The 72,089-nt window shown below is 40.8% G+C and overlaps 3 protein-coding genes across 4 annotated transcripts; 1 reads left to right on the top strand and 2 right to left on the bottom strand.

Annotated features, from left to right (window-relative positions):
* Nucleotides 1-19,639: 19,639 nt before the first annotated feature.
* On the bottom strand, nucleotides 19,640-22,598 carry LOC306858858 (toll-like receptor 7). The gene has a single exon (XM_079399626.1). It carries the CDS (start codon nucleotides 22,584-22,586, stop codon nucleotides 19,782-19,784), a length of 2,805 nt encoding a protein of 934 aa, XP_079255752.1. The 5' UTR covers nucleotides 22,587-22,598; the 3' UTR covers nucleotides 19,640-19,781.
* A 7,377-nt stretch (nucleotides 22,599-29,975) lies between these two features.
* LOC306858913 (uncharacterized protein) lies at nucleotides 29,976-39,037 on the top strand. 2 transcript variants are annotated; one of them, XM_079399714.1, is made up of 3 exons: nucleotides 29,976-30,032; nucleotides 30,793-30,926; nucleotides 35,888-39,037. In XM_079399714.1, exons 2-3 carry the CDS (start codon nucleotides 30,842-30,844, stop codon nucleotides 36,967-36,969), a joined length of 1,167 nt encoding a protein of 388 aa, XP_079255840.1. In that variant the 5' UTR covers nucleotides 29,976-30,032; nucleotides 30,793-30,841; the 3' UTR covers nucleotides 36,970-39,037. The 2 variants fall into 2 exon arrangements, with proteins under 2 accessions (XP_079255840.1, XP_079255841.1); XM_079399715.1 differs by having other exon boundaries at nucleotides 29,976-30,222.
* Nucleotides 39,038-42,451: 3,414 nt separating this feature from the next.
* Nucleotides 42,452-43,638, bottom strand: LOC306858955 (uncharacterized protein). Its single transcript, XM_079399772.1, has 5 exons — nucleotides 43,565-43,638; nucleotides 43,279-43,359; nucleotides 43,152-43,175; nucleotides 42,696-42,775; nucleotides 42,452-42,591 (listed from the first exon to the last, which is right to left on the bottom strand). The coding sequence occupies exons 1-5, from the start codon at nucleotides 43,629-43,631 to the stop codon at nucleotides 42,505-42,507; spliced, it is 339 nt and encodes a 112-aa protein (XP_079255898.1). The 5' UTR covers nucleotides 43,632-43,638; the 3' UTR covers nucleotides 42,452-42,504.
* Between the last annotated feature and the right edge of the window lie 28,451 nt (nucleotides 43,639-72,089).

Raw genomic sequence — 72,089 nt, 5'->3', positions numbered from 1 at the left:
ACAGGGCAATGGCAAGGAGTGATATGCTCTTTAATTTACTCAAAAACATATTGATAATATATAACAATAAAAATATTTGCTATTATTTACTTACAAATGTTATGAATATTAAAGAGGTATTTTCATATTGTCAACAAATGACTAAATGTATATAAACTACAATGTATGACTGCCTTAGACTTTTGATTACTGCAGCACCACACAGCACTTTCTCAATAAAGAAAAGGCGACGATACAAAAGAGTGTCCTGGGGCCATATGTATAAAGCCACTCAGAGTAAAATTTTAGTCCTAAATGTGTCAAAATTCTAAGAATTACATAATTTTACTCTTATTCCTAGACTGAAGAATAAGAGTGATTCATAAAGGTTCCTAGGTGTTAAGACTAGGTCTCAGCTCCTAGGTCTCCTAGATGACAGCAAAGAGAAGGAGACAAACACTTTCCAGCGAAAAGATGACATATTGGACTTATATGATAACAGGAAGCTGAGATCAAAAAGACTTCTTTTTCTTTTTCTTTTGTAACTGACAAAGTAAGAAATTTAATAACCGCTTCCACTCAACAAGTCAATGCTCTAACTGCAGAAATTAAAGTAGTAATTAAATTTTTTTATCTGGTTAATTGGAAAAATGCAGCAATGCACCAGTGATGACACTAAGCAGGGTCTTATATATTGTGGCACTAACCCCACCAAACATAACAGTGGCCAAAAGTGATTGTGGATTTGTATTTTTATGACCCCACATTTCACTTAAACCATTCAAATACAAAAGACAAAAAAAAATAAAAAAATTGAAAGCAGCTAAAACTGGTCACTTAATGTTGCTAGATGACCTAGTGAGTTCACTGATCTATATTTATATTTATATAGATCAGTGAACTCGCCTTTATAACATCACACTGTAAAAAATAAATAGTTCAGCAAATGTAAAAAAATAAGGCAACTTGATGCAGTAAGACTTTTGAGTTCTCTCAACAATAGTTTTTTAGTTCTGCTCAGTAAAGATACTTTGTTGAGCCAATGTAAATTTGTTTATTCATGCAATGCTGATTGAATGCTTTTGCTAATAGAAAAATTTGTGTCACAGCAACTGCAACTACAATTACTGTCGTTGAGGTTATTTATTTTTATCCATTTCCTGGAAGAAAAAATTAATGTGTAAAAAGTCACCGCACTATCGAATTTACGTTTGTTTCCGAATGACAAACGTTAAAGGATAACTTAGTCTAATAAGTAGACAACATTGTCTTTGTTTGTAAGACAACTTGCAAGACTAATATTTTCAGGAAATGGGCATAATGGACTGTAATGAATGGACATAACGAAATGGACTGCTCCGGGTGTGTGTTCACGGTGTGTGTGTGTGCACTTTGGATGGGTAAATGCAGAGCACGAATTCCGAGTATGAATCACCATACTTGGCCTTATGTCACGCCACTTTCACGTTCGTCACTTTCAATTAAAAAGTGTGTCACTTTCACATAAGTGGTTGAACATACTCTAGGCCTCAAAACTAGACACACATACCTCAAGAACGGTGGCAATCAGTGTTAAAAAGATGTTAAAAACTCTTTGTCACAGTACAACAAATAACTAACAATAATGATAAAAAAACAATAAAAAAAAGTTTAAATGAAGTCAGCAAACAGCAAATCAATAATACTATAACAGAAACTGCATAATTTATTCTGCTGTATAATAATAATTCATTATGCTGCAATGCACGCTGGAAACTCACAAAGCCTTAACATTTCAACAATATGAAATTCTTTGTTCAGACAACTGTGTTTTACTAGTTGGGAAGACATTGGGGTAATTTTTTATTACCCCAAATGTCTTTTTATGTAGTTTCAAGAAAATAGCATTTTTTAGTATTTGAGACTCAGAAGGTTTCGTAAACTGGAAAATGTGCAGTTGCATTTTTTTAGAGTGCATAGGAGAGTCTCGGAATGTAGATAAGGTTTGTCAAAGAAATTGATTTTATTGCTAGGCTTTTGAAAAAAGTCTCTAAAGGGATGAGGAAGTCACTAAATCTAGTCACAAAATCACTAAATTGGCAACATTGGTACACTGACTACAACATAAGTTATTTACATTTAATTGGTCCTCTTGTTTTTGCGCACGTCCATAATTTCTTTGTAGGACAGCATGACCGCACAATTTGGCATGTTTCATTTCATTATTATCACAAATAAAACAACTGACTCTAAGCAACTATGCAATATGCTTACGAAATCTTGCACTTTTTTTTTTATTGAGGGTGAAAATGTCAAATTTCCTAGGCCGGACATCACTTTGGCCACTACAATATGGCAGTTTATTGACTTTTCAACTGACTGCCAAACCATATTGCAAAAACAAGCCACTTTTATGAGGACTGAGGACTTTCTTGGAGTTGTTGGAGCCATTGATGGAACTTATGTTCAGATCATTGCTCCACCTATAAACATCGAGACATATCAATAGAAAACAAAGCATCAGTAATCATTTGTGATAATTTTGCACAATGCAAAGCATTTAAAATATACATTTAAATATTAAAACATTTCAGTGTCAATTAAAAGATTTGATTGTAGTTACATTAAATGATTGGTGTTGTACTGCTGTGACTTCACATGAGCAGGCTCACTATTGGCTGATTCAGAGGTTGAGGTCAGCCATTTTGGGTTGACATCATTATAGTCCTTAATTCACAACACTTAAAGCCAAGTTCACACTACACAACTTTACATGTCGGCAGATCGCTGTGCCGTTCAGACTACATGACTTGATTGTCTGTCTTTTAGTCGTTGTAGCGTTCACACTACATGACTCTATGTAAATGATCCGCAACCAGGGGTTACACACTACACGAGCTGACAACAACTCTGTCACCCAACTACTCGATTCGGTCCCTAAACCACGTTTTGTCATGAAAACACGACACGAGAATTGACCGTTCGCAAAGAGCTTGATTGAAAGGTGATCTGACCAATTAGAACAGGTATATTATGTGCCGCCGCTGCTATCCACCATCTTGCCTGACAGCTGGCCAGTCTTCATAGAAATACATGTTAAAACGGGGTGAAAAAGATCGACTGAATTGAAATTTTTTCAATATAACTAAATATAAATATGTGCGGAGGGTTAAGCTGTGGTGTTGTTGGCTGCCACGGTAACGCCAATAAGCTGATATTTAAAAGTGCTTGTTTTGCTTACCAGAAAATCTGCTCATGCACTGTATGCATGGCTTGCAGCGCTAAAGTTAAATGCTGAGTGTTAAATAATAAAATAATGTTAAAACGTGTGCTCTTATCATTCTGTGGACAAAATCCCGTGAACTTCAGGCTTTGCTTTCATCTTTCTCTACTGAAGTCCACACTGCCAAATCCTCACATTTCCACAACAAGATCACCAGGGCTCCAGACATGTGTAATCTCTTCAGAACATTTAATTCTCTCCTCTGTCCCCCTCCTCCACCTCCCACCACTTTGATAACCGCTGATGACTTTGCCTCTTTTTTCACAGACAAAACTAGAACAATCAGTAACCAGTTCTCAACTCCACAGGACTTCCAATCAACCACATCCACTGCTCTAACTCCCATCTTCTCCTTCTGTCCCCTCACTGAGGCAGAAGTATCCAAACTTGTCCTCTCCAGCCATCCTACAACATGTCCTCTCGACCCGATCCCCTCACACCTCCTCCAAACAATCTCTCCCACACTCTTACCGGCACTCACACACATTATCAACACATCTCTCCTCACAGGCATCTTCCCCACAGCATTCAAGCAGGTCAAAAAACCTACATTAAACACTTCTCTTTTAGATAACTACAGACCTGTCTCTCTCCTTCCATTCGTAGGGAAAACACTCGAACGAGTTGTCTTCAACCAGCTCTCGCGGTTTCTTTCACAGTACAACAAACTGGATGCTAAACAGTCAGGTTTCAGGAGTGGCCATTCAACAGAGACTGCGCTACTCTCAGTCACTGAAGCCCTGCGAACTGCAAAGGCTGATTCCAAATCGTTAGTCCTCATTCTGCTGGATCTTTCTGCTGCTTTTGACACTGTCAATCATCAGATTCTCCTGTCTACCCTCTCATCACTGGGCATCACTGGGATTCCACTTCGCTGGTTTGAATCCTATCTCACCGGTAGATCCTTCAGGGTGGCCTGGGGAGGGGAGGTATCCAAACCACATAAACTGGTCACTGGAGTTCCTCAGGGATCGGTTCTTGGACCCTCCTCTTCTCCACATACACTACATCGCTGGGTCCCATCATACATGCACATGGCTTCTCCTATCACTGCTACGCCGATGACACACAGCTCTATCTCTCTTTTCAACCAGATGACCCAACGGTAGCTGCACGGATCTCAGGCTGCCTGGGGGACATCTCGGCATGGATGAAAGAACATCACCTACAGCTCAACCTGGCAAAGACGGAACTGCCACTCCGACTCTACAGCATGACTTCACGATTCAGTTAGGCTCATCAATGATTACCCCATCAACTTCGGTCAGAAAACTTGGTGTAATCTTTGATGACCAGCTGACCTTCAAAGAGCACATTGCAAAGACTGCTCGATCCTGCAGGTTTGCACTACACAACATCAGAAAGATCAGGCCCTTTCTGACAGAGCATGCTGCGCAACTTCTTGTCCAGGCCCTTGTTGTTTCTAGACTGGACTACTGCAATACTCTTCTGGCTGGTCTGCCATCAAACACAATCAAACCTCTACAAATGATTCAGAATGCAGCGGCATGACTGATCTTCAACGAGCCCAAAAGAGCGCATGTTACACCTCTCTTCATCTCCTTGCACTGGCTACCAGTGGCAGCTCGCATCAAGTTCAAGACACTGATGCTTGCGTACAGAACTACCACAGGCTCAGCACCCTCCTACTTCCACTCACTATTACGAACCTACATTCCCTCCAGAAGTCTGAGATCTGCTAGTGAGCGACGCCTTGTGGTTCCATCACAGAGAGGCTCAAAATCACCCTCCATTACATTCTCGTTCACCATTCCTGGCTGGTGGAATAATCTTCCCACCCCTATCCGGAATGCCGGATCCCTGGCAATCTTCAAGCAACAACTGAAAACTCATCTCTTTCGGCAGTACTTGACTTAAAAAAAAAAAAAAAACTTTCCCTCTATCTTTCTCTCCGCTTACTAGCTTGTACTTATTTGAACAATGACTGAGACTTGGTGTTACGAGCACTTCCTCTGTCTGATTGCCTCTTCAAGATGAATCGCTTTTTGTATTACCCAATTGTAAGTCGCTTTGGATAAAAGCGTCTGCCAAATGACTAAATGTAAATGTAAATGTAAACTTCGCCCCGATAGGGAGCTGTATATGCACATGTGCGCTCATCTGTTTTCAATGCAGGTTAACCGCGAGCTTCATGTCATCTTCCCACTCATTAAACTATGACAGGTCCTTTACTGCAAAAAGACGGTCACTGCGACACTCACAAAGTGATTAAACTATGGCGCTATGTGCTTTTTAAAACCATTTTCATAGGTTTCACGTTATATTGTGGGCTCGGAAAATATGTAAATGTGCATGCCCAGTAGCCGCAGCTGTATCTCTTCTAGTCTTAAACCCAAATCAGACAGAAGAGCAGATTAACTTCGGTGGACTTAAAATGGTGTGTTCCACGGTAGAAATTAAACACCTTCTGGTGTTTATTCATGTTCATTTCGTGCATTAAGTAAATATGAAAATACGATTGGTTCACGTGTTTGAACTGAGGCAATACAGTGATCTGTCACGACACATTGAAGAGCCACAAAAAGGTATTTATTGTTTGAATTTCTTTAAAAATGACTCGATTTAAAAGCTGAGAGTCCTGAGACCTTGTTTCATATCAGCAATAACCTGCTTTGTCTTGTCTGTCGGTGTGTGGTTGCCTCTCTGCTGTTTTTCACTGCGTGAGCTAGAGTGTAGTGTGAGTGTTTGTCGGTCATGGCAACAGTAACTATTGGTGGTTAATAAAAAATATAGCAGCCAAAAGCCTGTGAAAGACGCTTACATGCAAAAATATAAGCCTTTTCTTTAAGCGAAGTTGCTGCTGTTTTTCTTCCGGTGACCTCAACCCATGCCTTGCTCTTTCATTGGCTGTAGCTCGTCACCACACCTGACACCACGTGATGTCGAGTCGGCCGACCGGTCCAGATATTTGGCATGCTAGATATTTGTTTGGCGTCAGCGAGCGTCTTTGATGCATCGTTGTGTAGTTCACACATAAAGATTGCGGCGCGCCGATCACCCGCAGATTTTCCCCCGATTACAGCCCGACCTGTCGGCGAGCTCGTTAACTTGCAAATTGGGCTTAAAATCCTGTAGTGTGAACTAGCCTTAAGTCTCACCTCAGTCAACACTTAAAAATAAGTCTTAGACTTTACCGAAAGTTGCTTTTAGCTTCTTTATAAAAGTCTCCTACTCTTAGAAAAGTCCTACTTTTTATTAAGAATTTTTAGACACTTAAGTCAAAGCTTAAGACTATTCTTAAGAGCGTTTGTAACCACTCCTCCAGGGGAGTGTAACCGATAACTAATTTGAGTAACTATAATTTAAAGATGGCTAATATCAGAAGGTCCAGGTACGACTACGGAGCCTGAAATAGTAAAAAGATCAGCAGAGAACAGACAACACAAACAGGTAAATTTGAGAAATGTATTATACAGAATTAAAGACAGTTATTCACATTCCCTGCCTACCTAAGCCGGCTTCCTGAGTGCACAGCGCACTATAAACCCAAAACAAATAATTTCAAATAAAGAGAGAGGAAAAAACAAAACAAAAAGAGTCCATGGAAGTTCCTGGTGTGTGTGTGTGTGTGTTCTTGGAGTGTGTATGCTCTTTTCACTACCCGGGTAGGTTTACGTGTGTTCTTATCTGGGTTTTAAATGAAGGCACAGGATGATGATGATTCCCAAAGATGCCACGGCTGGCCACACCAGGCTCTTGGTCTGTTCACTTCTGCGGTTGGCTCGCCACTGACCACCAGGGTCAGATTCAGATGTCAATCCCTCTCTAAAACCAATCTATACATACAGTACAGAATGCATTAGTTAACATTGCCTCATTTCTGTTCAAATCGAAAAACTTTTCTCCATTCAATTGTCAAATCAAATATAACCAATTGTAAAGGATATAAATATTCTAATCATTATGTAAATGAATAGGTACACATCACACCACATAACATAAGTCAGTTCCAATGAACAACAATCAATCATGTACTTCCATCTCACAGTATAGAAATAAAATCATGAGATTTCTGAAACCGGATATTTAGGTTTTTTTAACCTTTTTAAATCTATTTATGCACCTTAATAACATTTTAAACATCAGATTTTAATATATTTATTCTTTTAACAGTTAAGATGAACTTCTGGTCCTCATATGCATATCAAACATGTATATTGGCAATTAAATGAACTAAATCGCCCTTATAAGACATATGACAAACAAGAGGATAAATACTCCTCAATTAAATGAATTGTAAGTCAACAAAACAGAGTATAAAGTCACCTTTAGCGGTGTGAATACCGTCAAAGATCGGCTACAGTGGTGACTAGTCTAGCTGAGTTAGCAGCAGAGCTAAAATCAAAACACATTCACATTTGAATTGCACGCGATTAGCACGATTAACAATCTTTTATGAGCATCTCAAACAACATAAAACAATCTGAATCTGTGTCTATATGGTATCAAACAGCAAGAATCAGGGTCACAACTCCGATTGGGTTTAGAAGAACAGTATTTTGCACCATAATAGAGCTAGCACAGTCAGCATAACACTTAGTATTATCATCCTTACCGGAGATTTCTCGAGGAGCTCGCAAAGACATGCGGCTTAATTCTCTCTCATAACTTTCAACCTAATGGACACACAATATTTCAATATTTGGTAATAGTTGGAGATTTTTCTTTGAATTTGTTTCCTTCAGAGGATATTTTTCATACCAGTCCTTGTTACTTTCTAGCAGCGTCTTCACCGGAGGAAAGGTGTATTGTTTTTTATTAAAATATTCGCTGGGGGTGTAGCGCCACCCTCTGGCGGAATAGAGGGTTGCACTCCAGTAACCTTGTGCGGGTTACACGTTTCTTAGAAGTTTTATACATATGAGCCCAGGCCTTCACTTCTCAGTTTCCAACACTAACGTTTACTATAGTATGTTTATACAGCATTCCAACTGACTAACTTTTCATGGAATTTTAAAATCCTTAACCCAGTATACTGTGTTCCCTATCGATACTTCACTCGTACTGCGTCGCTAGATGCTATGGGGAAAAACTCCTTTTGCTCAGAGGACTGAAGACTTTTTCAATCACGCAGTGTGACTGCACGGCCATTGGTTCGTGCAGTAAATGCACGAGCCTATGGCGGCAAAGCTCGCCAGAGCCCACCAGAAAGGGTGGGGCCATCTGGCTATATAAACGGGCGCTTCGCCATAGGAAATCAGATCAATTCTCCTTCAGCGACGACGATCATCCCTTCGCTGACACTCGGGACTGAAGACGCTCGCCGTAGATACGCCTCGCTGCGGATAGAAGCTGCCTTTTCCGCTGCGCCCTCTCACTGTTCTGCCTGCTCTTCGAGCTGGTCCAGCGACCTGTGCAGGTGCCAGCCTCGTCCCCTGCGGCCATCCGGTGAGTCTAAAATCTAATTTTTCTGAAAGAGCAAATTTCAAGCAACGTTGTTGCAAATGTCGCACTACGAGTGTGGCTCGCGCAGGGAATTCTGCACGATGCAGAAGGGCGGTGAGCGCTTCGCTTGTGTGGGCATCTTCAGACTCCAGACCACGCCCACAGGGGGGTTGACTGTTCTCCTGATGGAAGCATTGAGTCTAGCGCCAGAAACGGCCTCTGTCAGGCCTCCGAACACCCCGTTTAGCTCGGCGTGTCGACGGCAATGTGTTTGTGTATATACTGTTATGAACTGGGCCTGTTCAAATAGTGCCCACACAGCCGATAACTACTATAGTGAGGAAAAATAAAACACAAACATTTTCAAAGGAGTAATTTTCTCTTTCTCTTAACAGGTGTGTCGAGTTCCCACACGGCAACTCACCACCCAAATTAATTCCAACACCCTTGCCACACGGGCCGAGGCCTGGCGGGCCATCCCCGGAGTGTCTCATACCCCTTTTCCACCAAAGCAATTCCAGGTGCTAGTTCAGAGCCAGTGCTATTGCTGGTTCTTAGTTGGTTCGACTGGCGAGCGCTTTAAGAACCAGTTGCTTTTCCACAAGTTAGAGAGCCAATACAGAGCCAGGTCTTACGTCAATGAATACGTTTCATGTTTCGGATCACTAGCGCGGCACAACAGGCATCTGTACAAAGCATCAGCGCCACGCAGATCGATCGATCGGCACACAACACACTGAAGCACAGCGAGAGCGATCCAAAAGCATAAAGAGCCGTCTGCTTTCCAGTCGCTCCCGCAGCACCCCGATATGCCTCGCACCGACCGGTCCGCACAGCGCCGATCTATCCCGAACAAGCCTAAACAAACTATCAGCAATGGGGGGGACGTTGCGTTGCTATTGATGTTCATGGCTTTGCAAACCTACATCGGCATCCAAACACGGCGAATCAAACGTGTTAGCGTTTAGCTGCTATTTCAAATATGGCGGCCCAAGTTTCTGTTCGTCTTGTTGGTCACGGTAACCCCGCCCCCAGCCCCTGACGCAAGCGGTTCTTTCTTCTAGCCCAGCAATGTTGTGGTGCTACTTACGAACCGCTTTTACTGGTTCGGAGCTGGTGCTTTGGATGTCGAAAAACAAAGAACTGGTTTGAAACTAGGCTCTGGCTCCGAACCAGCACTGGAACTGCCTTGGTGGAAAAGGGGTATCATTGGGTTCTGGGGATTATATAATGAGGTTATTCACTTTGATTTGCTCAAAGACCCCTGCGGTTCAGCGGTGTGTCTCCACCTCAGTGCTAAGCAGCAACGCTCACATCCTGCGAGCTGAGGTGAAGAATTTGCTGGCAAAAGGGGGCTGTAGAAACAGTTCCTCCAGCTCAGAGCGAGTCAGGCTTCTACAGCCATTATTTCCTCGTCCCCAAAAGGATGGCGGCCTCTGGCCCATCCTCGATCTCAGATGTCTGAACCACGCCCTCATGAGACGGCCGTTCAGAATGACTACACTGAAGCAGATCCTCTCAGAAATTCGCGCAGAGGACTGGTTCTTTTCACTGGATCTGAAAGACGCTTACTTTCACATCCAGTAACCCCCCGTCACAGACGATTCTTGAGATTCGCCTTCGAGGGTGTGGCTTATCAATACACGGTCCTGCCCTTTGGGCTGACTCTAGCTCCCTGCACTTTTACGAAGTCCCCTCTGAGACAGATGAGAATCCGTGTCCTGAATTACCTCGACGACTGGCTCATTCTAGCACAGTCGAAGGCAGAGCTGATAGCCCACAGGTCCCTCCTCCTCAGTCACTTGGAGGGGCTGGAACTCAGGATCAATTTTTCCAAGAGCTCCCTGTCCCCCAGGCAACGAACTTCGTTCCTGGGGACAGTTTTCGACCCACATGAAGGCGAAAGTCGCGCCAGATCGCATTCTGGCCATACGGCAGCTCACGGCTTCCTTCAGAATTGGAGCCTTCTACCCACTCAAATCGTTTCAGAGGATGCTGGGCCTCATGGCCTCCGCATCGCCAGTTCTTCGGTTGGGCCTTCTCAGGATGAGACCCATTCAGTACTGGCTGAAACCTCTAATTCCGCCTCATGCATGGCGTCATGGGCGCATCCGCATCAGGTTGGACCAGGCCTGCGTGTCAGCCCTGGCCCCCTGGAAGGACCTACGGTGGTTCAAACAGGGCGTGACAATGGGTTTGGTTTACAGAAGGAAGGTTGTTACAACGGATGCCTCCAACACAGGTTGGGGGGCTCTGTACGATGGCTCTTCAGTTCTGTACTTCTGTATGTCGAGCTCTTCAGTTCTTCCTGCCAGTCCTGAAAGGACACCACATGCTAGTCCGTTCAGACAACATGACAGTGGTGTCATACATAAACCGCCAGGGTGGGCTCACCTCAAAACACCTTTTCGAGATGGTGGAGCGCCTCTTAGTATGGGCACATCTCAACCTGCGTTCACTGAGAGCAGCTCATGTGCCCGGCGTGCTGAACCAAGGAGCGGATGCTCCACCCACAGACGGTTCAAGAAATCTGGCGAATCTTTGGCAGGGCAGAGGTCGACCTCTTTGCCTCCAAAGACAACTGCCAAATTTACTTTTCGAAGAGCGAGGACGCGTTGGCCCACGAATGGCCCAACCTCGTTCTGTATGCTTAAGTAATCAGGCGAATCAGGGAACACAAGTAATCAGGCGAATCAGGGAACACAAGCACAAAGTGCTTCTAGTGGCCCCACTCTGGAAGATCCATCATTGGATCTCAGAGCTAACTCAGCTGCTAATAGAGGCTCTGTGGCCCATTCCCCTGAGACGAGACCTCCTCTCTCAGGCGAACAGAACGATCTGGCACCCCCAGCCTGAGCTGTGGGACCTGCATCTATGGGCACTCGATGGGAATCAATAGATCTCCCCGAGAATGTCCTAAATACCATTGAACAGGCTAGAGCCCCATCCACGAGACGCCTCTACGCCCTTAAGTGGTCGGTTTTCTCCGCCTGGTGTCAAGCCCACGGCGAGGAGCCGACAACATGTGACATATCAGTGATATTGTCCTATTTACAAGAGCTGTTGGATAAGGGCCGTGCCCCTTCCATGTTCAGAGTGTATGTGGCAGCTATAGCAGCTTCTCACGCTCCTATAGCCGGAACGTCGGTGGGCCGGAACAACCTGGTTGTCCGTTTCCTGAGGGGTTCTAGGAGGCTCCATCCGCCCCGACCCCTCACAGTCCCTGCATGGGACTTGCCCACGATCCTGAGAGACCTCAAATGCGCCCCCTTTGAGCCACTACAATCTGCAAGCTTAAAAACACTGTCGCTCAAGACCGCTCTGCTGTTGGCGCTAGCATCGGTGAAGCGAGTAGGTGACTTGCAGGCTCTCTCTGTAAACCCTGCCTGTTTGAGTTTGGGCCAAGTGGATGCTGCACACTGGTGGTGGTTGAGGAGAGACCCCCCACATGATTGTAAAGCGCTTTGGGTGTACAGCAATACACAAAGAAGGCGCTATATAAATGCATCATTCATTCATTCATTCATTCATTCATTCTAACGACTCTAAGGTCGTCCTAAAGCCAAGACATGGCTATGTCCCTAAAGCATTCTACACTCCATTTAGGGCCTAGGTTATTACACTCTCTGCGCTCCACCTTTCTGAGGAGGACCGAGAGTTCAAACTTCTCTGCCCGGTCAGGGCATTGAGAACTTACATCGAGCGTTCCGCGCCCTTCAGGCAATCGGAACAACTCTTTGTCTGCTTTGGTGGCTGCACCAAAGGGTCTCCGGTCACAAAGCACAGGATATCTCGATGGTTAGTTGACGCTATTGCACTAACATACTCCTCCCTGGGCCTCCAGAGCCCCATTGGAGTGGTAGCCCATTTCACTAGAGGCGTGGCCTCTTCCTGGGCGTGGTCTAGTGGTGTGTCCATGGCAGACATTTGTGCAGCGGCCGGCTAGGCCTCGCTGTCCACGTTTCCCAGGTTCTATAACTTGGATGTCCCGGCCTTACAGACTCGGGTTCTCTCTGCTTAACCCTCTGGGGCCTGAGGTGATTTTTGGGCCCTTGAGATGTTTTGACATGCCCTGATATTTGTGCTTATTTCAGCTACTTATAACATACTATTGACCAACATGTATTTTTTTTGTATTCAACACAAACTGTGCTACAATAATATGTGACCAAGATGGATGTACATGTTTGCATTTTTTAGAAAAAAAATATTATGCGTGGTTAGTAAGTTTTGAGAAAAAAAATGTAGCTGAAATAAGGCCATAAAAGCCACACTACATAGTCCTGAATAAGACTTTTGAGTAATCAGTCTTGTAGGCTAGAATATTTACTTCACAATTATGTGAAAATCATTCTGCTTACTCATTCACAGAAAACAATATATTGATTTAAATTTTTAAAGACATGTTTTGTGATTGAAAGCCAATATGCGAGGGAGTGGTAATGGGCTTGAATATTAAGTGATTTTCACCTGAGAGACAATGGGCCCTCCCCTAAAGGCTGCTAATGGGCCATCAGTGTGACTGTGACTGAGGCAGGTAAGACTGAAGTGAGGAGTGTGAGGAGACTGAATTTTTTTTTATTTTATTTTTATTATTTGTATTTTATTTACAACACAGTATAATCAAAACATACATAATGAAGGTCAAAGACACATTATTGTGCACACTGATCTAACCACAGAGATGTGAACAGACTTTCAGTCATTTCTGCAACAGATTCTGTTCAACAAGTGAAACAAGTACCTGACATTTACTTATGTCAAATCAAATCAAATCAAATCAAATCACTTTTATTGTCACATCACCACAGCACGTGTGCCTTCGTGAGTGAAATTCTTGAGAGCGTGCTCCAGACACTGCAAAAACAATTTACATATAGACATTATCATACATACGTACAGACTTATACAGATGACAATGTGTAATATACACATACATATACTCAGTACACACAGTGTACTATTAGACAGACATACAGTTACCGATACAATGTCCATGGATTCAAGAAGAAAAAAACAAAATCAGTAGTCAAGGATCTTGTTTTACCATAGAATATCAGTGTAGTTGAACATCAAACTGTGTTCCTCTGAGAGCACTGTACCAACATCAGAAGAAAGTCATCAGGATTCATCAGTGGTTCAGGTACCTGATTCAATAAAATACAAACAACCAAAAATCATTAAAACTGAGAAAACCTTTCAGCTTGCGAAGCCCCTTAAGCTGCAAAAATCTGGATCTGACTGAGTTAATTTGTTTATCTAATTTTAATTCAGGATCAAAAATAACTCCCAGATTTTTAACCTTCTCACGGATGTTGTCTTCAAGAGGGCCCAGAGTAGGTCTTAGATTTTGTAAAAGGTGAGAAGGACCAAACAAAATAACTTCGGTCTTATTTTGATTCAACTGTAGGAAATTATTTTCCATCCAATTCTTGATGTCTTCTAAACAAGCCAGCAAGGAGGACACTGAATAAAAATCACTGATTTTAGAGGAAAATAAAGCTGAGTATCATCTGCATAAATATGGTATGAAACTTTATGAAACTCAAATATAAAACGAAAAACTCCTGCTTGTGAGATACGATGCAAACCAGTCTAATGCAATACCACAAATGCCAACCTCAAGATGTAATCTTTTTAACAAGATGCAGTGATCTACTGTATCGAAGGCAGCGCTGAGGTCCAATAATAAAAGAATAGTACAGTTACCACAATCTGCAGATAACAAAATATAATTTACTTAATTTACTGATTCAGTACTATGTTTTGCTCTGAAGCCAGACTGAAAAGGATCCAGAATATCATTAGAATTTAAATAAAGGGAAATCTGGTTAAATACAACCTTTCCCAAAACTGTGCAAAAACGGCAGTTTTGAAATTGGCCTATAATTGTTTAATTCAGTGGGATCAAGGTTTGTTTTTTTGAGTAAAGGCTGGACCACCGCCTTTTTAAGACAGGAAGGGACAATGCCTGTCTGTACAGAACCATTAATAATACAGAGTAAGCTAGGCAAAACAGAGGGCAGAACATCCTTCAGCAGCTTTGTAGGAACAACGTCACAAGAACAAGTAGTTGATTTCATATTTAAAATAATGTCTGATAACTCAGAAAGAGAAATAGCTTGAAAATTTGAAAACACAGAGGAAACCACCTTCATATTGTAATACCTCTGTCATACCCATGTCATTATACAAATTTGTGTCCTCATAAACCACATAAACATGCACACACACACAAACACACAGGATGCCTTCTTATGCTTTTAAAGGTTCAGCCAAGGAGTTTACAGATTTGACTAAGTAAGTTTACAGTTTATTTAATGCTATACTATGGGAAACAGTGATCATCTGATCAACAAGTTATCATGTCTCTTCCCTTTCTCCCTCAAACACACAGGCACATACAAGATGGATGTCATAACTATATAGGCCTATAGTTTTAGGATTCATCAGTGTGGATTATAGTTTTATTATATTAATAAATTACACTTTTTAGAAGTTTTTAATGTGTCAACTCTCACTGTTTCCTACCTATTATTATATGGCTTTAGTTTATTTTATGGAATAGGAGCTGGTATACATATTCAAGAGCGTGCAATGATGGGTAGTATTTTGATTGTATGTAGTGGGCCGGTCTGGGCCAAAATGCCAGGGCCGATTTTTTGCCCCAGTCCAGCCCTGCGTCAGTGTCCCCGGCCGTCATGAATATTGCACTTGAAGCTAGTAAGGCAGTGCCCAGGCAATCAAGACTGATGTCCAGTGTGGCAGAACCAGGGCTGGTGTCAGTGAAAGGGGCAGGCCTCCTGGTGACCTCAAGCCTGCACTGCTCTTCCAGTAATGGTGGTCATTTTGTGTGTCTGGGCTATAAACATTTTTGATGCGGCAGCATCCGCTCCAGTCCACGAATCCGCTCCAGAGGCCGCTCCATTCTATGAACCTACGCCAGAGTCCACTCAAGCCTCAGAGCTCAATCCTGCATTGTTGGCAGCCTGACTTCCCTGTCTGTCCTGTCTCGACCACAAGGTTCGCCTATAAGCTCCTTACATGCCTTGTCACGTCCATGGAGGCTGCCTATAAACTCTCATGCTGTCCTGTCATGGCCAAAGAGGCTCTCTCTGAACCCTCCGCATGCACTTCTCAGCCTCTCATGGACTAATATGAATAAAGGCTGCATTTCTCGTTATAGCATGGCAGTTCACTGCAAGGAACTTACTGGAATTGATCTTGAAGAAACTTTCACAGGGAATCTGGATCTGAAGGGGGAACGACTCTTGAACTACTTAAACATTGTTGGTGTGAGCAAAAAAGTTCTTAAAAGGCTGTGACGAAGTTTTAAAGTGATGAGAGAAGAGCTGATGATTGCTCTAAAGATGTGAAAGAGATGCTGCTGCTTTTGCTGTCTTGCTTTAATGAGAAGGATGACACAATGTTCTGCTATGTTGAGGACACATGCCTGGCAGGGAAAGTAGAGATGGACCAAGCTCATTTGACTCCCACTATTGAGGTGTGTGGTAAGTCAATATTTTTGTTCCCTTTCCTGGTCTGTCTGTCAGTTTCTCTGGTATTTTTATACTGTAATGTGTTTTCATAATGTTGTTCAAATTATTGTTACCATTTTATTTATTTTTTTATGTCAGTTCTGCTTTTCTTCGAAGCAGTTCATGTTGTGTGTGGATGGGAACATTGTTCTTGACAACATCTCCTTCTTTACCACCCTGTGCATGATGTTTGGGAGCTATTATTGCTTCAGTAACCATTACCCATCATAACTGGAATCAACACTGGAGTTTTTCAGAGGTATGTCTTTTTGGATTGGCTTTATATAACATGTGAACTTTATTGAACTAAAACAAATTTAAGAGAAAAAAGGTGTGTTTTCCAATCTTTTATAATATTCCATTCTGACTCCCTTTACTACAGCTTTGGCTGTGGTTCCCAGTCGAATTTTGCTTGCATGTCGGAAACAATGATTTGATTTTATATGTTGTTTCTTGCCAGTTTGACACACCTTTATTGGAACAAACTGATGTTGCAGTGGTTTCCTTTTAATGCTAAATGAGTCCAGAGCACAGCATGATGGGAAAGTGCATTATTTAACTACATTTCTTGTCATATATTTCATAGGCAATCAATAACATATGCCAATATTATTCAAAATAAAGATCAATTATTCACATAAATAATAGTTAAGTTAAAAAATAGCTCTATTAATATTAATAGTATTACTATTTTACCTCTTCAGTAGCCACAGTCTCAGTGGTGAGATCACTGTATGTCTTCTCGCGTAGGGCAGGTTCTAGGTAAATCAGGACTTGGATCAAGTGCAGTACATCTATGAAGATAATCTTGTATATCAGGGGGGTCGGTGTATCTGGAAATCAGGTCCCCTCTTATGGCAGCCTTGACATCTCTAGTAATGCTGCTGTCTTCCTCATTTGCAGACATGGATTGTAGAATCCTGCTTTTTATTTAAGTTTATTGAACTTATAAAACACATAATTCTCTTCTTTTTAAGAAGGTGGTAACAAACTGTGGTTATATATAATACACTGTATAAAAATAAAATGCTTTACATTATTCTGTGGCAATGATGTTCATGCCCCGAATGTAATGTTTACAAAACGTACCCAAGTTGGGAAATTTATTCCTGCTTTGAGCTCTTCTCACTCACAAGAGTGAAATGTCAGGAGCGGTCAAAACACTAGTGTATGTCAGGTGGGCAACAGCAGGGAAGATGGAGGGGTGTTTTGTAGGTCCACTCCAGCCACAAAAGATATAACACCTTGTGGTGTTATTGAAATTAGATATTTTACAGTGTTGTGATGTTTGTACTGCGAATATGTCTGTGTACGAGCTCTAAAGTTCTTTGGTCTCTCTATGAAGATTTAGAAACAGTTGATGATAGAAGTTCAGCTATAAAAATTAGCCCTGAAACACATGGGCAGACTGAAAATTTAAATTCCCTCCATGTCCAACATGTGCTCTGATGTCACTGAACATTTCCATAGAAACCACCTACACAATCTTTCACACAAACTTTTTAAAGGGACATTACAGTGTTATGGTGGAAATGACACCAATACTGTGCGACAGCTATATTTTGTATAAAAAGTAATATTGATAGTGGTCTCAAATTAAATACTATAATGTGTTTTAATTATTTTACTAGTGCTTAATTCAGGTACATTAATAGTTACCAGATAAGTCCTATTTTTAAACTGTATTTTCATTGTTGAAGTTTAAAAGTCTGGGTGTGCGACAAGGAGAAAACAGTGATTTTGACACCTATAAGGAGGTTGAAAAGTATGAAAAAATCATAATAGAAAGGTAGTAAAAAGTTTTTAAGGTGGTTTTATTGTTAGTTTGACAAAGAAAGAGGAATTTGTCCAAAATTATATGTATTTTTAAAAATGTGACCGAAGAACATAAAAGTGCCCATAGTCTAAGAATCACCCGAGAATGAAAGGCGCTATTATTGTAATATTATGCGCTTTGTACTGTGATGTCTGATTGAGACATGAGGTAATCTGACAGCGTTGCATTCAATCCTCCTCCAATGCAGTCTCTAATCGTGTCACAGGTTAGTCTCTGTTGTGCCTGAGTGTGTTCATGTGTTTTGGAGGAGGTGTGGCTTTGCAAAGTGATTATACAGGGAGGGTGGGTATCTTGTTTTCAAAGCTAGCTTGCTATCACTAGCCCTTCTGAAATTGTCTACTCTACTTTTAAGTTGGCCCAGATTGTGTAGTGTCAAAACAAACAAATACTCACCATACAACACAAAAATATACTGGTAAAGGGCTGTTTATGCCCCTTTTACAAGATGTAATATTGCTCTTGGGTGTCCCAGGAAGTCGTGGCCTAACGGTTAGAGAGTCGGACTTGTAATCCGAAGGTTACGGGTTCGAGTCTCCGGCCGGCAGGAATTGTTGGTGAGGGGAGTGAATGTCCAGCGCTCTCTCCACCCTCAATACCACGACTGAGGTGCCCTTGAGCAAGGCACCGAACCCCCAACTGCTCCCCGGGCGCTGCAGCATAAATGGCTGCCCACTGCTCCGGGTGTGTGTTCACGGTGTGTGTGTGTTCACTGCTGTGTGTGTGCACGTTGGATGGGTTAAATGCAAAGCACGAATTCCGAGTATGGGTCACCATACTTGGCTGAATGTCACTTCACTTCACTTCAGAATATGTCTGTGAAGTTTCAGGCCAAAATACCCAACAGATCGTTTATTATAACAGCTGGAAAATTTCATTTTTGGGGTGTGTCAAAAAAAAAAAAAGTTGATTTGGAGTGTATCGCTTTAAATGCAAATGAGCTGCATATTCCCACCCCGTCTTCAGAAGAGGGCACTGCGTATACGTCTCTCTGCATTGCATATCTAACTTACAGCAATAAACAGCCGGTAGAAGCAAGAGAACTGGTGTTTAGCCGTACATATGGGAAGTTAAATGCACTGAAAGTGGGACAAAATAAGCTCACAAGCGAGGCGCTGATCAGTTAAAAATACTTCATGTACGCACACAAATACGGTTAAAACGCTAAGCACTATAATGACATGACATTCACAAAGGAGTCTGGAGTGATACACGTATTTAGGTAGAGTTTGAGATGCATTACTCTGAAAAATGAAAGTAATTTACAGTGTCCTCAGCAGCTCTTAAGAGTCTTAATTATGTTCAGTCTTACATCCAAACACAGAGCATCGGGATTGATTGCGAGACATTGTTGATGTTACAGTTGGTCGAGCGTGGAGAAAATGGAGGACAGCGCCCAACCGCTGATGTCGGAAACCATAGCAATGCAGGGTTGCCAATCAACCCCCGTGGCCCAGCCCTATGCAGTGTAACGTCACACTGTGTGAGAATCAACTTGGTCTTGGTATAAAGAGGGTTAAAAATGAGTGGGTGGATTTTTATCATTGTCGGGTGGTTGTGTTCACACATTACCTACACAAATTTATGTTCAAACACCATGTAAAAGTGGATTTTGCATAATAGGTGTCCTTTAATGAAAAGTAACAAACCCCATACATAAACTTTCATAAAAAGAGGAAGTAATTACTGTAGAAAATAAGGGTATACAATATTAAGTAGTTCGACATCAAAGTTTAAGAATATTTTATTGAGTTAGAAACAGTTAGATGACCCCAAAATCCCAGCCAATGGGATGCTCCATTTCTGAGGTGCCTTTGGTCTCAAGAGCTACTCTCAGTTTCTGCCAGAAGACCCTGGTGTCCTCTCCTGGTTTAGGCCAGCTGAGATATGTCTTCTTCTGGATTAGTCTCTTCATTCTGTAGTACGGAGACAGTTGATGACTTGGAATATTCTCTAGGAATACCAGGATGAGAACATCTTTTTTCTCATCAAAGAGACGGAAACTAGCAACTTGAATCTCTCTGGAACACCACTCACTTTCCAGGTAGTGACGGCTAATCACACAGATGGTTTTGCGACTGCTGTAAATGCCATCAACAATATTATCCATGATAGGTTTGCCTGGTTCAAAGTCCCTGTGATGCAAACACAACTTCCAGCCTTGCTCGCCTTCCAGCTGAGGTAACAGTTCCCTCATTACCCACAATTCATCATGAACATTATAGGAAATAAAAGCATCATACTGCAAACCATTGGGCTTTCTCTGCTGTTTGTTATCACGGAGAAAAGCAAGGAAAAGGTAGTATGCATAAATAACCTGCCATTTGAGGAAGTGAAAGAGGAAAGAGCCAAGGAGGGTCACAGAGACCAGTGTGAATGTGGAAATGAAACAGAAAAATCCAACATCTACATTACATGATCCTACATCAAGATCCAGGAGTTTATGTCCTTTGAGCTTGTCTGGGTAATTGCATGTGAGTTCAAAAGCACTCTCAACTTCTGTGTCATTGCTACTTATGGTCCAGTTGACAAACCAGGCATTGGTACAGTCACATGAGAGATAGTTTCCTCGTAGATCAAGGTATATCAGTGTTGGAAGAGACTGGATCAAAGTCTCATTAATGACAGATAATGCATTCTTGCTTACATGCAGCAGATGTAGTTTACTGAGATTTGCGTTAATGAGAAAGTCCAAAGATTGCAAGCCAGTTTTAGACAGGTGGAGTGTTTTGAGGACCTGGAGTGGCAGAAATATTTTTGTTGTGAGTGAAATAAGTTCATTTCTGCTGAGATCCAGTACCCACAGATAAGGAGTGTAAGTAAATGTATCTGGATGTAAAGAATTTATATTAAGATTCTCTGCTTGAAGTTCTTCCAAATACCACAGTCCCTGGAAAAGGTTTGAGGGTAAATAATGCATTCCTTTATGGCCTTGGCTAAAAATGTTCAGGATCTTTAGTTTTCTCAGATGTTTAAAGGGTGGTTGTTCAAGAATGTCTTGACTGTCATATGAAATATAGTTATTGTTCAACAGAAGTGTTTTCAGGTTTGGGAGTCTGGAGAACACATAAGTATTTATTGAACTCCGAGAGAGCTTGTTTGATTGCAAATTCAAGAAAATTAAATTTGTCAGTCCACTGAACGACCCTGCTTCAATAAATGATATTTGATTGTCTGGTAGAGACAAATTCTTCAGTGATTTTAAGGAGTCAAAATCTCCCTTATGGACAGAGTCCAGCTTGTTATTTGCTAGATCCAAACTCTCAAGTTTTTGAAGATCTTTTTTTAAATATCCATTGAAAGAGATTCTGTTAGATCCAATCATTAGAGTTGCTAAGTTTTTCAGATCTTTAAAAGCAAATCCCTCAACAAAAGATATATCATTACTGTAAATCTGAAGGGTTCGTAATTGGGTTAAGTTGGCAAAATCAACTCTACTTATGTTTTTTATATTATTGAAGGTGAGGTCCAAAAAATGAAGACCTAGTAGGCCGCTGACAACAGCTGGGACACTGTATAGTCTGTTATTGGAGAGATCAAGCTCAGCTAACTGTGTACAAAACTGCATCTCGCCTTTTGATATGGATGTAATGTTATTCCACTGCAAGCCTAGAAATTTTAAAGAAGAAATCAGACAGACGTTCCTTATCAAAGCTCTCACTTTTACATCCCCCAGAAAATGTAGCTTTAGGCTGACCAAAGAGGAGTTGAAGGTTTGTAGGAGATCTGTGATCTTCTCCAGGGGCAATTGTATTCCACTTAGATTCAGATGTTGCACACTTTGTAGATACCTTTTGTCCTGCACATCCCATGTCATGTTTTCAGTAATAAAAGCCAAGTCCAAATGATCAAGGTGAGGGAAAATATTTGCAGTGATACTGAACTCTTTCAAAGGATTTTGAAATAAATCCAGGACTTTTAGTCTCAAAGATATGTTGGACACCTCCGAGGTCTGAAAAGAGGTGAAGCCATTACTCCCAATGTGCACTTCCTGTAACTGTGGTAATAAAAAGAGCGGCTGAACTTTGCTTATTTTCTTCAGAAGATTTCTGGACAGATTAACTTTTCTTAAACTGACCAGGGGTGAAAATGCAGAGATGCTGATATTTGTGATCGAGTTTTCATTCAGATGTAACACAGTGAGATTTCCCAGATTCTGAAACATTCCTCCCAAGATATCTGTTAGTCTGTTGTTGGCCAGATTTAACTCCTGCAAAGCCACCAAACTGCTGAACGCTCCTTCCTCTACGTCCTTGATCTTGTTGTGTTGTGCATTAAGACTTCTAAGATTATCCAGCTGAGAGAAATACTTCTTGATTATCTTCTGTATGACATTGTTAGAAATGTCCAAGTATGTGGTTTTGTCCGGTATATTCCCTGGTACGAAACGCAGGGACCTCTTATCACAAAATACATTTATGTTTTGGGAATATTTCAAAGACCCTCTGACTGTACAGTTCTTTATGGAGTATCCATTTACAAGATTTATGAAAGTACAGCAGTAAAGCAGGCATGAGGTCAAACGACAGTATTTCTTGAAGCAAAAACCATGTTCTCTCTTAGACATTGTGAGATTTACCCTGTTATCACTTAAATAGAGTAAATCATCCAGTTGAAATTCTTGACTTTTCTTAGCTTCGGTTTTCCTAAGAAAGAGAACACCAGTGTAAGTGCAGTGAGAATGGAGTTGTGCAGCAGCAAAGGTAATACTGATACATCAGTTAATAAACCATTGAGTCACTGGGCAAAGAACACAGAATAAAAGGCTGCTAAAATCCCTGTGCATGCAGTAAATACTTTAAAATATACTGAATGCACATTGCACTGTAGAAAACATACTTTTAATATTTTATTAGGTACTTACAAAAAGAATTTGAAATCTGTTTCCTAAGAAAAACTACAAATCTGGATTACAGACTCAGATTTATTACAAATGAACTGAATAAGAGAAAGCATGTGTCACTTAATGTTTAAGTTTTCACTAGTGCAGTATATTTTTCAGTGTGGAGGAAAGCTTATTTACTTAATTTTCCAATGGCAACTGGTTGTCTAGTAAATTATTATCAACACCTTGTTTGTGCATGTTCTTCAGGAAGAATCTCTGTCTTCATTTAACTCTCTAAAATAGAGTGCTGTTATTTTCAAAGATCAAATCACCAAATTTAGAGAGAAAAAATTTAAATTTTTAAAGGAACAGTTGTACAAACAGAAAGGATCTCAATCAAAATGGGTAATGTCAATAAAACAGAATGAATTAAGTCAGGTGAACTTGTATAAATAAGGTTAGAGTGCCTAATCTTACAATGACTTCCCAAGTTTGATTGTTTGAACACTTACCTTTAAACAATTCCGAGTAAATGCAGACAAAATAATTATAAAGCAGTGCCTTCAGTAGTGTTGATTCAACATAGTGATGACACAGTTTGCCTTACTTTTCATTTTAAGTTTCATACATTTTGCAATACTGAAACCCTTTTGCATCCATGTGGTTTCACTTCTTATTGCTATTAATTACACTGAAAGAAATTGGCAAGAGTCCAAAATAAAGAAGGATGTGAAACGAAGGAAGTGTGTTGTAATGAGTCAAAAGAAGTGTTCTTAAAAAATCTTTGGGAAGACAGAAACTCAATGATTATGTTTTGTCAGGAGATTTCTGCTTTAGTATGCTTTATGCATACTACAATAAATATGTCAAGAGGGCCTGAATATATTCTTGGAGGGGTCATAAAGGTTGTGAGACCGACAGATTAGCAAAAATGCAGGATGCACATAGCAAGGTTGATCTTAAACAGATATGCCCCATATGTATTTAAATATGATACAGTAGGCTAAAATATTCATAAACACATTATAATTATTGTTTAACACAATAATATAACAAATGTTTACATGCCCGTAGCCGGGGGGGGGGGGGGGGGGGGGGGGGGTTCGGGTGGTTCGAACGACCCACCCCATACTGCCAAAAGTCCAGAATTATTATTTTTTTTTTTATTATTTAAATAAACAAGTGTTCTTTTAAATAACAACTACATTTAAAGCCATAAATAGTATTAAATACCTTAATTAGTATAAGAAAAAATAATTATAATTTCAAAAAGTCTTAAATTTCGGGAAGGAAAGGCAAGAATTGCGTTATGGATTAAATGTGCTAGTCATTTGAAGCACGCCACATGGACTGTTGGACATGGACATGGACAAGGGCAATGCAGATTTCGGCAGTACGTGCCAAAAAAACAGCCAAATATAGACTAAAAATTTGGGTGACTGCTGATGTTGCCACATCCTATTCCTGGAGGTGTGACATTTACCTGGGTATGACAGGTGATGCTGCAGAGGTGGGTCAGGGAAAGTGTGTCGTCATGGAGATGACAGAAGGACTCCGTCACTGTCACTTGTGACAACTTTTTTACCTCTTACTCACTTGCTCAGGAGCTTCTGCGGAAAAAAATAGCCTTGGTCGGGACAATCAGGAAAAATGAACCAGAGCTGCCACCCAACCTGGTGCAGGTTAAAGGACGACCTGCCCTCTCCGCCGTCTTCGCCTTCAGGAAGATACAGTTTGTGTTTTGACAATGTTTGCATGATTATTCTCTTTGTCATGTGCAGTTTAAAAATACTTATGATGAAATCTGTACTTATTCTTTTCTTGTTATTTTATTTTTGTAGGTTGTCGGCACCTACAGCTGCAGAAGGAGGACCAATCGGTGGCCACGGATGTTATTTTTTAATATGGTGGACATCTCGGCATATAATGCATATGTCATCTTCATAGCTGCGGTTCCCTCCTGGAACCAGGCAAAGCTGTTTAGGAGAAGAATTTTCCTAGAAGAGCTGGGAAATTTTCTGGTCTCAGCAGCAATATTGAGGGACCTGCCGGGAGTGTCGCCCTGGATTCTTCATACGATCCAGTTCGGTTACACACTCCAATTTGCTCGCAAATCCGTGGGCGATCCGTGGGAGATTCCAGTTAGGAAAGACCTGCTGTGTCAGCTCCAGGCCAGAATTTGGCACCCACGTCCAGAGATCTGGAAGTTGTGTGTATGGCCGATCATAGGTTGCCCTTAGCCTTTGTGCCAGGGCCCTTTCCACTAGGAAGCTCTATTCCTACAAATGGAGGTTTTCGAATCCTGGTGTTCGGCTCATGCTGTGGACCCAGTTAACTGCCCAGTTGGTTCAGTGCTGGAGTTCCTACAAGATAAGTTTTTGGCTACCACCCTGAGAGTCTACGTTGTGGCTATCACTGCTTGAAGGGACTCGGACGATGTCCCGCTGGGTAGATATCGTTTGGTCTCCTCCTTTATGCGTGGGATTAAGCACTTGAGGCCGGTTCGTCCTCCTAGTTTACTTTAGGACCTTTCTGTTGTCCTGATGGTGTTGCTGGAGCCTCCTTTTGAACCTCTAGAATCAGCTCCTGAGAGGATTTTGATGCTAAAGGTTACTCTTTTGTTGGCGTTGGACTTGTTTAACCCTTTAAAACCTAAGGGTAAAATAGGTCATTTTTACATATTTTGTTTATTTGACTGTAAAATTCTAACAGAATGTGCTATTTTCAAGTGCAAGGTGTCATTTTTTTCAGAAAACAGACGGCTTTCAAAAAAGTACAGTTTTTGACCATTAATGTCGTGTGTTGAGTTTGTAAACAGAATTTAAATAGACAAAAATAAAAAACAACAGTAAAATATTTTCTGTTTTTTATTTATAAAAAAGAGAAAAATCGTGATCGAAATAATCCAACACTTCTTACTTCAAAATTCAACTATATTACATATATACAAGTAGTTTTGGGACACTGGGTTGCACAGTTTTCATTCAGGAGGCTTTTTTGTTCATACACGCATACATTTATACATGCATGTAAATGCGTGCACATGCATACACCCATACATTTACATGCACGGACTCATTATAGCGATGCACACACTACATGTGAAAAAGTCTCACTCAGACTGCTCCCAAAGTCTCATCAAAAATCATCCCAATCGACTCTTATGCTGTTTACTCCTCCTTCACCATGTTTTTGTTTGTTTCGTTTATTATTTTATGCAATCCAAAACTCCGCGCTCCCTATCGCTCCATTCAAATTCTCCCTCCCCGCTCTCCCGGAAATCAGCCGTCATTTGTCGACGGAGCGCAAGAAATTACCGTAATAAGCAATATATTGCCGAAAAGCGCATGTAGTTTTCTGTCAGGAGCAATTTGAATTATTGTGATGGTGCAAACGGTTGAAGAGTTACGGTAACATGAATACAGCTTGGTTTAGTGTGTCGGCGACGACACAGCCGGTCTTAAAGGGTTAAGCGTGTAGGAGATTTGCAGGCTCTGTCTGTCAACGAGTCCTGCACTGAGTTTTCTCCTGGTCTGGTCGAAGCATTTTTAAGACCTAGACTTGGTTATGTCCCCAAAGTTCTCTCTACATCTTTTCGTTCACATGTGGTAGTGCCGCAGGCTTTCTCTCCCTCCTCTTCGAGTGAAGGTGATGATCTTCATCAGCTCTGCCCTGCCCTAAAGATGTATGTGGACCGTTCCAGGTCAAGTGGACAAGTCCCTACAGCTGTTGGTGTGTTTTGGTACAGGCTGCAGAGGGCTGGCCGCGTTTAAGCACACATTATCCCACTGGTTTACGGATGCTATTTTGTTGGCCTACGAGGTGCGCAGTCGGCCTTCACCTCTAGACATCAGAGCTCATTCCACCAGGGGGGTGGCCCACTCCCAAGCTTTGTTTAGAGGGATACCCATGAAGGATATTTGAATGGCGGTCCTCTCCCCATACTTTTGTGAGGTTTTATAACCTTGATGTGAACACAGTTCCTGGTTCCCAGGTTCTTTCTGTTTGAGCCAGCTGTGTTTTTGGTGTTCTGGTCTGTAACACCAAAATTAGCTTGCTGTGTGTGGTATATCATTCCCATTGCTTAAGCTATGCAGCGTTGAGTGAACCTATGAAAGAGAACATCTCGGGTTACTTACGTACCCATGTTCCCTGAGCAGGGAATGAGACGCTGCGTCTTGCTGTCGACCTGCTTCTTCGACAGGAAAATCTGAGGGGTAAGATGGTGCGAGCGCGGGTCTATGTCAATCACGTATGATGTAGGGGCGGTATCTTGCGCCATCAGCCAATGAATTGGCATGATTCTATAAGGGCTTCAGACAATCGTCACACCTGGGGGTGTTCCCCATTGCATAAGCTAAGCAGCGTCTCGTTCCCTACTCAGAGAATGGGTTACGTAAGTAACCCGAGACGTTTCTGCAATAACAGAAAAATACTTCATATAATATTTTGACAATTGTTTAGTAATGCAGAACAAAACATTTAATTCAACAGCAGTCAGTGAAATTACTTACAGTGCTTTTCTGCAGCATCTCATAGCAGGAATGAGTCTTTTGTAGTCTGCTTGTGATGATGTGAATTTTTTGGGGTTGAACTCATCCAGCACATTTTCTGACATGAGCAATACTGAGGTTAGCACTGTGCACATTGAAGATGAATGTTTTCTTCCTGGATGTTTATCTGAACTGAGGTAACTCTGGATTTCCTTATATAATGAATGATCCTTGAGCTCAAGTAAACAGTAAAATAGGTTGACTGAAGTTTCATCTGGGATATTGTATTCATCTTGTACTAATTTAATGTATTTAGCTGTTTGTGTGATGCTTTCTGCTTCAATGTGCGTGAGCAAGCCTTTGAGCAGGTTTTGACTAGATTCCAGTGAAATGCCCATCAGAAACCGTAGGAACAGGTCCAGATGTCCTCTCTGACTCTTAATAGCTTTATCAACAGCCTTCTGTAGTAGATCCTGCAATTGTACATTTTGTTTTGGCTCATCAAAGAAAAACTGAAGCTCCTGCATATTCTTCTCCAGGTAGTAGATGAACTCATGCACTGCAGCAAGGAACTCTTGAACACTCAGATGCACAAAGCAGAAAACGTTTGTCTCTTGAAGTACATCTTCCTTCTAAGAGATCTTGGCAATCATTCCTGTAAACTCAGTGGCTATATTCACCTTAATATCACATTCCTCAAGATCTTCCTCATAGAATACAATGTTTTCCCTCTTCAGCTGTTCAAACACTAGTTTGGCTAATTTTAAAATCATTTCTCTGTTAGAATATAAGAGCTTTGTGCATTGCCTTTCATCATACTTCTGGCACTTCATTTTCATCTGCATCAGTATGAAGTGAATGTACATTTCAGTAAGTGTTCAGTAAGTAAGGCCAGACTCTCATCTGTGATTCTCTTTATGAAGTACTGCTCCTTGTGTTGTTCAGTGAATCCTCGTACCTCTGTGAATAAACCTACATATTGAGGAGGGATTGGATCGGCTGCTGCTGGCCGTGATGTCACCCAGACGAGAGCTGATGGAAGCAATGTCCCTTTGACCAGACTTGTTAACAGCACATCTACAGATGCTCTTTCCTCAACAGTGTTCAGAGACCTACTATTAAAATTTAGAGGCAGGCGACTCTCATCAAGTCCATCAAATATAAACGCAAGTTTACATTCCTTATATAGCTTAGATTTCTCCAGATCCTTCAGTTCTGGATAAAATTTCACCAGAAATTCATGAAGACTGAGATCTTGATTTGTCATTAATGACAAGAAGACTGGATATATATATATGTTCTGGGGCTCATGAAGTAACTAACTCAAACAAATGGAGATTTTAAAGGGATATTCCACCCGAAAATGAAAATTTTGTTATGACAAAATTTTCATTTTCGGGTGGAATATCCCTTTAAAATCTCCATGTCCCTTTGGACATATATATATCCAGTCTTCTTGTGTAATCTCTACCTGCATTTCAGCCTTCCATCGTTCTTTGTATGCAAAATAATTATATGGATGAAGTGATGAATGAGTACATTTTTTGAGTATATACTTTAGAATGTAAAAAAAGAAATAGTCCTTTCCATGTGGTCAATATATACAAACTATTAATTGATTGAATTTACAGAATCATGATATATATCGTTACCTCTGTAGCCTAAAAACAGCTTATATTGAAGCCAATCTGCCAAAACGAGGGTTGTGGAATGTACAACTCTATGATGTAATAGTGTGGATAAACTCCGCCTCCTAAAAGAAGATCAATGCCTGCTTCTACATCACTGTCTGTTTAGCCCCGCCCACTGATTCACGCACATCGTAGGTAAATGACGAGAGCGGCGAACTCAGGTCTACACAGAAACGAAATGATAAACTTTATTTTATGAAATTTATTTTTAATTAAGTTCCAGACCACGGCAATAGGTCCTTTGTTCACTTCATTTAATCACAGATTGGTTTATAAACAAGGCACAATTTGATGCAGGATTTTCACAATGAGCGGGAAATAGGAAAGGGTTTTTCGGAGTTAAAGTTGCCACTGACATTACCTGATTCTTGACCTGTGATCAGTCATTCTGACTCAAGTATGCGTTTTTTCCCCCCACAGAATTGTTTATGTGGGTTGATTTTTTCCCCGTGGGTTAAAGGTTTGGAATATTGCATGATTTACAATTAACTGAAATGCTTGTATTGAAATATTTTGCAGTCAAACTATGGTAAAACTGTGCTAGATGTTCAGTTTGGTTAAGGAGGACCACTTCAAGGAAGCCTTTGAGCTGTTTATGATCAACGTTCATAACAGTGACTGTAAAATATGTATTTTAGGTATGTAAACAACATTGTTTGAGTTTTAATAATACAGCATTATACCCAATACATTGTGTGTTTCTCCACTCAGGACAGTCCTGTTTTGCCTTTTAGGCCGAATTTCACACATTAATTTCATTATTAGAATATTTATTATATTTTATATTATTATTATTATTATCATTATTATATTTTCAGCACATTACTGTACAACATGTATATCTAAATATATATTTCACCACTGAATACTTACTAATACGCAAATATATATTTGTTTTCTGTATGTAAATTTCCTTGCACTATACAGGGCTTTTATTTTGGTCTGCCGGTGTGAGGTCATTAGGCTGCGCCGCGCTCCTGCGTCAGTGATTCGGCTGATGAAAGGTTTGTTTTAAGCATCTCTGGTGTATAAATCGATATTTTTAAAAAAAAAGCATTCACTGTATAGTCTTTACAAGCGAAGCAAAATTCATTAAATATTATTGAATGTAATGTTATAATGCTTTATCTTGCTTATCTTTGCATACGATATTTTTTGAGAGGAAAGCACATCAACACATGAGTAACAGAAAAGGTGCGTCTCATTTTGCTCCCTATATCGTGAATAATTTTGTCATAAACATGAATTCGTTCGCTGGCTAATAGTAATGAAGAAACGTAGTTTAGACTCAAAACCATGCAAAAATGATTCAAAGTGCTCGAATCGCCGCGAGCTGACGTCACATGCTGGTCAAACAGTGTAAATGCAACGAGAACAACAACACACACACACACACACACACTCTCTCTCTCTCTCACTCACTCTCTCTCTCACAGACAGACTCACACTCTCTCTCACACACACACACTAATTGCAACTTTTACAAAGTAATCATTACACAGTATAATCGTTTAAATGTGATCTACAAGTAATTAAATGCCAAATAAATCAAATACCACACCAAGTACTTTCAATATAAACTGTTCTTTTATTCATTTAGTTTTTTTTGTCTAATCAGGTGATTTAAGTCCATTAACTATCACTCTGACTGACCAGTGCACTGACTACTGAACTAGAGAGCTGATTGAGACGTACCAGAGACTTAGTTTTGATCGTTTTATGCATTTATTTTTTCTTTGTGTTAATTATTCTCATCTTAAACAGGACAAAGTCTCCAGTCCCACAGAAAAAAAAAACTAGTGGACCAACTAAGATGACGTTTATTAAACTAGAGAGTGAAGACATGAGGATTGAAGAAACATTTGGAGTCAAACATGAAGATACTGAGGAACAAACAGGTTGGTTTTCAATCTCAAAGCTGAACTCACTCATTTGTGACTCATTTAGACTTTCATCCTTCCCTATAGTAGGTGTCTGTTCTGTGTGAACTGTCATGATCTCAGGACCTCCTCTCTCCTATTGAAAGCATTTAATGGTGAACAGTAAATCACCCATACAATAAGTTTTGAATATGTATTTATCATTAAAAAAGGTGTATGCAATTTCTGTGTATCATGTTTTGCTCAGTTAAAGGTGCAGTAGGAGATCTCAGAAAATGCTAACTTTAGCCTGATAGCACTGAGAGTGAACGTCCCACCCTCCCTGCAAATCGCCGTCACAGTGACAGTCACACCATATGACAATTTGGATGTTTAGATAAAAATCTGGGCCCGTATTTATCAAGCTTCTCAAAGTGCCATTTTAGTCATAAGTGCTGAGAATTCATGAAATTTACTCTTACTTTCAAACTTAAGTATAAAAGCGAGTTATCAAATTTCTTAAAGCTAAGAATCACTCTTACTCTCCCAGTTATTTAAGACAGCTCAAGAGGTCTCTAGGAGTTGCCAGATGGCGCTGAGGAGGCAGATACATGCACAAGTCTTTCAGGAGAGGAAGAATGTTCTTGAAATGTTTGGCGACGAGCAGTTAATCAAACGGTTACATTTCCTCAGTTATTCAAAATGAGCAAAGAAAATTTACATTTCCAAAGAACATCATAACTGACTTAAGTCTAGTGTGAGTATTATGCGATTTACACTGTATGATGAATAAATCTCTTACCCTTATTTACACTGCAGGCGTCTGCGGCGCATTACAGCTCCACGGCTACCGAAGCTGATTAATCGCGCTGTGGCAAGTTTCTGAAGCGGCTCTCCGCGCTTCATCACTAAAGATGGGCATGTAGTCTATTTTTGACGGATAATTATAATAATCGTCTCGCTGTCGTCAAAGGCATCAGCAACAGGCGATATCTTTGACTATCGTCGATAAACTATACTATCGTCTATTGCAGTGTTACTCATTGCATGGCTCGCCAAGCTTTACTTTGTGACTCGCATGCCAGTAAATAATATGATGATATGATCATGCAGATATTTCACAAAAACATTAAAAACAAGCAGGGCTATAACATAACCCATTAAAATACTCACACCATGTCTAAACCGGACACGAGTTGCGCGATCCGACAAAAGACAATAGAACCCATCAGAGTACGTCAGCGGAGTGGAGTGAGAGCGGAGCGGTGTAATTTTGAATGGAGCAAGGAACGGATTTTTTAAAAGTCGGAGCGTCGTGGTTTTCACTCGTTCCAAGAGCTCTCCACCATCGCTCCAGCACGAGTACAATTCATGCCAACTACCTGTAATATAACTGCATATTTAGCAAGAATTCACGTTAAACATATTTAGCTAGCTTGATAGAGATGGATCACTCAAATAAAAAAGAATGTGAAGGCCATGATGAGGAGAGCGGGAAGTTATAGTTCTTTTCATCAGAAACAAAATTGGCACTGCAAAAAGCAGCAGGTATACCTTTTAATGCTGATTTTAGCTTGTCATGTGGTAGGAAGTTGGAGCGGAGTAATTATTAAATGCTCGGAGCACGGAGAGGAAATTGTTGGCGCTCCACTTCGCTCATTACTCTGGAACCCATTGATGTTGTCTACACTGGTGCCTCGTTCTGTTTATGACGAACTGTACTGACACTACGTTCAAATGATTTGCAATGGTTGCTTTTTCGTGTCAAGTGTTGACAGACTTTTAGCGCAGTGGGGCGCGGCACGACAACTGTCTGGTCTGGTGTAAACACGGCCAGACAGTGCTCTATTACAAATAATTTATATTTTAAAAAAATACCTAAAACAGCGGCATTACAAGATGGAAATATGGACTAGAGATATTTACGCTTGCTCTGTCCTATGTCCATGACACTGACTCACTGCGCATTTGCCAGTTTTTTGCCAGCTCTTAACGCGAATGTGCACTTGGATGGTTAGATAATAGATACATGATGGGCTAGTATAGAAAAAATAAATAAATAAGGTCTTCCCAGCATTAAGGTAATCCTGCTTGTCCTAGTTACAAATTTGACTGGTAAATGTTAAAGAATGATAGCACCTTTTGTATTGTGTTGCATTGCATATCAGGGATGACAGATTGATAAAAAGACATGCTATTTATGACTGGATGTAACTTTTGATACTTTGCCGTAAAAGTGGCTCTCCGATTGACTTTGCCCTATCAGTGCGGCTCCCATGAAAAAAAAATAGTGAGGACCTCTGGTCTATTGGTACCCTAAATTGAGTTGTGATGACGCTTCATATCCTTGCCATAATGTATTCTCTTGAAAATTCTTTGTCAGATGTGTGTTGAATGTAAACTCCTATTAGGAATAACCATTCAATGTGAATTTATATGAGAATATTCTTAATTAAGGAAATCTATTCAGGGATTGGTCCATGCGTATGTCATCATCCAAAATCCCCTTTGTGGCACAGCAAAGTGTCGTGAATGTCATGCTGTCGTCTTTATGCGGGCGCTGCGGATGGCAGTCAGCATGAAGTGAGCGGAGATAAGATACTCCTCAGAAACCGTATAAATAAAGATAATTGTAGATGTTTAATTACTATTTGGAACATTGGGATCGCTAGACAAGGGCTTAATGAACAAATTTTTGTAAAAACATAAAATTCAACTATTTAATTTTTTTGTCTGTTGCTCAAAATTAGCCAGTGCGCATTACGACTCATTTTACCAGCTCGGGTCACATTTGACCCTTATTTAAATGTCCAGCAATACAGAAATAAAATATATTTTTGAAGAATGTCACATGAGTGTTGTAGTTAACGTGGTTTTATTTGACATGGAGCGGGTCACCTCATGTGGACAGACATGTTGAGATCACATATAAACTGTTGTCTACATTTGCTCTTCATTTAAAGGGCTTTGATGGGCAAGTAAAACGGACAGCAGACATTAATTTTATAATGACACGCAACTAAATGATTATGATTGAATGTTTGTGACTCAAATGGTTCTTTACAGAAAACATCTTTTGTGGCTTTCACATCTTTAAAGCGGAGTAGTAAATGCAGCATCAGAAGTTGGTCTAGGACGAGTGCTTCCTCTGGACTACATTAAGCAGCAACGTACATACTGTATCACAGATGAAGTTGATATTTTTCAAATACACAGATATTTTTCATGAAGCAACAAATGCTTTTCATTCAATAGTTTTATGTACTGCTTAATACAGTGCATGTATGTACACAAATTCAACACGTCTATTTAAATACCAATAAAGTGGGTTTCATTATCATGAACATGACACAATATAACATTATGATTACATGAAAGGAGCTTTTACTGCAATAAAAATACAGATTTCATGTAATTCAGTTTTGCTTTCCCTGCAGAACAGCATCTAATGACTTTCCTGCTTGTGCAGAAGACCTAATTCACTTTTCCGACCATTTACACACACATACATTTGCTGTGGAATATTGGGAAAAAACATGATAAATCAATTATCTTTTTGGGGAAATATAATTAAACTTGAAAATAGAATAGAAATTTACTACTAAAATTCTAAGTCGAGGAATTTGTATTGCTTCTATTTTAATGCACTTTTTTTAAAGCTACATTATGTAACTTTAAAGGGGGCATATCATGAAAATCCGATTCTTTTCACGTTTAAGTGCTATAATCGGGTCCCCTGTGCATCTATCAACCTGAAAATGTGGAAAAATTACAACCCAGTAACTTTGTTTTGGGTAAGCCTTTCTCTGCAAGCATGTGAAAAAACAGCTACTCAGATTTCGCTCCCCTGGTGACATAGGAAGTGAAACTTATTATAATATTACTGCCCCATAATCTGCACGAAAACAGCGTATTTTTGCTCCATGTCAAACAACCAATCAAAGTTTGTTTCGTTTAGCGTCACGTTTCGGGGCGTGGAAAGGCCGCCACAATAACAAACCGGTGTGTGAAACACTCGGATGTCTTTTAAGTCGGACTTGTAATCCGAAGGTTGCGGGTTCGAGTCTCGGGCCGGCAGGGATTGTAGGTGGGGGGAGTGAATGTCCAGCGCTCTCTCCACCCTCAATACCACGACTGAGGTGCCCTTGAGCAAGGCACCGAACCCCCAACTGCTCCCTGGGCGCCGCAGCATAAAAATGGCTGCCCACTGCTCCGGGTGTGTGTTCACGGTGTGTGTGTGTGTTCACTGCTGTGTGTGTGCATGTTGGATGGGTTAAATGCAGAGCACGAATTCCGAGTATGGGTCACCATACTTGGCTGAATGTCACTTCACTTTATTTAGGAAAATCTCACCATTCGCTGACACATTCAAGACGCACTCACTCAGGATTGTTTGTCTGATCTAAAATGCAACTGCCCTCATGTTTAGCCACAAACAGTAATCGTGAGTACATTTTCTATCATCTTTGCAGGACTGATATGAAGAGTGTACAAAGTAACACATCTGTAGCAATAGTGTGAAAGTAGCACATAACCGGCACAATACTGGTATAAACCTAGAAATCTATTGGTAAAATGTCACATGACTGAACATGCATTTATCATTTTCAAAAGCCTCCGTTTTCCCAGTCCACACTACAACACGAAAACGGCTTTTTCAAATTTTTCCACTTGGAGAGCGTTTTCAAAAATGTCATTTTTTTTCTTGACAAAAGTGCTGTCTCGGTGTGGACAGAAGGCCAAAACAGAGAGAGAAATATGCATTTTAAAACAAAAACACTATGGTGGACAAGGCCTTTAAGTTGAGCAATTCAGAACATTCCCACATGTATTGGGGCAAGTTGGAGCTAAACTCTGTAAGACACTGGCCCTCCAGAGCAGGTATATGATCTAACACGTCGTTGGTTTTGATGCATTGCATATTTAAGTGCTTTGATATCTGTTGTCTTGTGTCATTAAACGGCTGTTAACTTTTCGCTGTTGTTTTTTTTTCACTTTAGATCTAATAGCACTGAAAGAGGAGAAAGTACTTAATGAAAATGAAGAGGAAGATCAATATGAGAATCTTCATGATGACATAACTGGAGAAAAATCTTGCTCTCAGACTCAAAAGACTTCCACACAAAAAAGAGCTCAAGAGACAGAAACTAGAAGTTTTACTTGCTTTCGATTTGGAAAGAGTTTCAATCAACAAGGGAACTCTAGAGACCACGTGAGAATTCACTCTGGAAAGAAGACTTTCACCTGCGAACAGTGTGGAAAAAGTTTCAATCAAAAAGGAAACTTTAACAAGCACATGAGAGTTCACACTGGAGAGAAGCCTTACACATGCCCTCAGTGTGGACACTGTTTTGCTCAAAAAGTACACCTTACTGCTCACATGAGACTTCACACTGGAGAGAACCTTTACACATGCCCTCAGTGTGGAAAGAGTTATGCTCAACAAGGAAATCTTAAAGTCCACATGAGAATTCACACTGGAGAGAGCCCTTTTCCCTGCCAACACTGTGAAAAAAGTTTCACTCGTAAAGAAAGTCTTGAGAGGCACATAAGAATTCACACGGGAGAAAAGCCTTTCATATGCCCTCAGTGTGGAAAGAGTTTCACTCTAAAAGAAAACTTTACCAGGCACTTGAGAACTCACACCGGAGAGAAGCCTTACACATGCCAACACTGTGGAGAGAGTTTTTCTCAACCAGGAAACCTTAATATTCACATGAGAACTCACACGGGAGAGAATCCTTATATATGTTCTCATTGTGGAAAAGCTTTCCGTCAACATGGAAACCTTATAGTCCACATGAGAATACACAATGGAGAAAGGCCTTTTTCCTGCCAGCTGTGTGGAAAACGCTTCACTCGTAAAATAGGTTTTAAGAGGCACATGAGAATTCACACCGGAGAAAAGCCTTACACATGCCCTCAATGTGGAAAAAGTTTCATTCAACATGGAAACCTGACAGTCCACATGAGAATACACAATGGAGAGAGTCCCTTCACGTGCCAGCAGTGTGAGCAAAGTTTCAATCATAAAATAAGCCTTAATAGGCACATGAGAACTCACACTGGAGAGAAGCCTTAGACATGCCAAAAGTGTGGAGAGATTTGTGCTCAACATGGGAACCTTAAATGGGTCATCGGATGCAAAATTCATTTTACAAGTTGTTTGAACATAAATGTGTGTTGGAAATGTGTACACATCCCATCCTATAATGTTAAAAATCCAACCAGTTTTTTTTATTTATTTTTTTAATCTCTATTTTAAAATCCCCGAGCCCTGTCAGAATGACGTAGTTCTGCACAGACCGCTCCCACGATAGTTGATTGACAAGTCCATCTTACTTTAGACCCTCCCTGAGTGAGCTGTCCGCCATTGTGTCGACTCCAGTGCAGGGGAAAACAAGATGTCTCAGATTAAGCGATTGAGGCGTTCTGTTGTTGGATGTGATAATGAATATAGCAGTCATCGTTTACTCCCGACATCTGAGCCGCTGAAGACACAGAGGATTACGTTTGTTTTTGAAGGGAGTACGCCCCCTGATCTACCTAAATGATCATGTTTGCGCAAATCATTCGTGATCCAGCTTCACCAACAGAATGAGTATAAGGGTTTGTAATGAATCTTTGCAAATCGCCTTTCCTAATAATGTGATAATTAGCAAGTTTCACAATGAATGCGGCTAAAGTCAACAGTCCCTCTGAGAGCGGCTCGGAAGAGAGGGGCGGGGTCAGCAGAGCTCATTAACATTTTAAAGGAAAGTGCTACAAAACGGCTTGCTCTGACAAGAGCTGTTTTTGAGTGGTTTAAAAAGGTGTTTTTTACACTACCGTTGAGAAATTTTAAGCAAACTATGTTACAGACTTTTCATTAAGACCCTAAAGGATCATATCAATTTGAGGAAAATGGGCATCCGATGACCCCTTTAAAGTCCACGTGAGAATTCACACTGAAAAAAACTTTCACCTGCCAACATTGTAAAAATGTTTCAACTGAAAAGGAAACCGTAAGTAACCCATGACAATTCCCTCGAGAGAACCATTTTGAATGTCATCAATGTGGATTTGAACTGAATAGGATCAACACTGTACTGATTCTAACTTAATAACCACATTGGTGTCTTTTGTAGAACTTTTATTTATTTATTTATATTTGCTGAATTGGTCTTTAAATTGATGAACATCACACTAGCCATGTTTCAACCCAGTTTTGTTATTGAAGAGAATATGCATTAAAAATACTTTGCGAAACTCCAGCCTGTTTCATCCCCTAATTCTAATTGATAAAATGGCATGCCTAATGACATCATCATTCCTAAAAATGTATTGTCAATAAGTTTTATATATTGAAAAAAAATCCATTGAGCCATTTCCATAAATAATTTCACATATTGCGCAAATTATATAGGCTATTAATAAATCGAAGATTCTATTTACACTAAGTGCAAATAGCCCACCTTGATGGCAGAGGCAACAACAATAGATGTCCCTCAAACACCAGGGTAGGGCTGCACCAGCCATTCGTAAATTCTTACTTAAATTAGAACGTTAAGTCCACCCTAGAGGCTTAGTAACTACTAGCTAGTTTAGTTTGTAACTAAATTTGTACTTACTTCGGTTGCACCAGTTGTTCGTAAGGCAGGATTTAGCTAGTAGTTCGTAAGCTCTCCGTAAAGTAATGTGTAGTCGCATAGAATGACGTATGTTTCTTACCCAATCAGACGCCTTCAAATTGTTAGACTGAACTGCACATAAACTGAACCTGAAAAAGACGTTAATGTCTAACGTTAAAGTCATCAAAATCAAAGCAAACATTTAATCGAAGGTATGGAAGAGAAAAGAAACAGGAAGCAAAATTTCAGTCATGAAGAAATTCTGATTTTAATTGATGGATACAAAGAAGACAAAACAGTCACTGAAAGCAAATTAAACTCGTCTGTTACAAACCAGAAAAAATGTGAGGTTTGGCAGGACATAAACAAAATAAGGAAACAACTATTTATTTGTTGACATTAACAAAAAACAAATTATTTGTAGACATATTAACAAAAAATATTTATTTGTAGACATATTAACCAAAAAAGTATTTATTTGTAGACATTAACAAAAAATATTTATTTGTAGACATATTAACCAAAAAAGTATTTATTTGTAGACATTAACAAAAAAAAAAAAAAGATTTACAACTGTTTTTTTCTGAAATGAATTATGTACAAACATACTGCTGAAACTATGACTGTCCTTTTTTGACCTCTTCCAGCCACTGTGCCACAGTCTTCCCAGAGTCCTTCTCACAGAAATGGACACCCCGGAGTGGCCAAACTCTTTAGTCTTTGGCTGGCCACATTTTTGACAGAACAAATTTTCGCCGTTTTTTTTGGTGTCAGACCTTGTGCTCTGGCTGCTGCGGCTGCCTCTTCTGCCTTCCTCCGCCACCAAGCTGTGGTCCTGGGCACCCTTTGATTGTGTGCTGCGGGTATGGGTGCAGCAGGTACAGGTCCAACAGCAGGTGGTGGAAGAAGTTCGGGTGCTACAGCAGGTACCAGGTATAGGTGCGGCAGTGGATGTAGGTTCAAGAGAGGGTGCTGCAGCTCGAATGCGTTGTCTTGCTTGTCCAGAACCATCCTCACTGATGGCAAACTCAAAGGCTGAGTGTCCGTGATTTAAGTGGTTCAGGAATTTTTGACAGCACTGGTGAGAGGAGTTAAGAGCCCACCAATGGAGCTGTAAAGGGCTCAATGTTCTGCTGCAGTACTTCCCTCTTCTGCCTCTTCTTACAGGAATTACAAACAAAACAAAGACAACGATTAACATATTTAGAGAGAAGAGAGCAATGTGGAAAAAAAAATTAACAATTACTTTGTCAACTTACCACTGGGAGATTGTCAGCTGGTTAAGCTCGAAGAGCTTTAATTTAGTCCTTGCCATGATTGCAGGGCTATCCAGGACTACATCCCTGATGGTACGGTAGTCCCGGAGGATGGCAGCCCACCGGTTCACCTTCACTCCAGCGACGGTCTGACCAGCAGGGGAAACACGACAGAGAGCCAGGCAGATGGCCTCAATTTGGCGGCTTGCGTTGGGCCACTGAGCTGGTCCGCTTCCCTCACCAAGGAAGCAGCTGTGAAGCGAGAAAGGAAGCAAAATTATTAATCAGATTATTTCTGAATATGAACAACACTGAACAGAATGCTCCAAAAATGAAGGGTTAATTTGAAAACTTACCGCTTTAGACTCTCTGTGTCAGGAGTCACTCTGGTTGCTGAGTGACTAACTTTAAACCTGCCCTTCAGGACTCTGTCATGGTGGCGAGGGGGATAGATGAGTGGGCCCTTGTCGTCCTCTGACAAGTTATCCCACAGAGTGACCATCTCATCCACCTTTTGCTGAGTGACAAATCCCTGATGGCGCAGGTCAACTAGGCAGTTGGCCAACCTAACTACATGGTCATAGCCAGGTTGGCCATCTGGTCCCAGACTCTCCACCCTTACATAAAAAGAAATAAATACACTTATTATGGTCATATCACATATGTTCAAGAAATTATTTATTTATTATGTAAAATAAAAATAATGTATTCGGGCTGGTGAAATCCTCCAGCATTTTATGGCCCAGAAGCTGCTCACTTAGGACATTGAGGTACTGTGGCATCTGTCCGCCATAGCAGATGTCTTCCCTTCTGCCACCTTCCACTGCCACCACGCGCCTCATTCCACTACACCAGCCCTTCCAGCAGGTACACTTGAAAGTGCAAGGCATCTGCACTTGTACCTGAAAACAAAGTCAGAAGTTATTACCAAGGAAACACCAAGTGTGCGCACACAAACCTATTATTGTTGTGTAATGCAAACCTGGCACGAAGCGATTCAGGTGCAATGACTCCAGGGACATCGAGCAACGTGCACAGCAGTAGACTGGCAGAATGACACCTCCCTTGGTCACCTGTCCAGTCTTCCTGTACAGCTGTACTCCTGGAGGGTCCTGGATACATTCGATGTGGTGCTGCTGGATACGCCAGATCTCCTGCATCCTCTGCTGGTCCAAAAGCTGGACGCCCATGGTGTCTGTCGCCCCCCTGAAGTCCCTAAGCAGCTTCTCAATGAGCTGTTTAGTCTCTTGAGCACCTCGAGTGCGGCGGTGGCAATGTCTCGCAAGCTCTTTGGAAGTGGGCTTGGCTTCCTTTAACCTCTCCACATCTGAAGCATCCCATTCGAAGATGCAAGCGGAGAGGTTTTTCATAAATACGCTGTATTTATGTGGTCAGTCTGTGGTCACCCCTACTGCGAACCGCCGCATAAAGTGCCACACATCCAACCTGACAGCCAGCTGGTCCCACTCTGCAAACAGAGCAGCTGCCTTGCCTTTGCCCGTGGCAGAGCAGCAGTTCCGGTCCACGTAAAGGACTTTTGGAGGAGCTTCTCCAGCTCTGTTGTAGCGCTCCACTAGTCCGGAGCACATGGGAAGCAGGCCGTCACCCTCTGTTGCCATAAGGACACACATGAGGACCTGTCCAAACTCGTTGCCCATGTCAGTCACCCATGCTGCTGTTCCAGCTGCCTCACCAGCAAGCTTCTTAGTGACCTGAAATAGGATTTTAAAAAATATATTGTGAAAAGCCTGCATCTCTAGTAATACTGAAGTTGTGATTTTGTGTCATCTTACCTTTTTTGTTGAATCCATCTTTAAGATGGAGCCATAAATGGAGGTGACCCTGGCCGTGTCAGTACATCTTTTGCGTATACTGACAGCAGCTTCCCGGGCAGGGCACAGGTACCATCTGGGCAGCGAGACGGCTGGGGTCTGTGGCGTGGGTCATAAACTTCCCAAGCACAGAGAGGTATTCGGCCCACTGCTCTCTGTGCCTGACACACAGTTGCCTATACAGGGCAGTGGCACTGTTTCCCAGCGTGCGTCCCCACATCATCCTGACGACCTCCTTATCACAGGACAGCCTGCAGAATAAAGAATACAGCGCAATATGTTAATACATCCACTATAGTGAAAACCATGGTGTTATTTTAGACAACAAAAACATCTCTTTACATCTCATTAACCAAGCATTCATATAATGTATGATATGCGCATCATTATCTTTTGATAACCGTTTACTCTAAATTGCAATGTAGGAGCATGCATTGTCTGCTTTGAAATGATTTGTATTGTGAAAAGCAGTATGCAAATAAATGTAAATTGGCATGAATCTGGATATCTGTAAAAACCATTTTCTCATGTTCAAAGTAACCTTAATAAAAAGTCTGCCAACCTGTAGGTCAAAACTGCAGGAAACTTTTCACGATGGACGGGGTCTAGTTGGTCCAAGATATCCTTTGACCAGGCTGCCAGCTTCTTTTTGCAGGACCGGCATTCAAGGTACTCAGTGCCCATGAAATACCAGCCGCTGACATCCAAGACCCGCCTTACAGTCTTGTACATGCCACAGGCTGTTAGCTGTATCCCAAGGCGACGACAGGTTGGCAGTGTGCATAGCAACCTGTATGCCCACATGCGGTAAGGGACCCACAGGAACAGCTTGGCGTGAAAAAGCCATCAGGTGATGAAGGAAGCTGAACATACAAAGGATGGGGGCCAGGAGGAAACCACCAGAGACGCAGACGTTTAGTCAGTGCCAACCTCCCAGACTTATCTTTGGTAAAAAGAGCCTTGCTGACCCACAGTGGCTTCTGTTTTGGCAAGGTCTGTTTCCAGCCTTCAGGGAGCAGCAGCTGTGTGAGGAAGACAGAGAAAGTGAAATGATTTGGGTCTATTTCTTCCACTGCTGATTTTGACTAACCATTTGAGCATTTTACTTACTACTTCTGTGGGCAGAGGCTGCTTTTCTGGTGCCACGGCTCTCTGGGGTTCTGGCAGACCAGACAGTTGAGTCACATCAGCTGCATGGCAGGAAAACAAAAAGCAAATGAGATGCATAGAAGTAGCACCACCTATGGTAGTGATACACATACCAGTGTTATTTACAATTATATGACTAATACAATTACTATTACTACTGCAAGATATTAGTACTACTGTTTAACATTAGTAGTATGTTAAGATTAATAACTGCAGCTGTAGCAATCTATGTAATGATTATAAATGATGCGATGACAAAAAGATGACGATGACAGACAGAAATGTGTGGCGATAAAAAGATAGATGCCCAAAGCCGAGCGGAGTAAGAAAATGGCAGCGGTGGTGGAAAAAAAGCTATAATGTGTCAAATTAAAGCCACGTTAGCATGGCACGGCAAGGCACGACCTCCTACCTTACTGTTTCCAAAACTATCCATGAAGGCTGATAATACATAATAACAAAACAGGTTATGTAATGTACAAAGTCACAGTACCCTTAAATTTAACCACAAATTTAAACCCACTAAAAAGAAGGTAATGCTCACCTGGAACATCTACATGTGCCACTCCAGCAAGAAGATCTTCATCCGATGGTTCCTCTGCTGAAGCTGAACTGGAGGCGGCCACTGTTAATATCAGGATGAACAGTGTTAATTAAGTCAAGTCACCTTTAAATATATATGTATATATAGTGCATAATAACAATACAGATTGTTTCAAATTAGCTTTACAGTATGTTAAAATTATGAAGTACAGTTAAATAACTGTGTGAAGTTCGTACAAAAATGTCAATACGATAAAAAGCAAAACAAAGATAAGTTAGATTTCTACCTGGAGGTGCAGATTCTGGCAGCATCTCCGAATCCCTTCTCTTAAAGTACTTTTGCAGAAGTTCCATCTTTGTTCCTGGATGGGCATTCTGCTTTTTCACCCATTTTACGAAGCTGAAATGGAGAAACAAAGAATTAGCTAAAGCCCCAACACTATCAATAGCAATTATTATGTTGTGATTAGTTTATAGCTAAGTTTGTTATTTTTGATAAATTTATAGCAAAGTTTCTATGTTGGTTCAGGGTTTGTATCATCTGAGATCCTCTGAGGGGCCGGCATCATCCCTTCTCAGGTGTTCGGTCATCTCAGATCTTTTAAGGGTTGGATGCAGACTGAAGCTTCTGTGACGCCCATCTCGAAAAAAACACAGAGAAACAGAAAAAAAGAAGGAAGGAAATAGAAAAAAATTAGCGTAGCTGTTCCAATTAAGCAAAAAATTATGTGTTCAATAGAAGCAAGTGAATGATAATGTGCATTTGATCAGGTATAACTGAATTACAAGGTTATGAGATACATTATGTGAATGCTTGGCTAAAGAGATGTGTCTTTAATCTAGATTTAAACAGAAAGAGTGTGTCTGAACCCTAAATGTTATCAGTTTGATGTAAGATCAAGTAAAACTAGCAGTAGTCTGTTAAGAGCTCCATACCCTTTTCTGTTGCGGTCCGTCACCTCATAAAGGTCCTTAAAAGACATGGTGGCAAAGTCACCAAATCCAACAAGTCTTCCTGGGCTGGTGTGCTGGTGCCCTCTCTAACCCTCCGTTCTCTGATGGCAGCCAGAAAATCAGGAAACAGGCCGCAGCAAGGCATCTTTATTGGCCATGACAGCAGACTGAGTGGTGTCGCCGCCCTCACGCTCTCGCTGATGCACGGCCAGCACCATGGCTGCATAACCAACATCATTGGACAGCAACCATTTAAAGGTTTTGCCCCGGTACTGGCCAAACTGCAGGGCGCTTTCACTCAGCACAAGCTGGTGATTGGACGGGTCACCTCCAGCTGCTGCCACGCGAGCGATGGCCTCCTCCTTCACCCTTGCAGCAGGCCAGGAGCGTCCCGGAGCGGGATTTTTCCTGTAGGCAGCAGCAAGAGCCACTGCCTCAGGCGAGGGCTTAAGGGTGAGCTCACCGGAGGCCTTTTTGCGGAACTGGGCACTGTAATCCATCATCTACAAGACAAAAAACACAAATACACTCATCAGATTTACAGTAGAGGCAAAAAGTGATTTCAAAGGGGATATTTGCACAATATTTGCTTTTTTAGTTTGTTAGTTTATCACAATTGATGGGTTTTATTTTACTGTGCAAAACAATTCATAGAAAAAAAATGTCACAGGAAAAAAATATATACACTGACTTTAGTATAATCAGATATTAATATTTCATTGGTTCTCATTTATATTAGTTCTCCCGGGCATTCTCCAATAAGCATTTATTCTTGAGTTTTCTAAGTACAACTACAAAATGCACTTAGAAAAATGCCTAATTTTCCTAGGAATTACTTTTGGCCATTGAATTAAATAAATAACAGATAAATAAGACAAATTTACAATAAAATCAAAAACTCTCTAACGATCAAAGGCTAGAAAGTTAATGCAGACACCTGTACATGACCCTGCCAAGACCCCATCATCCCCCACACATAGCTGGGTCATTTTTTACATGTCATTTTTGCTGAGACCTGCACCTTGTAAAGTATTACTGTACAACAAAATATGCAATGTAACCTTATAGAAAATTTATATAGTTATACTTTTAAATAATATCAGGTACATAACAATTGTTTACGAAGTGCTGAACATGGGTATACTGTAACTATAGCTCAACTATGTATTAAAACCCAGTACACACAAAATTACGTTGCTTTTACTAAAGTATAATATTGTAAACATGATATTATTTTTTTTTAACAATTATGATCGCAGTAAAAGGATAATTGACATCAAAGGGCACTGACTTTAAATCACTTCACAGTACCAAAACATTAGTAAACCATACGAAAATCAGCATATCATACAAAATCATACACACTTACGTTTTCAAATTCGAAAAGTGAACAATGAATGTCCGAAAAAGATGATATAGATGAAACAGAGATGACGAGGATGCCGACGATGACAATCGATCTCTCACTGTCAAAGCACTTGACCCACTGACCCAATTTGTAAAATGCGCTGGCTAGAGGTCCCGCCCACAGGCCAATCAGGGTGAACGCTTAGTGGAACCTCCAGAAGGACCAATGCGAACCTACCTGGCATGACCATATAGAGGCACGCTAAGTGGAACACCAGTCCGTCCAATCGCGAGACAGACGACGGGCCAATCAGGATGCGGGAAAAGTGAAACAGAAGAGGAACAGAAGATCGGCTCGGCGATGGCTTTTGGGAATCTCGGGGTCCTACGACCTATTGCCTCCGTACAGGGAACGTCCCACTCCCCATTTAAGCCCTTAACTGTTTTGTGGATGTGCGGTTCTTTTTTTAACCTTTTGACCCCTGAAAGAGGTCGTAGGGCCACCAAACTTTTCCGTCTGCTAGAGGGGTCCCTGACGATTCGCAAATGGCGCCATCTAGTCGATCAGCCCTTTTGGAGCCGTGTCCACCAAACTGCTAGGGCAATTCCATTCAAATAAATGGAAAGTGGGATTTAGTTTTTTTTGTTTTTAGAAAGGCGCTAGCGGTCCCAAATTTGACAGGGGGTTCGTGGGCCCCCCTGACGCGCTCTGCAGAGAGCACCAGTCAAGTGGAGCGGTTTTGCGTCCGACCTCATAAAACAGCCAGGGAGGGCATTGGTGAGCATCCGCAGGTCGAGCATGCTTTCCGTAAACTTAGTGGGGTCGTTCCAGCACAATAGCGGTGAAGTGGAGAAATAGTGAGTGCATGGGACAAGGCCCCTAGCCCGAGTGATCCCCCTCTACAGGCCCTGGGGTAAGAGCCCCATCCATTCACTCAAAAGGAGACGGGACAAATAGTAGGGTTTTACCCCTAAAAATGATTGAAAACGAACATTTGGACGGGGATGGGGCCAACAGGTGAGTGTCACCCCCTAGAGGCGTCCAAAACCCCTCCAATTCCGGGTACAGCAAATCAGAGCATGTGGAGGGTGAGGAAAGCAGAACTGTCACGGAATGTTAGCTTGGCTAACAGTTAGTTTGTTACAATCAGACATGTTCACAAGTCTCTGAGGTCCAAGTCAAGTCTTTGTTCTATTTATTAGCAACAGTTCTTTCAGCTAGTTATTGAGGCTAAATCCATTTTGAAATACTGATTTCACAATAGGATTTTCTCAGAAAAAACTTTAACAAAATTTAAGACAAGTTAGAAATGAAAAGGTGTCAATTTATTGTCAGACAAAATGCTGCACATTTCTTTGTAAAATTTAAATGTTTGAAAGAAACCCTAATCAATCAAATAAATAACACAAATGAAAGAAATCTCATATAAACAAACTAAGGCTTTGTCTGTGCTCTTTTTCGATTAAAATTAGAAGCAACCACTGTATTTTAAACACAACACAGTCCAAACAAAGAGGCTGCATACATGCAGCATGAGCAGTTTTTAATCTAAATTGGATTGTATAATTTCGAAATTTGAAGCAAAAACAAAATGGTCTGGCTTTAGTTTTGTGAAATTATTCTACATTCTACATCTGCACGAAACAAAACAGCAGACGGGCTGAATTAGAAAGCAAATTCATGCTCTACCAGCAGGTGGCGCTTGAACAGCAATTAAACATAATTTCCTTGGTTGCCGCTGTAAACAAAGCAGCGCTGCTGTTATGAACACTACTTTAATATGCATTATACAGAGACAAGATGTGAAGAAAATACCATCAAAACTTTTCTAAAGACAGCCAGTTCCCCTCAGAGATACATTCATACAAATACCAAATGACTTGCGTTTTATACGAGTCTCACGAGTCCAAGTCAAGTCCCAAGTCTTTAATTATGCGACTTAAGTGTGACTCGAGTTTCCATCTCTGGTTACAATGAGTTTGTATGTAGTATTTAGTTGATGACAATCATTTTAGAGGTCTTACCTTAGTAATATTCTGCCTCTATTGATCACAGATAAGTGTCCAATTATCTAATTATGATTTGGGTCATAAAAAAATACATTATGTGGCAAAAATGGTGTTGATATTTCTGCCACCAACTACCATTATAGCCATGGCAACTCTCCCTCACACACAACCTGCTATTTGCTGATGTCTTCAATTTTCTTGAAACAGCAATTCATAATCTGTTAAGATACCACAGCTTCAATTAAAAACAGGAAAATAAATTGAAAATTGAATTTTGATCAAAGAAATTAAGATGATCCTTACTGTTGCCTCCACATTGCGTTGCAATCCCAATGTTTGAAAATTTTCTTGCATCAGGATGGTAGAATAAACACGTGCCACATGTTCTCTCTAATTTTTCCTTTGAGTCTAACACGTGTGAGCTATTTGAAAAAAGAACATTATCAACATTCATTACAAAATGTTTGAGGTATTCATTCTTCACAGGTTATAACATTTCTACCTTCAAAGAGCAATCACCTTTTCTTCCATTGCTTCACTGAATTGTTGTTTCCAGGAGGTGTTGTTTGACATTACATCCTTTTCACAGCCACCTTTTGTGTACTTGGCTCATCATCCACTTTAATTGTGCTTTCACATGAAATCCCTAGAAATAAAGCATGTCAGCATCCCATACCAGTGTGAAATACAACTTTTGAGAGTCGATAACTGTGCTAATGACATTAAATCCTGCAAAAAAATGCAAACATTATGCCAAAACATGTTTCCCTGAAAGTGCTTGGCCATGCTTGTCCAGGACAACCTGAGTGCAACCAACATGCTTGGTAAGTAACTACTGGGGTGCCTCAGGGCTCAGTTCTTGAACCAATTCTCTTTTCTATCTACATGGCATCACTAGGTTCTGTCATTCAGAAACATGGCTTTTCATATCACTGCTATGCTGATGACACTCAACTCTACCTCTCATTCCATCCTGATGATCCGACGATAGCTGCTCGCATCTCAGCGTGTCTAACAGACATTTCTTGCTGGATGATGGACCATCACCTTCAACTCAACCTAGCTAAGACAGAACTGCTTGTGGTTTCAGCTAACCCATCGCTTCATCACAATCTCACCTTCCAGTTAGGCTCATCTACCATAACTCCTTCAAAAATAGCCAGAAACCTTGGAGTTGTGATTGATGATAAGCTGAATTTCTCAGACCACATTGCTAAAACTGCCCGGTCCTGCAGATTTGCATTATACAATATTAAGAAGATCAGGCCTTTTCTCTCGGAACATGCAACACAACTCCTTGTTCAGGCTCTTGTTCTGTCCAGACTTTACTATTGCAATGCTCTCTTGGCAGGTCTTCCAGCCAATTCTATTAAACCTCTACAATTAGTCCAAAATGCCACTGCAAGATTAATCTTTAATGAGCCGAAAAGAACGCACGTCATGCCTCTGTTCATCAATTTGCACTGGCTACCAATAGCTGCTCGCATTAAATTCAAGGCATTAATGTTTGCCTACAGAACCACCACTGGCTCTGCACCCCTTTACCTAAATTCATTAATTCAGACGTATATGCCCTCTAGATGCTTGCGTTCTTCAAGTGAACGACGCATTATTGTACCATCCCAAAGACACACAAAAACACTTTCACGGACTTTTTCATTAACTGTTCCCATCTGGTGGAATGACCTGCCCAATTCAATCCGTGTAGCCGAACCCTTACCCATCTTCAAGAAACGGCTAAAAACTCATCTGTTCCATCTTTACTTGACCCTCTAACTCTAGCACTCTCTATTCTAATTTTATGTCTTTTTATTAAAAAAATAAAAATTAATAATATTTATCTGTACTGCGTTAGGCTAACTGAGACTTGTAATAGCACTTGCATGTTGTCGCTCTTTTGTTGGTTTTGATTGCTTCTTATGTCCTCATTTGTAAGTCGCTTTGGATAAAAGCGTCTGCTAAATGACTAAATAAAATAAAAAAATAATAATAATAAGTTGATCAGCAAACCTATTGTTGATTGCAACATTGTAGTGGTGCAACAGGTTTTGCATGAGGAACACATGGTTTGTTGGCTTCATAACATTTAGAAAGTAGTTGTTTTTTCTCATTTGAGGAAACAACTGCTCAGCACATTGAGAATTAACTCTTCCAGCCAACTCTGACACAAGCTGTATTTTGCTGTATTTATCATGGGAATCCTTTGTGTTGTGTTCATGAAATCTGTCGTAAAGTACATAGTGTTCAGATGAGCCAGTTAATGGATGCCCATTCACATCAGTAGGCTTTTTTTTTCTCTTTAAGCCATTCCAACGAAACTCTTAAGTCTTCCCTCTTCCGCTGCTGCAATATTGGCTTCATTTGACTCCAAAAGATGACCCTCATGTGGGCTGAAGGGAATTATGTCTGGATTACGGAGATTGACGTGAGAGGCTAGTCCTCTCGCAAAGTCATACATTGTTATTTTGGGTAGGTGTTTCCAGGACAGCAATAGGTCAGTGAAGTCCCTTGGATTTTCCGCTCTCACCAAGACTTTCATGCTGTACACGACACCGCAGGGGTGCATAAGAACTGCCCAGCCACCTAAGTAATTACAAATGGTTTAACATTAATGATTTTAGCACTTTGTTTTTTAGATGAAATGAGAAATCTACTGCACATGTTGTGAATCATAAATGATTACATACAGTATATCAGTGCATACAAACCTGATGCACCCCAAACCTTCTGAAAAATGTTGTCCTGTTTATCATCTCACTCCTCAGTCTCATTACGAGGTCCATCTTTGATTTCTTGGTATTTAACCCGCAATATCCACATAACTGACGGACAGCAGCCATCTATTAAATTATTTTTAATAAAAAAGAAATCACTTAGAATTCATTAGAAAAAAATAACGACAATAAAAACAGTACTGTTACAAGAAGGTAAACAAGGCAACACTTCACCTTCAGTGTCATCAGGTCATCAATAAGCCTTTCCTCAGTTACTGGAATTTCAGATGCAGAATTAGGATTTGATGAATGTACTTTTTCCCATTCTGTGTTTAAGACCGAGCCAGATTTTCTAGTATTTTCTCCAATCCAGGGTGCCCAAAGATGGAAACTTGGTTTGACAGCAAAAGGATTGTGGTTTCCAACTTAAAAAAAACAGATGATGTAATAAGGTGAGAAGAAAAGTGAGAGTCATAGCAGGTGTTTCTGGGATATGTTTTTCCTTGGAATTTGTTAATTATTATTATTATTTTTTATTGCATTCCTGTGTAATCACTCCTGGTGTCAAAGTTTAGGCACAAAGGGTCAGTTCACCCAAAAATGAAAACTGTCATTAATTACTCACCTTCTTGTCCTTCCCAACCCGTAAGACCTTGGCTCATCTTCGGAGCAAATAGTAAGATATTTTTTGATGAAATCCGATAGCTTCCCCCCCTTAGAAAATGTATTCTCGTCACTTCATAAAATTAAAGTTGAACTGTTGTCACATGGACTATTTTAACGATGTATTTACTAACTTTTTGGGCCTTGAAAATTGCAATGATAATGCAGTCTATTGTGGGGGAGGGGTCAGAAAGCTTTTGGATTTAATCAAAAACATCTTAATTTGTGTTTCGAAGGTGGACGAAGGTCTTGTGGATTTGGAACGACATGAGGGCGAGTAAATGATGACAATTTCACTTTTGGGTGAACTAACCCTTTAAACAAGGTGAGATAAGACAAACACCTGTGTCTGTGTAGTACCTTGACCCAAATGAATAAAATAAATAAATAAATACAAACAATACGAACAAATTTACAGTGGCGATGACAGGATTTCACGAATAGCATGTGCTTTTGTAACTTTGACAAAAATGCACATAACCTACTTTAAAGAACAGCTGTAATATCACTCTTCAGTGATGTTGTAACTGTTTATTATGTCTTGTTTTCCAAAGAGGCGGACTTGGAGTTTTGTGCAGTAAAAAGGCACACATGGATTTAGCCGGCTTTGCAGGAAAGGACAATCAAATTTGTTAAATTTGCTTGATTGACAGGACATCTGACCAATCATAACGCAGAGAGTAGATTATCGTTGGTGGACTTGAACTTGAAAAATGTTGTGTACTGACATCTTTCTGCGGTTGAAACAAGATACATTCTGAGCTTCATTCAACATCTGAGACCATCTTTAGGGGGAAAGGAATATCCTGGGGTAGTACTGCAACAGTGTTTCCATCACGCTGTGTAAGGAGTGACTGTATCATCTTTCCATGAAACCTCTGCGTCTCCTTAATTTCCTCCAGGAGGGATAGAATGCATATAAAAATGCCATCCCTAAATGTAGCATTATTGGTTCCTTGCTGAAGTCTGCGGTCTGGTGTAACAGTTGAAGGTGGAGGGGACTGGACAAATGGACAGATGTTGAGCAACTGAGGAGCTTCTGGTTGGCGGATCTCTGGAACTGGGGGAAGTAAAGGTACACTAGATGGTGGACGATCATGCCCAGCACCATCCGATTCCTCATCTGAGCTTGACAGAGATACTGGCCTTAAAATGCACTAAATGTAAAGTATAATTATATGGTTGTATGAGGTTCAATTCAGGGCTGTATATGTAAAATAATTATACTTATACTTATTTATTATACTTAAAATAATTATTTACTATTATGTAGTATAATTATACATAAATAATTTTTTATTCTTTTTAAAAAAAAATTATTTTCATTTTGTTCAATAGCCCTGCAGTAAATAGTGTTGCGTTAATGTAAATGAGGAATGCACAGGGTTGAAATTCAGCTTAATATGCATTAGATCCAGTTGTTTTAATCAAGATTATTATGCTGCACAGTTTTTTTTTAACAACTACATTGAAGTGCTCTTACAAGCAAACCTGCAATTTGGCAAATTTCCAGTTTATTTCCATTAATTCCAGTTAATTCACATGTATTATTGTTAATTACCATGAAAATATTCCAACTTTGAAAATTCCTATAATTTTGCAACCCTACACACAACATAAAAAAATGAGTTAAATTGTATTGACCTTGATTGCAAAACAAGCCCTACAAATTACACAGACACTTCATATTTAATTGTATTTCATTTAATCATTTTAATTGTGATTTACATTTGTACTTGTCAATAAAACAATTCATGAAAATAATTACAATTTATTGCATTTTTGCAAGTTTTCATTTCAATTAAACAAATTTGAACAGAAAATGTCTTCAGCGTGTAGTGTTTTGAGCACTTTGAAACAGTGACTGAACTTGCAAAGCTATCGGATAATTTTATTTCAATTATCAAAATCTGTTTCACCCATTGCTAATCCATTCATTGACAGCAGTGTCTGTTAATTGTTGTTCAATTGTTATTTGTTTCCTTGTGTCCTCTAGGTGTGCGTGGAGACCTTCCATTAAAGTTTCAAAGCAGCAAATAGAGTTTCTAATGAAACAAGGACACACCGTTAAGCAGATGGCCAAGATTCTGGGCTGCTCATCTTCATTTCTTCTTCATCTTCAAAGCCAAATGTTTTCTGAGGTGCATTAATTGTAATGGATAAAATAGTAATATAAATTGTATTAATATAGCATAGTATCAAAAAATACCCTCAAAATTATTGAAGAAAAATGTATTACATTGATTTTCCTGAGAAAAACATTTTTAACCGCGAAGGAGCCAAGTGTGCCTCCTAAACGAAGAGGGCCAGAGGGTTAAACGAAGGCTGCTGCTCTCCATATATTTTTCCATTGTCTACATTGTCCATTAGGTCTAAAGATCTGAAACATACATTTACCCGCCCATAGACCAAGTCCGGACAGAAGTGGTTGAAAGTGGACAAAAGAGACTGATTAAATGCATCTCAATAAAAAGGTGTAGACTGGGCCGTAGTACTGGCATTACATAAGTTAATGCACTCCCAAAACCACTTTCCAACATGGAGGCAAACTGTAGAGCCATCAACAATGTTTTTGGTGAAGATCCGTACAGCAAACACACTCTAGAAGAGCTTTTGGCACAACATGGCATAGACAACTTCCCTGTGACCGATGACGACGAAGATAATTTTCCAGCTATAGTTGTGGACCAACCCAGAATCAATCTGAGCCATCAGCAGCAGCAAAACATTTTGCATGTAATTGATTCCATCTCAGATGCTACTGCTAAGTATCAGACGTGCTGCAGAGAAATTGCAAACATATTACAAGATGGCTGAGACATAATTTTGATACAGCGTGTTTGTTCTTGCAACACGTCCTTAGCGTTAGTGTTAAGCCCAGACTAAATGTCATAAATGTCAGATTTAGATATAAGCTGACAGGCAAACATGCATTCATTTGTAGTTTAAACATCACCTTATTGCTTCACAAAAATGTTGTGGAAAATGTTGTTGATGTACTCTGGCTTGCTGATTATCTCAAAGGAATCCTCCCCTAATAAAATATCCAAAACATACACAGTGTGCTATTTCATTCAGTTGTGTACTTGTTATTCCAAAACTTGCCAAGGTCATGGTCGCCTATCAATGATATAATATCCGCGCTATCCTCGGTTTTTGCTTGTGAAGTCTACAAGCGTGGACAAAAATCCCGCTGCAGTTAAAGTAAATCCATTACGGCTGAAATGAAAAGTGTTGACAGCAGCATTAAATTTATATCTGATCAATGTTTTTACGCATAACCAATCACAGTTGAGCTAACGAATGCAATGGCCAATCAGCAGCGTTCAGATGAGTCAACGCTGAAATTCTCTCATCATAAACAACAAAGTGCAGATGTATGATTTAAGAGATTAATTCAAACAGTGTACAGAGAGCTTTGTTGATTTCAAGGGGATTTTTTTCTAAAGTGCTTCAACTCGCGCTAGATCGAAATCAGTTATAACGTTAAATGTTCTTTGCTTGCTTTCTCTGTAAAAGTTATTCGCTGTTTGAAGAACTGGAAGGTACAGGTAATAAAAAAAAATGATTCATTACCTCATCCATGAACGTGATTCATGATTTCCTTGCATCTTTTTCCACCCCTCTTCATAGCGTCAAGCTTCGCCTTTATTGTTTTGAACATGCGACCTCTAGCGGCGAAAACGTATAAATTGTGCCTTTAAATGCCTTCAGGTAAATACTAGTATGACTCATGCTCTGACAAAATGTTTTCAGTTGGAGTACTATACTTCAATATAAACAAAGAATTCAGACAAATGCAATCCAAAATTGATTCAGGTTTTGTTGCATTTATGAAGGGATACATGTAGATGTCAGATGGATCACGGTTTTATTTACTCGTGTTTATTCGTAAGTACTGTGAATTGGAAGTCGAAGAACAATAACACATGCGTTGGCTTCTGGAAATACTCTGGTGTCTTGATCAGTTGTATGAAGAAATTTGATTTTTGGCTGATGGGGGAATCCTAGTGGAGGCACAGATGAGGCTCCAGAAGCAAACTCCAGTACCATCGGCAGTGTCAACGGATTGCAGTCACTTATTTTCCAGCTGCCTTTTGTTGCTACCAAGGAGTGAGAAGTCCACCTCAAAAAGAGTGGACAGATCTTTTGCCTCAAGTGGTCTGACTGCATTGACGAACAAGTCCTCAAAAATGTCAGGATGGTTCTTGAGCGTCAATCATACCAAGAGTTTTGAAACCCTCTTCAAATCTGTCACAGCACATTTAGTCTTAATGAGATATTGGTCACAACCAACTTTCAATTTACTAAATTTTTCATTTGTAAGTCATTTACATGGTTCTCATGATGGATACTTACTGTCTGAGAGCCAAATTTGTACGCCCGTTCACAAAGTATTCTGCTGCAGATTGGACCAAAGAATCACTCTCTTCAAGAGATCAGATGTACCTAAGTGCTCCCATCATGTTCAGACTGTCTCCAGCGTTTGAGATAGCAGAATTTGCGTTTTCAACAGTCTGCTTCTTTAATGTACAAGTAAATAATTAGAAAATTGTTATGCCATGAAATCACAAACCATCCATTGCAACTGGCAAATAAAAATCCCTGTGTAGATGAGACGAGTATAAAGTTAAAATAACCTTTGAGAGTTTTTCTCTGAAGCTGCTGTCAGCTTTTTCCTCAAGGGAAACAGGAAGTGTATATTGACCACACAGTTGCATAAAGAGACGATCAGAAAAAAAATTAGGGCCAACTCCACCGTGAACTATGCACACCGCAATCATTTTTGCAACGGTCATGTACAAGCCATTCTCAAAACATTTAAAAAAAATTCTATATAATGTTTTTTTTTTTATTTTAATAAGAAAACCAGAAAACCAAATAAAATAATCCTCACCATGAGTATCAAGAGCCAATAATCTGTTGTCTTCCGGTCCTTCAAATATCTTTGACTTCTGGATTTCCCTCATTAGCAAGCGTAGGAATTCCCTGGTTGGTCCGTCTTCATTTACAGCTCCTTCTCCAACCCCATCGGAGTCCACAAAAATCACATCCAACCTTGCTTCTGGATTAAAGCGCCTTCACTTGAAAGCTTGCAGGCTACCTTGTAATATGTTGTCTCGACATACATTTATTTGATTGCTTGCTGGACAACATGAGAGATCAACTCTATTAAGCTTCTTCAAAATCATCTGCGGAGCAACTCTAAAACACAAAAGAGTGAAACATTTTAGCTTGAATGTGTCTGAAAAAAAGTTTAGTGTTTAAAATTCCTTTGAAATATAACATAACATACAGATCAGAAATAGTTTCACAATTGTCAGTTGTTACAGAGGATGGCTGAGCGGGAAGAGAGTGTTCAGGTGACCAGTGATATGAGTGAGAAGGTGAAGGAGCAGGTGACCAATTTGGGGGTGATGGGGAACGAAAGTCATTCAGTGGCAAAGAAGTAGTTGGTTCATGTTGTGATGCAACCTGGTTGGAAAAAGATGGTGAAATGGACTTCACCAGAATTCACTTGAATGCTTGCTTTTTGAAGAACACGTCAATGTCTCCTGGAGGCCTCTCATAGTTGTTCACCACATGCAGGTTGGAGCGAAGTTGAAAAAAACGATCTCGAGACATGGTATCCCTGAAAATTTCAGTTTTGATAGTGGAGGACCAGTACATTCTCACTCTTGGAAAACCAAGCACTCCCATTTCCATATGAAGGCCAACAAGGACTTCAATCTCAGAAGCTGAAGCATGTTTGTACCCCTTGACTCCCTTCTGTTCTGCGTATATATTTGTCATCATGCTCATCAGCTCAAACATCTCACTGGGAACATACTGCTTGAAGTAGCCATATGGTGTTAGTGGCTCACGGGGGTCAGTGGTAGGGCTTTCCAATGTTGTGTCTACTGGGATGAAAGAGGTGTGATGCCAATGAATATCACTCTTTTTTGTGACATTTGCAAGAGGATCATCATTACGTTTTGGATCTACATCTGCCTCATGCTCATAATCATCTCTGTCTTCTTGATCCTGACTTTCCTCTGCCTCAATCTCAATTTCTTCCCCTACCATTGGTAACAGTGGCTCATCTCTGCCCTCCCCTGAAATTAATAGCAAAAACTGTCCCTTACAAAACAACTTCTTAAACGTTATATTCTCATTTATTTTTACAGAACATATTATGAGACCATATATCCAATATAATAGCATTCAATAAATTGAGGAGCATTTTAATTGTATGAAATGTCTTAACTTACAATCTATGAAATATTGGCAAACATATCAATAAATGTGAATAAAACCATTGAAAGTGTTGCTTACTTCTGTGTTTGGAACGAAGTGCTGCCATGCTTCTTTTCAGCGTAGTGGATTTTTTTCAAATTACAACAGGCAGAGCCTTACTGCCGTTTGATTGGATGACAAACGTCCAATTTCATGGACAGCAGGCTTTAATTTAGGTGAAATGCTCCGGAAGCAAAAAAAAACATGAGCTGTCATGTGATGTCCATTTTAATGGACACAGGGTCCGAAGGGGTTAAGTGTTCCAGTAAGGTAAATTTCAAGAGGTGCAGACGATGTCGCATCTTGAACATAAAACACTTCACAAAGTCAAATAAGATCTGTAAATAAGCACATGAAATATAGATCGATTACACTTAACATTAATCTTTCTACATCAAGGCTGTTTACTATATTTCCAAAACATGAGTGTTTTCTATCCTTATTGTCTATCTTTTTATTAAAACTCAGCAGTTGTTTACCTGAATTGTCTCTGACAAGATAAATTTTTGAATTTGTTCGGTTCCTTTAGGAAACTTGAATTTGATGGGCACACCATCAATGGGTTCCTCGTGACTTGCAATCCTCTTCCGTCGGTCTTCAATTGCCTATTATGCAACCAAGGTTACGTGAATGCAGTATATTTTTTACTTTAAAAAAAACAAACCATTAGTTATATTTTTTAAAATCACATCTACCTGTAGTCGACTATTCTCCTGTGCCTCTAAATATTGTCGTCTCATCTCCTGTTTATGAAAAAAAGATTTGTGGATTTTAGTAGAAAGTAGAAATATGTATCATAGAACTAGTATGTTCGGGAAAAGCATTATAGAGCAGTTTAGTGTCCATACTCTATAATAAAATGTTTCTTTTGTATTTCAACCATCTGAGTTTCTTACACCATCTAGACCTTAATGCAAACTCAGAAAATGTACAGTGCCTTGTGAAAGAATTCATAGCCCTTCATTTTTTTCATGTTGCTGCCTTATGTTAAACTGCTTTAAATTACTTTTTTCTACATCAATCTACACTCCATACACCAGAATGGCAAAGCAAAAACAAAAATGTTTTTAACATCTATGCAAAAATGTTTAAAAACTTAAATGACGAGTTGAAATTCAGGAGCATTCACATTGCTTGTAGATGTTACTAGACTCCGATGGGAGTTAAACTGTGGCAAAATCAATTGAATGGGTATGATTTGGAAAGCCACACAGCTGAAAATGCATATCAGAGAAAAAACCAAGCCCTGAGATCAAAAAAAACACCTGTAGAGCTCAGAAACAGGACTGCATCAAGCCACACATCTGGGGAAGAGTTCAGAATAAAATCCTGCTGCATTGAACGTTCACAGAAACATGCAGCCTCTATTATCCATAATGGAAGAAGTTTGAAATAATCAGGACTCTTTCTAGAGCTGGCCTCCCGGCCAAACTGAGCAATTGATGGAGAAGGGCTTTGGTTAGTGTGGTGAACAAGAAATTGATGGTCACTCTAGTTGAGCTCCATGATCGTATGTGGAGATAGCAGAAACCTACAGAAGGACAAACATCACCACAACACTCCACTGATCTGTGCTTTATGCTGGTGTGGCCAAACTCAATCCTCTCCTCAGTGAAGACACATGAAAACACATTTGGAATTTGCAAAACAGCACCTAAAGGACCCTCAGACTGTGAGAAACAAGACTGAACCTCAATTCTAAGCATCATGTTTGAAGGAAACCAGGCACTGCTCATCACTTGCAGATTAGCATCCCAAAAGCAGGCTGCAACATAAAACATGGAAAAAATTAAGGGGTATGAATACTTTCGAAAAAGCAAGGCACTGTACTAAAGGTTAAATGGGTAAAAAAAAAAAAAAGGGCTTTCACACAGGACTCAATTGTTTTATACCTGGTCAAAAACACAATTTCCCCAAGATTAGGGAAGAGGACCTCAACATTTAAAAACAGTAGCTAATGCAGTGTATATATGACTTAATGCAGGATTTTAATAATGTTCTTAATCAAACACTGTTTATTGAAGGGTTACTTTCTTTTTCTCTGTCTGCCATTAAAGACTGTTCAAATTCTTTGTCTTGTTCTTGTCGTAAAGATCGCCACTCCTGCAAGACCTAGTATCAACAAATCAAAAAGTATCTGAATTAAATAAATATTGATCAACACAGATTCTGTACATACTAGTTCAAAATGTTATAGGCTTAGTCTTGGTTACCACTGTGCTGTCTGCAGTGTCCTCTGTGTTGGCACTAAGCTCCTGATTTGTAAAATCAGTAAGGTCAATCACCACAGATGGAGTTGCCTCAGAGTTGGTTCCTGGTTCAGGTTAATTTTGTGATGAGCACAAAGGAGGTGCTAATTCCTGTGCGTGTAATTATCATTAACACCACAACACAATTTTACATTGAAGTATTATCAAAAACAATTACAAAACTGGGATAATTCTACTAATGGCAAAATTTTAGCCACTTTTTCTTTACCCGTGTCATCCACAGGGCTACCTAAAAACAGAGAACCCCCCCAATAATAATTGTATTATTATAAAAAAAGACAGCTTGGCTAAACAACATTTGTTACGCATTTGATGACTTGATTATAAAGTCATCAAATTAACTCATAATTCACTGTGCTATTACCAAATCCAGTTTGTAATTTTTCTTCGTTCTGTCACTGTAGGTAGCTTTGTAAAGGTTGGGCCAGGAAGCAAAAACAGGCCAACATTCCAACAAAGGTTCTCCTCTTCCAGCTGTACATTTTAAAACAGAAAATAAACAGTGTGAATATATAAAATCAGAAAACTCTCTGGTCAAGGCGTACATTTTAACAGCTTGACATCCTAAAAGGAATAACAAGAAAAGGAAAGACCTTTTATTAATTATACATTTATATGCGTTTATTTTTGCTTAAGATATGGAAAACAAGATTTTTGTTTGTGGTTTACAAATCTGTTTGTGCATCACATACATGACTTAAGTCTTCATGAAATCAAAATTGACAATATTTACTTAGTTTGTACACATCTAGTCTTGTGGTAAACCGGTGTTTAGTTGATACTCTGGAATGGCATTCTTCTCGCTCTGAATCACTGGTTCAAAGCAAATGATTCGTAAGGGTTTCGAAGCTTCACGAAGGGTGTTTGAAAGAAAGCCCCACGCACGGGTCTGTTAGTATTTTTACTGTACACTACAGTGGTTGTATCCTGCATAGCATCTGTAACATGGCGAACGAGACGTGAGGCGTGCGGATCCATATGCAAGCTTTTATTAATAGACATGGTCAAAAACACATGCAGGGTCGAACAAATGGCAAACAGGTATATTGAGGGCAAGACAGATGAGTACTCACGTAAACAGGCGTGGTCTTCGATTGGTGAACAATATCCAGAGGGCTTCACAAGAGAGGTAATCTAGGTACATGAGCAATGGTCCAGGCAGGGGCAAACAGAGTCCAAATGGAAGGCAAAGGGTTAATCCAAGATACAAGGCAGAAGATCAGGAACCAGACAACAAGTCAACATGAAAAGACTAGACTTAAACTAAAATAAGTAACGGAAACTAGGAATGGCTCCGTAAAGCAGCTAACACTCGGAGAGTGATAAACGCAGAACAATACAGGAGACTGAACACGAAACAAACACGGAAAGGCTTGGTACGTAGCTAATACTAGGAGAGTGCTAAACGCTATACAATACTCAGCAATCTGTGAAAGGAAGTCCATGGTTTAATTAGGGTGTGTGATTGTGTGATAATTCTCAGGTGTGAGCGTGTGATCGTGAAATGGCTGTGCAATCAGCTGTGTGTCTGTCATCAGTGCAATGGATGAAATGCAGTCCAGTGTGATGTGTGGTGTGAGAGTCAATATGATGGAGAGGCGACCTCTTGTGGCATTTGGACGGAAGACCATAAACCGGATTCGTGACAGCATCAGCCATCGAAATGAGACAGCGTTATTTTCTTCCATCACCGGTGTTTTCTTGCACAGCTTGCGAGCAAGATGCTTTAGAAATAATGCAACCCTAGTCAAGATCGGCCAGTTAGCGAATTCACAACATGCCGATGTTTTACAATAATTTTCAGACAATTGTGGGACTTTTATTTGCACACAAAATTCTTGACATAATACACTTTATATTATAACTTAGTGTTCAAATTTCTACAGCTATATAAAAACCAACATCAAATTTTCATCAGATTGAATGAATGGAGAAAAAGCTAAATGTATGCATCCCCATGCTTATGAATGGTAATATCTCGGGGGAAAAAAGATTTTCGAATCTAAAAACCGCAAAAGATACCTTACCTGAATGTCGATTTCGAGACCGACGAAACAGCCTCCTTGTAGCAGCAAGCAAGTTCTCGTTCGCTGAACTCTGTAGTTCCATTCTTGCTCTTTTTGCGACATTAAAAATTCTATCAAAAGCAGAAACTGCCGCATCTACCGTTACCTCCTCTAATGAAGCAGTTTCTTCCTCCATCTTATAGGAACACCCACCTAACGTCGCAGGTGCCAAAAGTGAGCATAGACTGATGGGAAAATCCTTAGGCTCAGCAACAATTCAACATTCACTAGTTAAAATGCTAATTCTTGATATCAGGAATTGAATTTCCACTAGAACTAATATCTGTAATTGTATTTTCACTAGTTAAATGTCATCATAGGCTGCCATTAAAAATCAATTGTTGATATCAAGAATTAATTTCTTACTAGTTGAAATTCCAGTTTCACATATCAGAAATACAATTCTTACTAGTAAAAATGTCTATTCTATTGTCAAATGTAATGGTCGCACTGTAGAGCCATGATATTATTACTTGCCTAGTGCAGACTGTGTAAATATATACATTTAGCCTTACCTTCTTTTTCGCTTCCCTTTTCCCATATTTCCTCCAGAATCTGATTCCGTCTGCAAGTCAGAGGTCACTTCAGACTTTAGAAGCTTTGCTGTGGCATGGGCATATTTTCCTGTAGGTTATAGGCATCAACAAATTTTTAAAAGTATCTACTACTTCAGAAGCATAGCTTATTTGTGTGTAATTTGACACATAATTATCATATTAACTATCACCATTCAACACGCCAAAAAAACATTACCTGCTTTTCCCAATACGCACACTTTAAACTGTAGCCAGTCAGAATTTGAAACAACTTCATCCTTTACTGCCTTGCTGATGTTTACTTGTCCTGGTGGCCAGTAACAAGCATCTTCCTCAGGTCCTGTAAACCACTTGCAGGGTACAACAGCTACACCTCCACTGTCCAAAAAATCCACTATTGCAAATGGCAGCATGCTGGAAAAATGCAAAACAAGCAGGCTAGTGCAGTTGTAGTCTTATATGGCAAGAGGACCATGTTTCTCCTTAATTCTTCAACCAATACAGTATGAAAGTCTTTGGATAAGTTTCAAACAAAGTGAGTTCCAACATGCAGAGTCAATTGGGTAGCTGAAAAAAGAGTCATAGTGTCACAAGGATGAGTCGAGAATCCAAGAGCGAGTGCAAATGGTTTATTTAGTAACAACCAGGAACAGACAATCCGTTGTTGAATCGTGAAGAGTATCCAACTCTGTGCGGGTAAATCCCAGGTGAGTGCAGAATAGTCCAGTGCAGGTGGATCGTGAAGCAGGAACCCGGAGGGCTGACAAGAAACGAGACAACATTAACGAACCGACAACACACACTAAACACGCCAGCCTGATATAGGCAGCGCAACGAGCTGCAGCTGGTGCGCTCTGATTAACCAGCCAGCTGTAGCTACTAAGTGATACGTACATACACACGAAGCAAGATGAACACACAGACCCATGAACCGTGACAGTACCCCTGCCCCTAGGAGCACACCCTGGCGCTCCCAGGAGAACCTACCTGGCGATTGAATTCGTCAATGAGAGAGTGATCCAGTATGTCTCTAGCAGGAACCCAACTTCTCTCCTCAGGACCGTAACCTTCCCAGTCCACCAAGTACTGAAAACCTCGTCCCCTCCGCCTCGAGTCCAGAATACGTTTTACCGAATAAGCTGGTTCCCCATCTACGAGACGCAGCGGGGGAGGAACCGGGACAGGCGGGTTAATGGTAGAATGAAAAACGGGTTTTAATTTGGATACATGAAACACCGGATGAATTCTCCTGTACGCCGGAGGAAGTTTGAGGCGGACTGCCACCGGACTAATAATCTTAGTGTAAAGGGGCCAATAAATTTGGGAGCAAGCTTATTACTGACGGATCGGAGAGGAATATTTTTAGAAGAAAGCCACACTTTTTGACCCACGACGTAAACGGGAGGTTTCGACCGGTGGCGATCGGCCTGCACCTTGGTGCGCGCCCCCACCCGGAGGAGGGTCTGTCTGGCCCTGCTCCAGGTGCGGCGGCACCTCTGGACAAAGGCGTGGGCAGAGGGAACCGCGACTTCGGACTCCATACTCGGAAAAAGAGGTGGCTGGTACCCTAAACTACACTCAAACGGAGATAGGCCTGTAGCAGAAACTGGTAACGAGTTATGTGCGTACTCAACCCATGAGAGTTGCTGGTTCCAAGAGGAGGGATTCTGAGAAGCCAAATATCGCAACATTCGTTCTAAATCCTGGTTGGCCCTCTCCGTCTGACCGTTACTCTGAGGATGAAAACCAGAAGAAAGACTAACAGTCGCCCCCAACAATTTACAAAACTCTCTCCAAAATTTGGAAACAAACTGAGGCCCCCTGTCAGAAACCACATCCATCGGGAGGCCATGTATGCGAAAAACGTGGTCAATGACAGCAACCGCTGTTTCTCTGGCAGAGGGTAATTTGGGCAGAGGAATGAAATGGGTTGCCTTCGAGAACCGGTCCACCACGGTCAAAACCACCGTGTTACCTTGAGAGGGGGGGAAGGCCCGAAACAAAATCTAGCGAAATGTGGGACCAGGGTCTCGAAGGAACTAACAACGGCTGAAGGAGTCCAGCAGGGGGTCGATTGGAAGACTTAGAAACAGCACAGACTGAGCAAGCCAAAACAAAAAGGCGAATGTCACGAGCCATACCTGGCCACCAGAACCGTTGTTTAACGAGAAACATGGTACGATTAACTCCAGGATGACAGGCTACCTTGGAACAATGACCCCATCGGATAACTTCGGACCTTAATTTCTCTGGCACAAACAAACGACCCGGTGGGCATCCGGGCGGGGGCGTTACCCCTTGAGAGGCCGTGCGGACCTTCGACTCGATTTCCCAGGTGACCGCAGAAATAAAAACCCTCTGCGGTACAATGGGCTCAGAAAAAGACGGGCGCTCTGAATGATCAAAAATACGGGATAACGCATCTGGCTTGATGTTCTTAGATCCAGGACGGTAAGAAATAGAAAAATCAAATCGACCGAAAAAAAGAGCCCACCGGGCCTGCCTAGAACTTAACCTTTTGGCCGACTTGATGTATTCAAGATTCTTGTGGTCGGTCCAAACGACAAAAGGAACCCCCGAACCTTCCAACCAATGACGCCATTCTTCCAAGGCCAGCTTGACTGCCAGCAACTCTCTGTTACCAATGTCATAATTACTCTCGGCGGAAGACAAACGATGAGAAAAATACGCGCAAGGATGCACCTTGCCGTCTGCGAGGGAGCGCTGGGATAGAACCGCACCAACCCCCACCTCTGACGCGTCAACCTCCACCACAAACTGCCGGGACGGATCAGGGGCAACAAGGATGGGGGCTGAAACGAAGCAGCTTCTGAGTTTAGAGAATGCAGCTTCTGCTGCACTGGTCCACCTGAAGGCAGTCTTGGTAGAGGTTAAGGCAGTCAAAGGGGCGGCTAGCTGGCTGAAATTGCGAATGAAACGCCGATAGAAATTGGCAAAGCCCAGAAACCTCTGCAGGGCCTTGCGGGAATCTGGGGTTGGCCAATTTACCACAGCCTGAACCTTGTCGGAATCCATGCGCACCCCCTCAGCCGAGACGATGTATCCCAAAAAGGGAACAGACTGTGCATGAAAAACGCATTTCTCCGCCTTGACAAAAAGCCCATTCTCTAACAGCCTCTGAAGCACTCGCCTGACGTGCTGAACATGTTCCTGGAGAGAATGAGAAAATATCAGTATGTCATCCAGGTAGACATAAATGAACTGATCTACCATATCTCTCAGCACATCGTTTACGAGTGCTTGAAAAACCGCGGGGGCGTTAGACAGGCCGAAAGGAAGAACCCGATATTCGAAGTGCCCCCTGGGGGTATTAAAAGCAGTTTTCATTCATCCCCCTCTCTTATGCGAACCAAATGATAAGCGTTGCGGAGATCCAATTTCGTAAAAAATGACGCCCCCTGCAGACGCTCGAAAGCCGACGACATCAACGGCAAAGGATAAGTATTCTTAACCGTGATGTCGTTCAACCCCCGATAGTCAATACAGGGACGGAGAGAACCGTCCTTCTTTTTCACGAAAAAGAAACCCGCACCAGCTGGAGAAGAAGAGGGACGGATGATCTTGGCTGCTAGAGAATCAGAAATATATTTCTCCATAGCCTCCCTTTCCGGAGTGGAAAGCGAATATAACTTGCCCTTAGGCGGAGACATACCTGGTAATAAATCTATAGCACAGTCATAGGGACGATGCGGAGGTAGAGAAGCGGCCCGAGACTTACTAAACACTCCCTTCAGGTCGAGGTACTCACATGGCACGTTAGACAGGTCCGTATGTTCATCCTGAAACACAGAACCAGACACAGGAGAACATGCAGACAACAAACAGGAAGAATGACAATAATCACTCCAAGCGAGAATAGCATGTTTGCCCCAGTTTATGTGGGGATTATGGAGCTTGAGCCAGGGGTGTCCCAGGACCACAGGAGCAGCGGGAGTGTCAGTCAGGAGAAAGTCAATTTTCTCTGAGTGTTGTCCAGAGGTAATGAGTCTTAAAGGGGCAGTAGCATGTGTGACTGAAGGTAAGGATTGGCCATTAAGCGCTACCACAGAGATAGGTTGAGAGAGCGCCATCACAGGTATCTTGAGGCTGTGGGCGAGACCAATGTCTAAAAAATTACCCTCTGCTCCCGAGTCCACTAAAGCCTCACAATCATGAGTCCAAGACTGCATCTTCAGCTTTACCGGAAGATGAGTGGCTGAAAAAGAGGATTTGTTAAATGAAATTCCACCCGTCAGTAACCTCTTACCTACTGGCGGGCACTGGCTTTTACTGGACATTGTAGGGCAATGTGACCGGCAGCACCACAATATAAACACAGACCCCTTTCCCTGCGTCTCTGCCTCTCCTGCGGTGAAAGACGAGATCTGCCCATCTGCATGGGCTCTGGATCTAGAGGAGAAAATACAGACTCATCAGGGAGTGATGAAAAGTGCCCGTGTGGAAAGACCGAAGGTCCCCGGAATGTCTGCTGGCCCCGCCTCCGCAACCTGGTATCCACCCGAATGGCCAGATGATTTTATCCACTCCGGTGGGTAAATCCGATGCATATATTTCGTCCTTCACGGCATCAGAAAGCCCAAATAAGAACATGTCCCATTGAGCTTCCGAATTCCAGCCACTCTCCGCAGCCAACGTGCGAAATTCAATGGAGTAATCGGTTACGGTGCGTTCCCCTTGACGTAACTCCGCGAGCAGTCGCGCTGCTTCTCTGCCCGAGGCAGCGCGATCAAACACCTTCTTAAGCTCCTGAGAAAATGCCTGGAAAGAACAGCAGCACGGAAGCTTCTGCTCCCACACGGTAGTTCCCCAACTAGCTGCCCGTCCTGAGAGCAGCGTGATAACAAAAGCCACCTTAGATTCCTCAGTGGGAAATGATGAAGGTTGGAGGGAAATATAGAGCGAGCATTTAGCCAGGAAAGGACGACATAACTGGGGCTCCCCGGAATAAAAGGCTGGAGATGGTAGACGAGGTTCGGCTGAACGGACAGGTTGATCCACAAGAACAGGAGGGTTAGACGGGAGCGGTTGCTGAACCGAAGCGGTTTCCACCTTCAAACGCTGAAACTGAGTAGTTAACTCAGAAACCTGGGTAACCAGGGCCTGGACCGCACGCCCCGTGGCGATCATTTGCTCTTCCTGGCGCTCCATGCGGGTGTTGTTGCTAGCCAGAAAGTCTCTTAGTTCCGCCGCACTCGCTGGATCCATAATTGGTCGGTTCGTTCTGTCACAAGGATGAGTCGAGAATCCAAGAGCGAGTGCAAATGGTTTATTTAGTAACAACCAGGAACAGACAATCCGTTGTTGAATCGTGAAGAGTATCCAACTCTGTGCGGGTAAATCCCAGGTGAGTGCAGAATAGTCCAGTGCAGGTGGATCGTGAAGCAGGAACCCGGAGGGCTGACAAGAAACGAGACAACATTAACGAACCGACAACACACACTAAACACGCCAGCCTGATATAGGCAGCGCAACGAGCTGCAGCTGGTGCGCTCTGATTAACCAGCCAGCTGTAGCTACTAAGTGATACGTACATACACACGAAGCAAGATGAACACACAGACCCATGAACCGTGACACATAGTTCTCAAAGATATTACACAGTACCTTTACAGAGTCACAAGAAGAAAGCAAAATGTTACTCACAATCAGAATTCTCCCCCCTACAGTTATCGCCTTTACAGCAAGAAATGAACGTCTGTCCATCATTGTACTGCTGGCATGTTTCTAGTTCATTAGTCACTGGTCCAGAGAGATGGGGCTGTTTAAGGGGAGAGGAAATGGATGTTTTCTTCTGTTTTGCCAAACTCTGCTTCTCATGGATGTGCCTGACAATTTGCTGCACAGGATTTTGGGGTCTCCGTACAATTTTTATAAGTTTACCTAAAAATGTCTCAAAGGGGAAGCAGAAAATGCTATCCAGAGGGCCGAAGTTCCGTGCATCTTGGGCAATGTGTATCAAAGAATGTACGTTATATCCAACAAATTCAAGACCATAAATCAAGCCAAAATCTTTTACAAAGAGTTTTAAAATATCTTCAGCAAAGTCACAATTTTCAGTGCACAAATCTGGGCTTAGAAGAATTCTCATAGATACAGACAAAAGCATAAACCTTTTATACATCACACTAGATATATTATTTAATAGGGCAACAGGGCCGGTGTAAAGCAAAAACTGCCTCAGTTCAGTAGCTTTCCACATGCTAATTTCTAAGATAGACCTAGGTTTCCTTGCGAAATTACTGGGCAAGTACTGCCTGACTGAAGCCAAGTATGCTGAAATTACAGTGAGAATTCAAACAGATTGTCTGCATTTCAATGGTCCTTTTAACCAAAGAAAAATCAGCTTGCGCATCACTCCCAAACACACAAGGTGCATATAGTCAAGCACAAAACTTGAAACTAACGCCACTCCTCCTAACTCACAGAATGGCGAGACACCTACTTGGTGATCTTCATGGCCCATATCTCTAAACTTCTTGTCAGTCCTTTTCTCAGATGTCAACTCAGGGAAACACAACCTTCTGTTAAGATATAAACCTTTTTGAGTGCAGCGCTCAGTGTGAGCCTTCACACATTTGAGAAAAGCACGTGCTGGAGCATCACAAATGCATCTGGAGGAGTGACTCTGAAATGTACACCATTATGCTGAATACCCTCATGTATAACAGCTTTAAAATCCTGAATAAATTAATTCAACTATTCTTGTAGTTGAGATGGTTTGGTCACACCAGAGTACAATCCAATCACGAAGACGTTTGAATTTGGGATCTCCTTTATCCTAGCCAAAATAGACCACAAACTCAGAGCGGTGCTGCGGAATAAAGGTAGACCATCGATATTAATTCTAAGCGTAAGTGTGTCTGTCAGATCTCTCAGATTTGATTAAAAACTGAATTTAGTATTTGTTTTCGAAGTAGTGATGCTGACTAGACATTCGTACCCCAATATTAGTATAATAGTGTACATTTCATAGTCACTGCTCCAGAAGCATTCATTTGTAATACCCATTAAAGAGTGTCAGTAAAGAGCGTTAATGAATGAAATGTCAGTTTTACACTGTGCTTTGAAAATGGCAGTGGATAGCCAAGTGGATAGAGCTGCATCTACAACATCTAGGCCTACATCTTAACAGCATCTTATATACTAGTTCACATAGCATAGAACAAAAGAATAAAACAAAAGAATAAAACATGGTCAAAACTGCTTCAAATTGCTTCATTTTTCTTCACTCATGCCTTTTTGTAAATAAACACATTAGTGGACATTCTAGCTTTAACCGTGATCAAACTTAAGTTAGCATCAAATCATTAACATTTGTGTGAGGAAATCAGTTACAGTGGAGGTAAGCAATCAATGCACATTTAAGAAACAGACCATTGCAATCAATATCCGTCTTCGGAAGACAATATCTTTTGTAATCGACAGCTTTTACTGTGCTTACATTTACAGCTATCGCCAGCAGGTGGCGTTTATTGAAACCTCTTTTTTGTTAAGAGATTATGCACTCATCAGACAAACAGTAATTAGGTGTGCAGGTCACTGGCGTTTCTCAATTCCAAGAACCCAGAGAAGAGACTTGTGTGGAGACCAGTCTTGCAAGGCTTTCTTGGAAGAGCGAACTCGGTAGGATGCAAGAACACAGAGCAGCATCCTTGTGAGAACTGAGATGTACTGAGTTCATGCTTAACTGACTGCATAATCTCAGCATAAGAAGCGGCCAATGAACAATGAATATAACATAAAAGACATAACTTAAAATATTTCATACTATTACAGATTATTTTCGTATAATTGTATATCGTTTTATGTTACAGCGTTATATATTTAACTATGACTGTTAAGATTCATTTTAATATGCCAAAAAAAAATTACTGCAGACTTTCTCCGGGTCTTACCACTTTATTAAAATCAAGCAAAACAAAAACGATAAATGTGACCCTGGACCACAAAACCAGTTTTAATTCGCTGGGGTATATTTGTAACAATAGTCAAAAATACATTGTATGAGTCAAAAAAAATTATTTTTCTTTTATGCCAAAAATCATTAGGATATTAAGTAAAGATCATGTTCCATGAAGATATGTTGTAAATTTTCCTTAAATATATCAAAACTTAATTATTGATTAGTAATATGCATTGCTAAGAACATCATTTGGACAATTTTAAAGTGAATTTTCTCAATATTTTTATCTAAAATATTTGTATCTCGGCCAAAAATTGTCTGATGCTAACAAACCATACATCAATGGAAAGCTTATTTATTCAGCTTTCATGTGATGTATAAATCTCAATTTCGAAAAATTGACCCTTATGACTGGTTTTATGGTCCAGGGTCACAAATGTTTACTTTCAAGAGCCGTCAAGTATCTGCGAGAGCGCGTTTAAACTTTGAATAACACTGTCATTTGATAACTTCCCCATTATACTCTTGGGTTACTTGTAACAACAGACATCAAAGAAAATAAGAAAAACATACAACAGGTTCTATTTTGTTTTGTAAGGCCATTCAAGCATCCATTATGGATTAAACAGTAACTTTAAGCCAGTCCAAAAGTGGGAGCTTGAATGATGCCCTCACACATGTACTTGGTGAACATCTCATACGTGTTATGGATGGGAAGTTTTAGTTTGACGAGACAAGTATTGGCCTCAGGGTTCTTCCTCCCATCTCAGGAGTAAAATTCAGCGTTGGCTGCGGAGAAAAACCCAGCGCATAGATAAAATAGAATGAGAATAGAGCATGTTAGAGTTAGAGGGTCAAATAAAGATGGAAGAGATTTGTTTTTTTAGACGTTTCTTGAAGATGGCCAAGGAAAAATTAAAAATTACAATAGAACCAATTGACAGGAAGCTACTGTTGCAGAATATCAATTATGGTTTGCAGTGCATCGATAGCTGGACTTCCAACAGGTCCTGCAAGAATGTCCACATTCTGCAGTTGTTGCATCTGTACTTGGGTTGGACTGAATTGGTTTGCAGGAACTGTGACAACTTCCTGCCAATTCACAACAGGAATCGCACCATCTTGAGCAGGGCTGGGTCCAAAAATCTCTGCCATGGCACTGAGTGATGATGTTTGCCTCTGAAGACATCCTCTGACAAACATCTGATTTGGTGTGTGGTGACCAGCAGTGCGCAAGCCATGATTGTTCCACTGTTCCCTGAAAACCTCCAAGTCCCGGTTAATCCGTGGAAGGTACACATAATGCAGTGTCCACATGTGTAGCTCGTTGGTACAGTCAATGACTCGATCACTCTCAAGAAAGGAGAAAAGCTGGTGGTGCACATTAGTCATACCCCGCCACAGATCTCCCCAAAGTCTCTCGATCCTCTGATTGTGGACACTTCTACCACGGATGGCACTTCCTCTTTCAGATCCACGATAAATGTTCATAAACAAACAAACAGTATTGTTTTCTCCTCCGTGGTCACATCTAACTCTAGATGGAACCCCATGCCTAGCTGTGGCTTGTACAAACTGGTCAAACACTGTGCCAGCCTTGTTGTTGTCTGAAGCTCGCAAAAATACAACAAGTCTGCTGTAGCCACAGATTCCGCCATGGATCACTATTCTCCACCTAAAGATGAAACAAAAAGCTGTTATTTGTCTTCTGTGTTAGGATTTAATAAATTAGTTCAGACTTTTATGCTTACACATGGCAGAAATGTACGGTGAGTGTAAAAGAATATTTTTTTTAAATAAATGTAACACCACTGAACCAATATTATTAATAATACTAAGCCAACAGAAACTTCTCAATTATAAGTGCCATAACAGGTGGACATTAGACACTTTAAAAAGCCATTTACAGTTCAGGGGCAAAGCCTAATTTAAAAAAAAGAAAAAAAAAAGCTTGTGTTGTGCCTGTGCTTAGTTATTCAGATTTTATCATGGTTAATCAGATTCACCGGTCATTTACAGTGGTGAAAGTTTTCACATTTGCACTCACAAATG

This window comes from Barbus barbus, assembly GCF_936440315.1.
Source record: "Barbus barbus genome assembly, chromosome: 39".
Lineage (NCBI taxonomy): Eukaryota > Metazoa > Chordata > Actinopteri > Cypriniformes > Cyprinidae > Barbus > Barbus barbus.
The sequence above is the reverse complement of the archived record's forward strand: the minus strand, read 5'-3'. Positions and strand labels throughout refer to the sequence as shown.

What these genes read in the sequence shown, in the direction of transcription:
- LOC306858913 (XM_079399714.1), top strand. Translation starts at nt 30,842, where the DNA reads ATGACGTTTATTAAACTAGAGAGTGAAGACATGAGGATTGAAGAAACA. An exon ending in AGATACTGAGGAACAAACAG is followed by an intron (nt 30,927 to 35,887) that starts GTTGGTTTTCAA and finishes TTTTCACTTTAG; the next exon opens with ATCTAATAGCACTGAAAGAG.
- LOC306858955 (XM_079399772.1), bottom strand. Translation starts at nt 43,631, where the DNA reads ATGGAACTTCTGCAAAAGTACTTTAAGAGAAGGGATTCGGAGATGCTG. An exon ending in GGCACATGTAGATGTTCCAG is followed by an intron (nt 43,176 to 43,278) that starts GTGAGCATTACC and finishes ATGTATTATCAG; the next exon opens with CCTTCATGGATAGTTTTGGA. An exon ending in CATGGATAGTTTTGGAAACA is followed by an intron (nt 42,776 to 43,151) that starts GTAAGGTAGGAG and finishes CCTGCCATGCAG; the next exon opens with CTGATGTGACTCAACTGTCT.
- LOC306858858 (XM_079399626.1), bottom strand. Translation starts at nt 22,586, where the DNA reads ATGTCTAAGAGAGAACATGGTTTTTGCTTCAAGAAATACTGTCGTTTG.